This window comes from Populus trichocarpa, chromosome 1 (genome assembly GCF_000002775.5).
Source record: "Populus trichocarpa isolate Nisqually-1 chromosome 1, P.trichocarpa_v4.1, whole genome shotgun sequence".
Classification (NCBI taxonomy): Eukaryota; Viridiplantae; Streptophyta; class Magnoliopsida; order Malpighiales; family Salicaceae; genus Populus; species Populus trichocarpa.
This window is the reverse complement of record NC_037285.2, coordinates 39,601,873-39,671,153: the sequence shown is the minus strand read 5'-3', so window position 1 is coordinate 39,671,153 and position 69,281 is coordinate 39,601,873. Positions and strand designations below refer to the sequence as shown.

Genomic DNA, 69,281 nt, shown 5'->3' with positions numbered 1-69,281 from the left:
CCTTGATCACAAGAACCAATTCAGAAGGTGCCCACAATCCCCCCACCCCGGGTGAGAAGCGCAGACACACTAACAAAACCTAAATCTTGTGATGATTGTTGTCATTAACCACTGGATCGGAGGTAGGTTCAATTTTAATATCAAGACAAAAAAAGGGTAGAAATCTGGAACTTTATGTGACAGCAACACTCCATATTTCTTTAATGATTTTGTCACTAAAGAATATGTATCCTGTAATGGCTAATATGCAAACAGAAATGGTATTGAAGCTATGGCTGAAAAGAAGAAATAACCATTGTAAGTTAGCAAAGAGCAAACAGAAGAGGTTTAAAGCACATACAATTTCTGTGGCATCAACACGCGTTCCGATGATCTTCAATCGCACTTCACTATCCTTTTGAATCTTAACCTGGAAGAAGTTCAAGATATTGATTTGAGCTTTGTTATGTAGATAATAAAAGCTAAACTTCTTTAAATAATTAGCTGAAATTATAGCATACCGATCCATCTGAAGTTGTATAGTTTGGCATATCTCCAGTCTGGAACTCCATATCATCCGGTATCAACTGAAACACAAAATGAGAAGGCAAGTTCATAAGTAGGGAGATGGGGACTACAACCACAGTTCACAAATGTATATGCATTAGATATACAGGGATGCAAGAAAATACACAGGCTTGAAAGAAAACCAAACATAAATAAGCAAGATGGAAAAGCTTACAGCATAATAGAAGTTTGCTATCATGCAATTAGAATATGTATCAACAAAGCAAGATAAAAAAAATAAGTGACAACCAAAAAGCAGCTTTGTTTCAAAATGTCAACTTTTAGCAATACTTCAATTTTTCATGAAAACATCCGTTCTGCTTATCACATGAAGTGCAAAAGAAAAGAATTCTAGAATTTAGTCTACGGTGAGGGACAGATCAGAAAGCAGAATACCAAAGACAATATTCCATAACTAAATATTGTCTTCCATCCCAATTCTTCAACCAAACATGATCTTTGATTACTAAGCAAATGGAACGTAAGGATTTGGAAAAGACAAATCCCATGTTTCTCTCATTTTGGCTTCCAAAAGAACAATGAGCTATAGTCAACTGGGCCAGACAGTGACCATGGATAACAAGATGGTAGTTTCAATTTTCTTCCGTCCAAAGAACAAAAGCGCATGCATTCTACATCCAATTATTGATGTGGATATACAATTGGTACAGTGAAAATAACAGATGGAGAACATATAGAATATATTAAGCAAACAAAGCAATAACAGAAAGCAATGGTTAAAACCCTTGCAAACTTTAAAGAGGTATCAAAATCAAATAAAAATGTAAAACTTACATGGTTTGAAACAAAGATTTGAACTGGCCCCGCTTCAGCAAAAAATCCCATCTGTAAAAATCGGAGTATATTTAGATATTTTCTACAGCACAGTAATCCACAAGAGGTTGAAAATATGATCCCCGAAAAACTTGCTGGTAAGAGAGAAACATATACCTTATTTACCATGGTAACAACAGCTTCTAGAATTTCTCCCTTAAATGGCCTAAACACGACACATTGGTACTTGACTGGAAACGTCACGAATCCAGTCCCATCTCGGATCAATCCTTTCCCGATGTTTTCAATGCCTGTTATTGCCACCACAAATCCATGTCGACCACTGCAAGAGTGCAGAGAATTTTTTTTATAATGGTATTAAAGATGCAATTTTTTTTCACTGACCTTTTTTTTTTGGGTGCTCTTTGTTTCATGGGTCACCAAATATACAGGCAATTAAATTCATCATGAACTTAAATTCCCTTCTTTTTTTTGTCTTTTCAAAAACCCACTCTCAGTATCAAGTCTTACGAGGTTTTTATCATCAAAACGATCCTAACAATAATAAAGAAAAAACCCTAACTTTGGTTCAACTCCAATTGCAGTGGATAAATTGAAAGAAAATCAAGAAAAGAAAGCATAATGTTGAAAAGAAACATGCCTGCAAGTGCCCTCGACATCTTTCATGAGCTTGGAGACAATATTCTCGCGGAGGTTGCGCCCAAAGAAGCGAGGGTGCAATTGCATGTTCCTCTCCAACACTATGTGGAAAAACATCCTTCTCTTCTCTTCTTTACTACTTTTTACTTCCGCTTTTATCACTGGAGCTGAGCTGAGCTAACCGTAGGAAGGCTGGAGAAGACAAAGACTGGTCCTTCTCAGAGTAGGAGCGTCGATAGAGAGAAGAGAGATTTATAAACACGAGAGAAGGTGCCTCCTCCGGCGGCGTCGTTTGCAAGTTCTCTCTTCTGTTTTAACTTATGAGGGCCTGCAGCGCTCGGCCCAGTCACACGCGGGCCTGGCGCCACTTTTTTTTAAAAAAACAAATATTCTCTCTTTATTTCCTTAAACAAATTATTTACCTTTCATTAAATAATATTATGAAAATTATTCATGATATACATATTAATTTAAAAAACTTAAATGTTATATTAGATGTTAACAGACTAAAATCAAATCAAGTGTATAAATTAAACTAATTTTACGGTATTATTTTTTGTAACCTTTTTTAAATAAATTCCAAAAATGATTGAAATATCGTAATAAAATATAAATTTTTTACTTTAATAATAGAAAAAATATATATAATTAGTTTTTATTCTAAAGTATAATGCATATAATTAAGAAAATATTTTATTAAACAAATAGCTAAAAAACTATAAATTACTATACAAGTTCAAATAGTTAAAATATCTAATTATTTATTTATTTATTTATTTTCTGGGGGGACTATTTTGATATGCCTTCAAAAGCGTGTTTGAGAATGTAATTGCGGTTATTTTTCAAAGTGTTTTTCACTTAAAAATATATTAAAATAATATTTTTTTTATTTTTTAAAAATCATCTTTAACATCAACGCATTAAAATAATCTAAAAACACTAAAAAATATTAATTTAAAAAATATAAAAAAAAATTTAATTTTTTCAAAATTATTTTTAAAACACAAAAATAAATAAACAGCTAGCATAAGAGAATCTCCTACTGAAATTTTAATGCTGAATGTCTTCTCTTTCCTTTACTTTCAGTGCAATTGATGGTGTGCCTCCAAAAACTTCCACAATTTGAAAAGCTATACCCAGGTGGGAATTATAAGAGCATGAGAAAGAACAGTAAAAGAAACCACGGTAGCAAACTAGCAGTAGAGGAAGCTCCATGCATTGATTCATTCAGCAACAGCAAGATCATTCATATTCTCTCAAAGCAATAAAATGCTGCAGACTCTTGATAAACCATGGTCGAACATCAGAAAGCTTTCACTTTTCTATCAATCAATGATCTCAATTGAACTACTTGATTTTTATAGCTTTATCGTATATGCAATAGTATTTTATATTTTTAGTCAAAGTTTACTGATCCAAGGAAATCGGATGCTAAAGGTGAAAATTACTGACTCTAGAGTTTGTTCGAGTTAAAAACTGATTCTTCTATCAATTGATTTTTGGACCTAGGTAAAATTTTGGATCTCTGAAGAACTTAGTGACCGTCTCGGCGTTGTCAGCTGAAAGATCTGTGTTCTCTAGAATATATCCCTTGGATGCCTTGGCAATCGCTTCAATCGAACCAATAGCCTGATTGAGCTGAAAATAGAAGAAAGAGGTGTTAACTGAAAAGGGTTTGCCTCCCAGAACTTCAACCATGACAACAAAACTCAACTTAACAGTCAGCAGTTTCTCAATGTGTATCTTTTACAAGGACAATTTGCAAGGAAAAAAATAACCTTATCAGGGAGCTTTTATGAATGAAAATGCCATTAACCGGAAAACCAACTAAGATGGGAGCAAGTTTAATCCTACAAAACTGTAAAGCAGCTCAAAGGATTGCTTAGAGACTTGTCACATCGAAGAAGAAAAGAAAAGGCTATACAAACTTCGACCACAACACTAAATTACTTCACTGCAGTCCCCGACTACACCACACGGTGCAGTATACCTGGGATTTAGCTAAAGCACTGTCTAGGATTTTAGTTTTATGCTATCTAAGATTGACAAGAAACAATCATATCCTTAAGAACTTCAGCAGACTGGTCCTTATCATCATGGTTTCTCCTATTTGTTCCTTCCAAATATAATAGATATATGAGCACCAGGAAAGTCTAAGAACAGCAAAGAGGAAAAGACATTAAATATATACCAGGGAGATTTTAAATGTGAAGTACATTAGACTTTTCTGGATCTTTGATTTTGTTAATGATCATTCCAAGGGAATGGCATATTGATAATTCACAGATCAAAAACACAAATATGAAATGGTACTGCCTAAAGACACGTAGATGGGCTTCTGATTTCTTCCATGCTACAATAATTTGTTGTTCGAAGCAACATTAATACTCTCATGTAAATGAGAATTTTGTAAACAATGTACTTGGGAACACTTCAAATAACAAAATACTATGAGGAGCAGGCTAGAACTAAACTTATGCCTGGCAGAAACTGTGAGGACCTGATAAGGAAGAAAACACAGATGCAGTAATACTATTAAAAAGAATTATAAGGAATCTTAAAGTAATTGGCTGGAAAGTATGAATTTACAGCATTTGCGTCATGGTTATCAATGCCCGGTATGGATGTCACCACTCTAAGAAAATTGCCCATCCCTTGCACCGATTGCTTCCTCTTCAGATGCAAGTAAAAAAATGTTGCAGCACCAAATAAAGTGAGCAAATCGTCTTGAACAGTAGGATCTTTAGCTAGTACTTGCAATCAAGAAAATAACTTACACAAACTAACCTCAGCTTTCAATTTTGACAGGGCATCCTGCCGTTTGCATGCTGCAGCTTATAAATTAAAATTTAATGAAACAGTACTTGCAAGTAAGCTTGAAATTCATCTTTAGCAAAATGAGAACTTACTCCCACGAGAATGAGCTATCTTAACAATCTTTTCAAATCCCATCTCCAAGTCTTGAACTGGCACAAATGTTGGCTTGCCAAGCTCCATTCCATATCTTAACATTATCCAAGCAAGTATAAAGTTCTTTATAATCAAAATCAGAATTCAATGGCATCAACATAAATATTAGCTTCACACTCACTTGAAGTAAGAGTGAACAAAGGAGTCATTTTGCTCCTTGATAGGGAGGGAGACAACAACATAAAGATTTGCAAACTGCCCCTTCAGCTTCTTAACTCTGCATTCAGACAACAGATCATGATAATGTTAAAACATTGCAAGAAGCTATAAGAAACAAGTTTCTAGCATACCTGCTGAAGATTGGCTCACAGTTTTGACAATCCCAGTTGGTCACAAAGATAAAAGCTACAGACAAACCCCCACAGTTAAAAATGCAGTCCTACATATGATGAATAAAGCGATGAGTTTACATATTTATTATGTGTGCCGGTGCATGTAAATCTAGAAAAAAGGTTAAGAAAGGCAAGTATTACTGGCGCAATTGGAACAAAGTTAAGGCGGAAAGAATTTGCACTTAGGAAGGATGCGATGAAGTTGATGAAAGACGGGTGTTGTTCATCTCTCCATTTGGTGTTCATCATACAAACTCCAGCACTACTACCTGCATTTACTTCAATAAAAAAAAAACGATACAACAATACCATTTCAAAACTCATTAAGATATACCTTAAGAAAATGGTAATGCTACTCTATAATTGAATGAACGTGTGCAAATTAAGAGCTAATATATCCATGAAAATCAAGTGTGTGGAAGTAATTCTGAAAGATTTATGAAATTAATGAACAGTTCAATACGTGAATAACTCAACAATAATAATATGACTCAAGCAATCAAAAGTGATCGGTGTTGAGTTTTTCTAATGTTTTCTCAGCAACCAAGCAAGAGGTATGGCTCTCATTACTTGCCAGAGAAAGTCTATGAAAGGTACCAGGATTTATGAAACTTGATCTCAAGAAACCTAAACAAAAAAGTTAAGAAGAAAAATGAGAAGATTCAAAACATTCAGTTTCCTCCACTTTCTCAGCAACCAAACAAATTAAGGGTGAACACTTTGATTTATTTACAGAAATTAGATGTTAAGAAATGTAAAATAAAAATCAAACAACGGAGAAAGAGCAATATAACATGAAAAGATCAAAGATTTGAGGGAGCCATTAAACAGAAAATCGAAGGATGAGTAAGCAGGGAATCGAAAAAGGAAACCTGAGTTTGATGGGATTTGAGGAGTTGGATATCTGTAACTGGAATTCAAATTCGACATTTTCAAACCCTCGCGCGCTCGAGAGTGAGAGAATTGTGTGGGATTGGAGAGAAGCGGGAAGGACCACAGCTTTTGTACTTGCAATATTATTTAAAAAAGAATAACCAGTTATCGACATCGATGTCTTTTTTTCTTTCAAAATATATAAATAAATAACTTCCCATTTTCTAAAGTTAAGCAATGGAGCTTTAAGTTATTTTACCAATCATTTATTTTAAACTTTCAGTAGTTTTTTTTTAAGGCCCCGTTTGTTTGCAGGAAAGTGAATTCCTTTGGGAAAGTGAATTCCGGGAAAAGTGAATTCCGGGAAAGTATTTTCCAATGTTTGGTAGTGTTATGGAAAATAAACTGGAAAACACTTTCCAGTGTTTGGTTATGTTATGGAAAATGAACTGGAAAATAATTTAATAATGAATTAATTTTTTTTTCAAGTTTATCTAATATATATAAAATATTTAATCACTTACAATAAAAAAAAATGAAATCTAAAAAGTATAATGATAATTTTTTTTATTATATCCTATATTCATACATAAGCTTATGAAATATTTCTACAAAAAGCCTATTAATATATTTTTTTCAATTATAAAAGCTTAAAATAAGTTTTTTTTTTCATATGAAGAAAGCCAAATTAGTTTTCTACAAAAAATTATGCTGAAAGAAGCGGACAATAATTCTCTATTTTTCCTGTTATATTCATTCCTCATTTTCCCTGTTATAACCGGTTTGTATAATTTTCCAATTGGACTGTTCCATTCCCCTCTCATTCCCCGTGTTATTCATTACACATTTTTCCTTCAACAATTCACTGTTCCCATTCCTCTCCCAATCCCCTCCCCTCTCGGTCCCAGTTCCCCCAATTCCCCTGCTCCCATCCCCCCCCAACAATTTCACTGTTCTCATTCCCCTCCCAATGGAAGGCAACCATTTTCTTCTTCCCCACAGCAGTGGGCAGAGACCCACGGTCTCCTGTCCCTCTTCCTTCCCCTGGAAGACAAGCCACCACCTTCCCCCACTTTTGGCCTTGGGGACCAAAACCAGAGAAACCCCTGGCTGAAGGGGGTCCTGATTTTCAGTTTCTTCTCCCTTCAGCCGGGCAAGTCTTCCTCTCCCTCACTCAAAAAGCCAACACTCCCCCCACCGTCTCTGCTCACTCTTTGGCCAAAACACAGAAGGAACCCAAACAGCTCCCCCCACAAGGACTTCCCCTCTGCCTCTCTCCCTCTCGGCCGCTCCTTTTTCTCCAGCCAGAACCGCCGCTGGAACCTTTCCCCCCTCTGGCCTGATTTTTGTTTCTTCTTCCTCCCCTCGGATGTATTGATTTCCAGCCCCATCTCCGACCACTACACTTCTCTTCCATGTTAACAGAAATTGCCCCCCCTCCCCCCCCACTGTTTTGCCTCTCTCTGTCACAGCAATATCATCAACGACAACACTCTTGAGCTCAAAAAATCTGAGCCTGAAGCTCCATCTAAATCATTCCCCTTTATCTCGCTTGCCCTCTTCCCTTTTCCGCTCAAAATCAAACACCCACTTCCCTTCTCTCCTACCACGTAACAACAGCACTCACAACCAGAAATCCCAAATCCACACTCCAATAATGGCTTCTTTCATGCCCGAGCAAGCCAGAGCCCCTCCCGCTCTTCCCTTACCCGTTCCTCCTGTCACCAAGGCACGATTTTTTGATTCATTTTTTGATTTTCATACTCCTGTAATTGATTTTTCTTTTCTTTTCTTTTTTTGCTTGCTGTGTGATCTAATGCGATGTGCAGTTTAAGATTGGGCTGTGTCAGTTATCGGTGACGGCTGATAAAGAGAGGAATATTGCAGAAAGCAGAAAATGAACGGAAGGAAAGTGTTTTCCTTTCTTTAACAAAAGGAAAACACTTTCCTTTCGTAAAGTTACTTTTTTTAATTTGACTGGAATTCAGTTTCCTTTGACCATTTTCTTATATTGCTGCCAAACATGGGAAAAGCAGGAAAGTGAATTCCAGGAATTCACTTTCCTGCAATCAAACACGGCCTAAAGCAAAGAAGTGAAAGCTAGAAAAGTAGCCCCGTGACAAGTTTACACGAAGTCATTTAAAAGTATGCTAATAATTATGTTTTAAAATATATATTTTTTGTTTGAAAATATATTAAAATAATATTATTTTATTTTAAAAAAATATATTTTTTATATCAACACATCAAAACGGTTTAAAAATATTAAAAAAATTAATTTTAAATAAAAATAATTTTAAAATTTATTCAACCCCTATTTAGAAGTTAAAATCTAATGCCAAACAAGGTGCTCAGTGATTTAATAATTTTATTATAATCACGTTTCAAAATATAATGAAATTTAAAAAAATATAATATAATTTATATCCTTAATGTATACTGAATTTAAATTCTTAAATACTATCGAATTTTTATATAAATATTATTGAAGAGAATGAAAGGCCTCAATGGGAATTAGTATTTATTTATTTAGGAATTTCAGTATTATACGATTATTCTAAATTCTATTATTTAATAGTTTAATTAGGATTTTATTTTTATTATTTAATCAAGACTTGTTAGGTTTTTCTGTTATATCTGGTTTGATGCATCAAAATAACAAAGCAGACATCCACAAAGCTTTGTTCAATACGGAGTTGTTCTCCCTTGTACTGCTCTCTTTTGTTGTTTTTTTGAAAAATAAAAAAGGTAAATATTATTAATAAAGTTAACAAGAAAACAACTTTTTATTATTATTATTATTATTATTATTATTAACGTGGGTGTCTTGACCAGTTTATGTATACCTCGACTAATTTCACAGATCTTGAAGTTCACGATCATGTAAGCCTCCAGTGACCATCATATTAACAACCACAGGGCTCGAACCTGAGATTACAGAGGGAGTAAACCTCTTAGTCCTAAATTCTTACCACTAGATCACCTACTAGATAGTTAGAAAACAACTTTTAACATTACACGTGTGAAATATTTACAATTTGGTTTTTTATATGTTTTTTTATATATTTTTTTGTATCATTATAAATAACTTGGGTTGGGTTAATTTGACCGATAAAAACCCATTGAATATAAACAATGGATTTTGAGCTTATTTTAGGTGTAACCATATTAGATGGATTAAAGTCTAATTTATCATCAATTATATTTATTTTTGGGTTTATCTTTTATATTTTAAAAGTAAAAATTAAACCAGCACAAATCATAAATAATTATCTTAGATATGAGTAGTAATTTATCTTTAATAATAAATACATATAAACTAGTTTATGTACTTTTATCATTAAAAATAACATGCATGATATGCATTTTTTTCATTAAAAACAAATAAGAATAATTTATCTTAGATATGATGTTCTAGAGTGATGATTGTTATACCATTTTTTTTATCTATAACCTCTGAAAAAATAATTAAGGTTTTTAATTACTATAAAATTAAATGATAATTTTTTTAAAAAAAATTACCTTCCTAAACCTGATTCAAATAATATCTGCATGATATAATTCCAACTCCATTAGGACCATTGTTTAGGGTTAAATTTTATTTGATTGATTTTTTGATAATATGTATTTTTGCGTTGTGAATCCTATTTGTTTTTGCATTTCAAAAGCTTTTTTGAAAAAATTTGAAAATTTTTAATTTTTTTCTTTGCTTTAAATTAATATATTTTTTTAGTTTTTTTAGATTATTTTGATGCGCTCATATCAAAAATAATTTTTAAAAAATAATAATAAAAATATTATTTTAATATATTTTCAAGTGAAAAACAATTTAAAAAGTAACCGCAACCACATTTACAGACCTGCTTGTTTATCTAAATTAATTAATGTGCGTTTTTGTTTTACTTTTACAGTTTTTGCATGATTATTTTTGTGTGCTTGCATTTTATGTATGGCATTTATTATCTTTTTGCATTGGATATGAACTCATGAAACTTAGACTCTCGTAATTAATGATCAATGAAATTTCCTTGGACTATACTTTTTGTGCCTTATAGGCAGCCTTATAATATTTGTTTGCCCGAATGGGGCTAACCAACCCATATACGATGACTAAAACCTTCCTATCTCTTTATATTATCGTAAAGGGTCACTTCCACTTATTTCCAAGAATATTTATGTTTATACAAGGGGTTATTTATTGAGTTCTTGCAAAAACATGAGAAGGGGAAAATGCAAATAATATTTTGAAAGCTTAATGGTGATGATGTTTTCCTATAAACATGTTAGAAACAATATTTAGTTCTTTAAATTCAATTGATATTTTTTTTTTTGAGTGCTTTTAAGATGTAATGAGGTTAAAAATGAGAGTTTTTAAAGCATTTTTTTAAATGAAAACGAGTCAGAAAATAGATATTCGTGTCCAAATATTTGGATCCTAGTTTTTTTTATCACATAAAATGACCAAAAATTAGTTAATTATATGATATCTGTCTTGGTAGGTGACATGTCTTATATTATAATGCCTTGTTTGTTTCAAGGAAAATGAATTCCTGGAATTCATTTTCCTTACTTTCCCATATTTGGCAACATTACGGAAAAGTAGTCAATGAAAACTTAATTCTAGTTAACAAAAAAACACCGTTTTATCAAAGGAAAGTATTTTCCTCATGATAAAGAAAGGAAAACACTTTCCTTTTTTTTCAATACACCTATTTTCACAAATCCGATCTCTCTCTCGTCAAGCATTTCCATAACACAGCTAAAATTCATCAAGCAAAGCCACAAAAACACAATTTTTCCATGACAGTTTTCTTCAAAAATCACTCACATTCAGAAGTTTTATTCTAACCCAACAAACCAATTCAAGGCACGCCAAAAATCCCCAAACTGTGTTAATCAATCTTCCCCAGCAAAAAGCAGCCCCTCCCTGTTACTCCATCCCCGGATCCAGCCACCATATCCCGGGTGGAAGCGTTGAAAATCAACCCTTGCTCTCTTTGTTTTTGAATAGTAGCCGGGGGGAGAGGGAGGAGAACTGGGAAGGAGGAGCCATGTTGCCCCTTGAATCTTTGTCCTGCTTCTTTGTCTTCAATATTTGCTTCTTTGTGCATAAATGACGAGAGAAACAGAGAGGGAACACGGGGAAACCGACAGGGAACAGGGGCATGAGAGAAACCGAGAGGGAGAGGGAACAGGGGAAGGGGAATGAGAGAAACCGAGAGGGAACAGGGGAATGGGGGAATGAGAGAAACCGAGAGGGGAATCGACCGAGAGGGAGAGGGAACAGGGGGAATCGACCGAGAGGGAGAGGGAACAAGGAACAGGGAACATGGGAATGGGAGAGGGGAATCGACCGAGAGGGAGAGGGAACAGGGGGAATCGACCGAGAGGGAGAGGGAACAAGGAACAGGGAACAGGGGAATGGGAGAGGGGAATCGACCGAGAAGGAGAGGGAACAGGGAATGGGAGAGGGCAATCGACCGAGAGGGAGAGGGAACAGGGAACAGGGGAATGGGAGAGGGGAATCGACCGAGAGGGAGGGGGAATGGGAGAGGGGAATGGAATTATAACAGAAGGAAGCTTTGATACTTGTGAAGTAAGGGGAAGGAAGCTTTGAAGGATTACGGGTCTTTTCATGGCTGATTGCTGGACTTTGTAGGATGTTTAAATACATGTTACATTAATAAGGGGAATTATAACAGAACAATAAATATAAATTTATGTTTTAGTTTGCTTTGATTAATATATGATTAGTGTTTGATTATATTTTTTATATATGGATAAATTTGTGGGACTATACTAGTAATTATATGGATTTCATTGCGCAATGTTTATTGATCGTTGTGAATTTATGAATTGTATAATTTTGAAAACGGTTTTATCATCGAGAAATTTACTTTTATGGTCTTAAATAATATATTTTAAGACCTTGTTTGTTTAGGGAATCAGATATCATTGCCATAACTATATCATCGATATATATTAAAGGGATATTAAAGGGATATAAAATAAGCTATGTATGAATATATATATTATAATAAAAAAATTCATCATTATACTTTTTAGATTTCATTCTTTTATTGTAAGTGATTAAATATTTATATTAAATATTTTATATATATTAGATAAACTTGAAAAAAAAATTAATTCATTAATAAATTATTTTCCAGTTCATTTTCCATAACATAACCAAACACTGGAAAGTGTTTTCCAATTCATTTTTCATAACACTACCAAACATCGGAAAATACTTTCCCAAAATTCACTTTCCAAAAGGAAACAACTTTCCTGCAAACAAACGAAGCCTAAAAAAAATTGAAGTATTCTTTATATATATATATATATATATATATATATATATATAAAGCTAGATGCGTGGGCTGGGCCCCATGCGTCTGACCTTATTTATAATGGATCAAGCATGTTAGGCACCTATGCTTGCATTTTTAACATGTTTTGGGGTTTTTTAAAAAAAAAATTTCATGAATCCTTATCTAATATATTTTATTTTTAATAATAAAACTATAGCATTCTTTTAAAAACATTAGCAAGCATTGTTTTTTTGCAAACACCCATAGTTTTTTTTTTATATAAAAAAATTATTAGGTTTCTTTCATGCAAGCATTTATTTTGTTTTCATATAATAAAATAAAAATAATTAAAAATAAAGTTATTAAGCTTAGTAGGGTGAATGATCCAGACCATGTGTATAGTGAGTTAATTAGGTCGATTTAAGGTATCGTCGCCTCAACATTTTAAAAAAAGAATTCCATCTTAATTTTTTTTAAAACCAAGTCAGGTTTTTACTAGTCGTTCGGATTGTATTTAAATTTCTCAAGTTAATTGTGTCATATAAGATTGAATATTTTAATTTATATCTATTTTTTAATTTCATAACTTAATATTTAGTTATCATTATTAAATTTTTATATCTATTAATGCATATCATCTCAAACTATTTTATTAAATGTGTTTTTTATTTTTCTAAAAACACATTAGTAATGCAGAGCTAAAAAAAATGTGTGCTCCATCAGGCATAGAATGAGTGAGATTTCATTTGTTTTTACATTTCAAAATCGTTTTTTTAAAAAAATAATTTTTTTATTTTTATTTTTACTTCAAATTAATTTATTTTTTTGTGTTCCTTCAGAACCTCCACTATGTTTTCTACTTGAACAGAGATTAATCCGTTTTCTCGGTTCTAGGCTTTCCAGATCATTTTGATGTGTTGATATCAAAAATAATTTTTTAAAAATAAAAAAAATATTATTTTAATATATTTCAGAATAAAAAATACTTTAAAAAATAATCACTAATATAATTTTATATACACCAAAATCAATAAGTATATACTCCAAGGGTTCAAAAATGAATGTCAAAGTGATAACTCCTTGCAGTCCTCTTATATGTCTCTCTGTTCTTGTGTTAGCAGACAAGAAAAGGAAGTTAAAGCCACTGGACCAACCTTGGCTCGGCTCTCCCTTTTCAACTATATTCCTCACAACTCTATCAATGCCAAGCTTTCTTACACAGATCAACTCAGGTAACTCGCTGCAGCCTCAAATACTTGATTTCTAGAACTAAAACCATGACCACAAATTAAACTGATGTCCTGCCCTTACCACCTAAAGAATCAAAACAGAATTTTAACCCTAATTGATAATGCTGCGTACAGATTCCTCGACTAAACAGCAATCATGACTCCCCAAGACCATGTGAATGCAGATGGATCGCTAGTGGAAGAAGCGATATGCTTGTTGAGAGTGGTTCCCCTATGGGCAGCTGCTATCATATACTATTTTGCTATAGTTCAACAGCACACCTATGTAGTCTTCCGAGCAGTTCAAAGCCACAGACGCATTGGAAACAGCAACTTCAAGATACCAGCCGCAACATATATATATTGTGCTCTTGATGCTAAGTTTAAGCATTTTCATATCTATCTATGACCGGATTTTTGTCCCTTTTCTGCGAAGGATTACAGTTAAAGAAGGTGGCATCACGATCCTTCAAAGAATCGGCACTGGCATCTTTCTCACCATTGCAGCAATGTTAGTCTCTGGCTTAATTAGTCGAAGAGAAGCAAGGGACTATAGCTCTTACCAAGCCGACTCTAGGAAATGCACAAAGAAGAGGTGCCATCTGATCAATGTCGGCTTTATGGTTAACTCTTCCGCTATCTCTAGCAGGAACAGCAGAGGCATTTGGTTCCATTGGACAGACTGAATTCTACTACCAGCAGTTTCCTGAGAAGCATTGGAGGGTCTCTCTTTCATTGTGGCATAGCAGGCCTCAAGTTGTCTGAGTAGTTTTTTTTTATTGCTATATATGCCACTGAAGTGAAAATTTTTGATCATTTCTTTCAGAAGAAGACGACTCTTTTTAACATTTAATTCATGCTAATTTTATAATCAACAAAATATTTTATTATGACAGCCATCTTTATCAGAATCTCGAAAATCTCTCAGTTCAGTTCAATCTGAAAGATTCTTCTAACAAAATTCTTCAATGTGCAAATGTTTTCAATGCCTTGTGCTGTAAAAAACCCTGGCTTTGTAATGATTATCATGCAGCAAAGCGACTAGTAAGTAATCCCTTCTTGCACAAAATCTCCAAGTAGAACTTATTCATAGTTTATATATTGTTACAGTTCAATAATAAAAGGTTCTTTGCAATGACGGCTGACTAATTTTGAAGCGAAACAGCTTCGGTTAAAGAATCAGTTTGAAGTTGAAGAGGCTTGCATCACACGTGGTCAATTCAGTTAAAGCACATGTTAAGCTATGCTAGAAATACTTAAAAGTTAGAACAGCAGTTGGAATGGTTAGTTGAAGTTGGCGAGAAAGAGGCTTGTTTGCATGTAAATAACAGACTGTGTATTACGTGAAGGAGAGCAAATGAATGAAGTAATTTTGCAGAAACTGCAGAACTCTCTCCCTCTCTATTCAATCTTTCTCTTCTCTGTTCTTCTCTCTCAAAGTCTTATCTTCTTCTTCTTCTCTCTCAAAATCCATCTTCTTCCCATCTTGTTAAGGCGAGACCTTAACATCTATCTCTCCTTCAAGGCGCAAGATAAGATTCCAAGAAAAAAAATGAATATATAACAAAGCGAAGCAAACAAGAAATTGTCAAAATGAGATGGGTTAAAAATATTACATCGCAAATTATGTGAAAACACTCACGATATGGTCCCTATGCAGCTTGACGAACAGTTTGACTCAACTTCAATATTTCAGTCAACAATCGGTTGACAGAAGCCTTAATCTCATTTGGCACTGACAATTCTGGGTGCACTGCCTCCAACGCATATAAAGTGATGACCCTCATCACAACAGCTAAATTCAGAGTCTTGATATCACCTCTCCATACACTTTGATTCACGAAATTGCATGAATGTTTTAAGACGCATTTGTTACATACCTGAGGAGCAAATACATGGACAAAAGATGTCACAATATTTTAGTTTGAACAACAGAATGAAGATAAAATTAGAAGACAATGGGATGGCTTACAGTGGCCTCTTGAATCTCAAAAAAATTACGCAATCTTTTGGCAGAAAAAACACTCTTTCTCATAAGGGTAGGGCAACCAAAGAGAGCCACCTTTTTCAAATCACTGCCTGACAGCCACCTGTAAATCCAAGGTTCAAAGCTCGCAACAATCAGCAAAAATGGTCATGGAATTAATACGCTAGGTTAAAAAACAATATGCAAAGAGGTGGCCATATTTCTTGTCATGTCTGCCTTCCAACCAACCATACAGAAATTACCAGAAAGTCAGATGCACAAACTTTTACTATGATGCCTGAAGGCTTGAGTTGCAAGACATTTGTTAAAGCCATTTAAGATATGGACAATTTGATTGTGGTGATGCATTCACCATTTGTAAATTCAACAAACTTGACAAGAGACTCCATCTAATACTTTGATCAAACACGCAGCTGAAAAACTTGGGGTATACATCAAAAGGAATGAGCTATATAATTGGCCTTCTAGAGCCCTCTAATGTCCTGCTCTGTAACTGGGTTTTTGAAGTTACACCTTCCCTTCCTACGGCATTCACAACACTTCTGATAGTGCATTTGATGATGCATCTCAAAAAATTTCACAGTTTTTCATAAGCACAGTTGATAGCTCAACACAGGAGTAACTAATAAACGGATGGAAACATGATTCTCTTGGAGCAACAGGTAGGATATTAAAAAACCTTGCTCAACTGAAGCTCAAGCCTACCTTTCAACTTTAGGTTGCATTCCATGTACAAAAATATCCCTCACTTGCACTACTTAGGGAACTGAAGTGCCTAGGAAGCTTGTAAAGCTGGTCATAAAGATGGTTCAATTACTGTAAACCTTGCTTTGAGGACGATTAAATGAACAATCTTGATTTTTTTTGTATAATTAGACTACCCAGGTAGCACCATGATTCATGAACCTGGGTTTCAAATTTAAAGGGAAGGGGGGGGGGGGATGATGTGAGAATGGAGAAGTTCAAAAGTCTTTGAGGATGTAGATAAAGAACTTCTCATAAAAACTTCCTCGAGAGAATCAGAGGAAAGAAAGAGCATGTGCAGTCTCCTTTGTGTATGCACAACAAAAACTCCCATGTTTAACAGCCCAAATTAATCTATGGATGATCTTCGTAGCAGTCAGCAGATCCTAGAAAGCAATATCTAGCACTAGACGATGCTTATGCAAGGCATACATTTTCAAGAACAGAAATTAACTTCCTTGTCATGCTATAATAGGATTGAAATTCAAAAACGTCCAGAGCCAAATAGCAATTGAAGAAAAGAACAAGAACATAAAATCTACATCTTTTGATGTCATTACATCGAATTCCTCTTTGTTTCTGATGAGTTAATAGAAAAACACAATAATCTATCATGATCAACTTCCATTAAGTTTCCACCACCTCACTTCCCTTAAACTGTAATTCTATGCATCACAGAAATTCAAAAGCTACAAGCAGATCCCTCATCTGTTAGCACATTAAAATAACTTTAATATATTTTATGATTTATGATCTTGAACTCCACAATATATTGGAAACTTCACCATCTTCAATTTCTCCACCCTTCCCTCAAAATTCAAGCATAAATAACATAACAAAAATGCATTAAATATAAAAATAAAAATAAAATCCAGAAATCAACTTACTTTGCAATTTCTTGGTGATCTTTACCAAACTTCTCTGCAGCATACTTGATAAAATCCCTGCCATAACTATCATGAAAGAAGCTAAAATCCAAGCTAACATCTTTCAGGAAGCTGGCATTATTAAAGTATCCTTCTTTATACAAATGAGTAATAAACATTTCCATATCAGGAGACAACACCTTAAACACCTTGGGCCTATCCTCCCTCCCCACTTTCATCTTCCTTTCCGCCTTAAATACCACAGGGCTCTCTTCCTTTCCCTTCATTTCCACTTTGTTTTCACTCTTTCCCAAAAACACAGAGTACAAATTCTTACCGGGTGTCTCTTCTTTCGCTCTACTCATCACATTTTTTACCTTCTCTTCTTCACCCCTCTTCGAATCTGCTTCTTTTAAATCCCTCACTTCTCTCTCTAACTCCAACAACTTTATCTTAAACTCATTGGTTTTTTTATGGGTACCAAGGCTTGTTGTTCCGGTTTTTTCACATAATCCTACAGCTTCTTGGAAAAGGAGGTGAAGGGGTTTTTTGTTTTGGTCATTAATTTGGGATTCGGAATCGAGTTTGGTAGAGCAAGAGATTAAGGTTCTGTGGATGATTACTGAAGGACCCAGTACAGAGAGGAGGTTTCGTTGTTGGGGTTTAAGGAGGTGAGTTCTAATTCTAAAGACGAAATGCATTGTGTTTTTGAGGAATTTTGTTTTATTTTTTGGGGGTTAAATGTTTCTTTTTAAGAATCCGGGGTTTAAGGTCGGCTTTGTTTGTCCTGAATTTTTATGTTATTGTATTTTTTAACTACATAATGAGAAATAGAATAAAGATTTAAGAAATAATTGTAAATATTGTTGCGGGTTAATTTCAATTTACTCTCCTGCGTTTGGAGTGAACTCAGATTCTGGAATGAAGTTTCAAAAAATCGAATCAATTCTCTAAACTTTTGAAGATTCATTAAATATGCATTTGATTTAATAAAAAATGAATAATTTTTAATTTATCCTAAACCTAGTACTTAAGCTTTGAAAACCTAAATTAATTGGTTTTAAGCTTAATTGATTATAATATTAAGTGATGTGGTAAAGTTTAAACTATTGTTTTTTTTTCTTGTAATGCATTTTTTGTTAACTACACATAAAAAAAATCCAATTTTATCAATTAAAGTTATTGTTCATAATTACTCTAAGTGATAAAATTAGCGGTTTTACATGTATATAACTGCTAGATAGATCTCTAATTAGGTTTAGTACTGTTTGTAATTGCAAGATATAAGATGTCATTTATTGTTGATCATCATGGTAGCCTATCACATGTCAAGAAAGATTGTTGTTATGACTATATGGCCTAGATGGATATATTGTTCATATGTAAACAAGCTTTTGATGTAGACATGTATGGTTTTGAAATAATAGACAGCAAAGGGAATCATATATTTGATTGAAGTTAATGAATATGCACCAAGGGGAAGAAGTAATACATATTTATATTCATGTTAATGATGTTGTTACTCTTGTAACAATGAGAATGCCAAGATGTTTCACTAGCAAGGTTGAAGGCAATATGAGAATTGGAGTAAAATATTTCAATGATGATGATGTTGTGAGCAATAAAGCTATACAATAATTTGATATGGATGAATTGGATTTTCTTGATGATGGTGGTGGTGCTGGTGGTGATAGGGATTTTCAAACTAGGAAGTGAAAGAACTGCAAAGGGTAATGTAGGCACTGGTAGTGTGCATGATAAGATTGATGATAAATATGCAAATGATGATGATAAAAAGGAGGCAAATGATGATTATATTCCTTTTAGTGAGTGTCATGATGTGCACGGCATCGAATGGTGGAGCCACCTCCTGAAATTAAAGAGTGTTTTGGGTTTAATAATAAAGTTATGATTTTAAGGGAGTCGTCACCTAATATCATGATTACTAGAAAACCTATAGTTTGTGAGAGTTTGGGTAAGGAGACTAGTTATGTAAGGGAAAGACAATTCACCCCAGCACACCCTACATATGATAAGCTGCATTGTTTATTGATCATTATATCTAGATCATGTTTCTATTTGTTGGCCTCATCTATCAAAATTTGAGAGAAAAATAAGGTATTTTAATACCGAGTCCATATCTTATAGTGTAAGTCTACAACCCAATATTAAATGAAATTATGAAGAAAAAAACCTATTTTAGTGTTTTCTAGAATAAGATTTTTTTTGAATTTTTAGGATTCTTTTTTAAGGAAAATCGGATAATTTTAATATCAAATCCATATTTTACAGTGTAAGTCTACGACTCAATATTTAACAAAATTATTAGGGAAAAAAATGTGAGGGACCCACAAATATTTTTAAAATAATCCCTGAAGTTTTCTAGATTTGTTTTGAAAATTTTAAAGGTCTGTTTGGCCAAATACACAATTAAATACAAAATAAAACTAAAAAAAAAAAACTTGACAAACATGCCCTAAACTTAATGTCAGACCCTGAATAACAAAATAAGGTTTTATATCTTAAAAAAAAAATGGTTTGCCAATCACATTTTTAAAGGTAGGTTCGGGCTTGTCACAACTACATGGGCTAGGAATGAATCAATGTAATAATATAAGGACAAAATGCATCTAATCTGAAGTGCAATAAGTCAAAGAAATACTACTAAATAAATTGGAGGATTCTATGGTACTACAAGTTGAAATGATGTTGCAATGGATATTAGTGGTGGTGGGTTCAAGAGGAGTTGTTGGATTTTTAGTGGTTGTAAATAGTGCATTGGGTATTTTTTATAAAAAAAATGTCCAATTGTTTTTTCTTATTTTTAGCCATCAAATGCACTTTAGTAATTAAAATTATTATAATGAAAACAGTAAATAATAGTTTATTTTTATTTTGACGCTGAAAAGTGAGATATAAAATGTAATGATGTTATTAAACTAGTTTAGGAGTTAAATAATAATTTTTTAAATTAAAAATAAAAAAAACTAAAATATAGGAGGTTTTTTTTACAATTATCCCACCATACTTTCATTATTTAAAAATTTAAACACGAAACTCATAAAAAAAATAGTAAAATATATATCAAACTAGTTTTTTTTTAAAGATATTGAAAATGTAACTCGACTTGTTGTATTTAATTTTTTTAAAAGTTTTATGAATTGTTCCATTCAGTAATTCAATCATCAAAAGTTCATCATGTTTTTTTTCCAGTTTTTTTTTCTTAATATTTTTAGGAAAATTTATTTTATATTTTTTCAGAAAAATTATAATAAAGAGAAAAATATAAATATTTATTTTTTATTTTAAAAAAATATTTATGTCAATCAATAAGTACAATCATCAGCTTAGTCCATAATAAAAACATTTGTGTGACATGCAAAGAAATGGACTTAAACTGCATCAAAATAGAATGGCCGCAGGGTATTTAGAAGTGTAATGATAGTAATAATTTCAAGTATTTGTTTTGTTTAAAAATATATTAAAATAATATTTTTTAAAAAATAATTTTTGATATAATAGATTAAATTAATCTAAAAATATAAAAAATTAATTAATTTATTTTTAAAAAAATACACAATTTCATTATCAAACACTACAGTAATTCACGCTGCAGCATGGTTGTTAAAAATGCGTTTTAACTCGTAAAATCGTACAATTTTACGAGTTAAAACCCATAAAACGTGTAGGAACGGAGGCAAAACTCAAAAAGCTTTAAAATCGTATAAAACAGTGCTAAAATCGCATAAAACCGTAACAACTCGCAAAAATGTTAAAAAACGCTACGTTTTCCCGACTTCACCAAAATGTCACCGAATGCAAAATTAGAAATGCAAAAATTTTGACTTCGTCCCTGACTGAGCTGACTCACTGTCTCACAAAGACTCACAAATTCACAATCTCTTTTCTTTCCCAATTCCCACCCAACCAGGCGACCACCCTCACGGCCTCACCCCACCGGTTATTTCGTCCCTGTCTCACACTCTCCCTGACTCCAGACTTCGTCCAATCGTCCCTTCCCTGTCTCACACTCTCCCAGTCTCCCTTCCCCTTTCCCTTTTTCCTTTCCCCTTTCCCCAGCAAATTAAGAAAACACTTTCACCCCGATCCGGAGCATTCTTGGCGAGACAAAGGTAAGAATCCCAAGCTTTGTTTTTTTATGTCTAATGGTATGCTGTGAATCTATGTTTATGTTCTGGGTATTCTACAATTTGCTTCTGGGTATTTTTTTCGGAGGGAGAGACGGGGAGTGGTGCTGCTAGTAATTTCTTCTGTGAGTCGTGTGCAGCTTTGTTTCTCTTCTGTGAAGCTTTCTAACAATGGGTTACTGCTGTGTTGTTGCTTTGGTGTTGCAGATTCAGCGAAGCAAGGAAGCAACGAAGCAACGAAGCATTCCAATTTCCAAGATTGCAATTTGCAGGTATTCTGTAAAATAGAAGCATATGAGTTTCATCCATGCATATCTCACTTTTGTCTTTGATGTTGCAACCCAGTAATTTTATAGGGGGGGAAAAAACAGTTCAATGAGGCCTATCTGAATCATTTTAATTCTCCTGCAAAAATCACTTTCTAAAATTCATTTCTCTGTTTGGGGCGACTTTTATTGCTTAATATTTTGCAAGCTTCATGTCAAATTCCTTTGATTTCTGAACTTCCTTTGGCAGCTTTCTGGTATCAATAGACAATCTTGCACTACCGAATCAGTAATTAGTAGCCCTGACTGCATGCAGTCTATCCTTTGTAATTTGTATGGTTCTCTTTTGTTTCAAGCTTTAAAATGAGCTCCTGTTAGACTGTGAATGGTAGAAGAAAACTGGCAAACAAAATGAAAGCAATTTAATGCGGACTGTATTCTTGGTTTAGTGATATTTGGTCTGCAGACTCTGCACTGTATTCTTTCCAGCTTTGATTGAATTTATTAATTGGCGTCAAGACTTTGCTTGACTCTGCACTATATACAGTTTACCATATGCGGACTGTGTTGAACTGTTGGGTACTAGAATAGTTGCCTTTTTTATCTCACTAGAATAGTTTCCATAAAAAATGTTTTGAACTGTAGGATACAACATGCATATTTGTAATTCTTAAACAAATGATTGAACTGCAAGAAACAAATGATTCTTGAACTGTAGGATACATGACATCTAAAAAAACTACAAGTGGCAATAGACTTGACGTGTGATGGCAATATGGTATAGATGTTGACAAGAATTCAAAAAGAGTGCAGTGCAAGTTTTGTCAGAAAATTATTAGTGGAGGCATTTACCGTTTCAAGCATCATTTGGCTTGCACTCGAAAGGATGTTGAGCCATGCCAGCGAGTACCAGAAGATGTTAAGAAGATAATTTTGAATGTTCTCGTGAAAAATCAAGAAGCATCTAAGAAGAAAAGAAAGGCTTTCCAATATATTGGAAAAGATGAAGATAATGATGAAGGGAATGAAATTACCTCAGTGGACAAAGGAAAGAGAGTAGCGAGCGGGAGTGGCAGTACACAAACCACCATCAATCAGCTGCTAAAAAAGGATCTTAGAGAAGAAGCACGTCGACAAATTGCAAGATTTTTCTACACCAGTGCAATTCCATTTAACTGTGTGAAAAACCCTGAATTTGTTAAAGCACTTGAATTGGTTGCAAAGCATGGACCAGGTTTTAAGCCCCCATCCTACCATGATATTAGAGAGAAGTATTTGAAGCAAGAAGTAGATCACACGATCAACTTGCTTGAAGAGTACAAGTTAGAATGGAAAAAAACAGGTTGCTCAATAATGTCTAATGGATGGACTGATAAGAAAAGGCGTTCTATTTGCAACTTTTTGGTTAATAGTCCTAAAGGGACAATTTTTTTATCATCCGTAGATACCTCTAATATATCCAAGACTGCTGATAAAGTATTTGAGATGTTGGATGCTATTGTGGAGAGGATTGGAGAGGAAAATGTGGTGCAAGTAGTCACTAACAATGCTGCAAATTATAAGGCAGCAGGGCAATTATTGATGGGAAAAAGAAAAAGATTGTTTTGGACACCATGTGCTGCCCATTGTATTGACTTGATATTGGAAGATTTTGAGAAGAAACTAGAGGTCCATAAAGTAACTATTGCTAATGGGAGGAGAATCACCTCATACATATATTCAAGAACTATTCTCATTTCCATGCTCAGACACTTTACAAAAGGAAAGGATTTGATTAGGCCTGCTGCCACTAGATTTGCTACTGCATACTTAACTCTTGGATGTTTGAGTGATTGTAAGATACAGTTGATGACAATGTTTACTTCCATCCAATGGAGGTCATGTAGGTTTTCAAAAACAGAAGAAGGGAAGCGAATTCAAAGTTGTGTTTTGGACAACAAGTTTTGGCATGATGTTACTACATGTATTAAGGCAGCATATCCTCTGATAAAATTTCTTTGATTAGTTGATTCAGATGAGAAACCAGCTATGAGTTTTATATATGAAGCAATGGATCAAGCAAAAGAGAAGATACAAGTGAATTTTGGTATGTGAAAAAAAGGTATTGATTATATATCTTGCTAATTATTTATTTACTACTATCAGTTGATTATAATGTTTACCAGCTAGGTCATGTAATGTTGATGATAATATTCTTATTTTTATTTTGTAGTTATATGCCTATATGGAATATCATTGATGCAAGATGGGAACTTCAACTTTACAGACCTTTACATGCAGCAGCATATTATTTGAATCCTCATTATCATTATAATTCTAATTTTAAAGTTAATGCCAACATTAAAATTGGATTATATCAATGCTTAGAAAGAATGGTGCCCGACGCAAGTGAAAGGTGTAAAATTGACTTGCAACTTGATTCATTCAAGGATGCAAGTGGGTTGTTCGGTATTGAGGCTGCCAAGATAACAAGGGATAAAAAGACTCCAGCTAAATGGTGGGATTCTTATGGGGATGAATGTCCATAGCTACAAAAATTTGCAATTCGAGTTCTAAGCTTGACTTGTAGTTCATCTAGATGCGAGCGAAACTGGAGTGCATTTGAGATGGTAAGTTTTTTCCTTTTTCCTTTTAATGTTTTTATATTTTATAAGAATCTTATATGGTATTAATTTGAATTGCTTACATAGGTTCATACAAAACGAAGAAATCGTTTGCACCAGAAAAAAATGAATGACTTGGTATTTGTAATGTGCAATCTGAAATTAAATGATAACCAAGTCAAAAAGCAAGCTAATGATTTTGGTGAAGTTTTTTATCATCTCTCATCTGATGATGATTGGATAACCGAGGGAGAAAAACATGATGGTTCATCCAACTTTGATTTGCTTGGTGTCATTGATAGTGCAACACGAAGGAAAAACGGTAAAGAAGATGAAAGTGATGATGAAGAAAATCTTAATGATGTTGGGATGGAGTGTCATGAAACTGAAGATGATTTAGAGATTCAGAATGATGTCAATCCAGATAATTCAAGGAGCTTGGAGTTAAATGTTGTTGACAATATTGGTGTTGGTCCTGGTACTAGTAGTAGCACTAATGTTCCTAATATCGGTGCTGGTACTAGTAGTAGCAGTAATAATCCTTTAGATGGTAATGATTTTGATGACTGTTTTAGGAATAATGAGGGAGACAAAGGCAATGAGGGTGTGTTTAGTTTACATGACACACCTACAGACTGTTTGTTTTAAGTGTGTTAACTTTTAGTTATTGAAATACTATGGACATGTATGAATTTTTATTTGAATTATGTATTTTAAGATGTTTGGATATTTGTATTGTTGATTTTACTTTTATTTGAATTATGTATTTTAAGATGTTTGGATATTTGTATTGTTTAAAATATTTTACTTGCGATTTTACGATTTTAGTTAAAATATTTTACTTGCGATTTTACGATTTTTAGTTAAAAAATTTTACTTCCGATTTTACGATTTTAGGATTCGAGTTTACAAGTCGAGTTTATATTGCATGTTCCGTGTCGTGTTAAAAAAACGTTTTTGACAACCTTGCGCTGCAGCCTGCAGCTGCCCATTCTGCTCTGTTTCCGAGCACAATAATTCACTTGATGCAATTAAGCGAGGACAACCCAAACCCCGCTTGTCGTCACAGTTTAACTATATATATTTTTATAAAAAATTAATTTAAATTATTTTTTAATATATTTTTTAATAAAAACTACTTTAAAATATATTTCTATCAAACTACGAGCCAATCTCTAAGTCGGTTTAGAAGTTTGGGTTATTTAGGACACCGAATGAATATTCATTAGAAAACGACGTCGTGGTTTGAACTCTTATAAAAGGCCAACTTTACAACAGCAAAACCACTAGAAAGTCTAAAACCCTCTGTTTTTTCAAAAAATACTGCTGCTGCTAGTGTTCTCGCAACCCGCGATCATCATCACCACAACCCCCGGCCGTCTTTCCTTGTTTCCGGTTAGAAGATACTTTTTTTTAAAAAAAATTATGGGCTTAATGTCTTGTTTCGAGGGTATAATTTTGGTTTAATTTATGAATGAGTGAGTGAGTGAGGTTTGTCTTTGACATCATGTCTTTAGTTGATGTCTTTTGATGATTGTTGTGATTGTGATGCTCTGTTTAGATGGTTGTTTTTGTGTCGAATTATGAATGCATGTGTTTTGGCTATGTTTTGCTTGGCTGCATCTCTTAATTGGGGTGGAGTATCTTTATTTGCTAGTGTTTTTCTCCCTGTTTTTCATTGTTTCAAGGATATGGGGTCCTGATTTTGATTGAGAAACCTAGTATTCTAACCTGAAAAGCTTTTTTGATTGATAAACCCAGCTCAAAGTTTCAATCTTTACTCTTAATCAGAATTTGTGTGTGTGTGTGTGTGTGTGTGTGTATTAGCTGCAATGCATCCTGTTGTTCAGTTCTGTTGTCTTCTTTGTTGGTTATATATCCACTGAGATTGGGGCAAAGCAAAAATCTCAACCATAATTATAATTTTTGTTTTGAAGAAGAAAAGAAAATGATTTAATTGGATTGTTGAGACAAAGCAAATTGATTGAAAATTCAATCTGAATAAAATTTCCGCTGTCTGTATTCTGCTCTCCTCCATGGCACTTTCGAAGTCACTGCATGTTTGGTCAATTTTGAAAATTCGCATGAGGATCAGTAGGTTTTATTTAAAGTTTGATGTTTATTGTAACTTGCATCATATGCATGTGAATTTGGTATAAAAAAATTAAAAAACAAATTACCTGATTGACATGTCGTGCTTCCTTTCTTTCAAGTGTTAGTCCTATTTCTTATAGTGGATATGTTTTTTTACCACCATGCCAATAAAGCAAGTTTTGCAAGTGAGCCAAAGAAGATAACTTAGGTAGGTCATTATTACATGACTCCATTCTGGTTAATCTTATTTTAGGGACTTGTCTTTAGGACAACTTTGGAGTGAATTTATGTACTTTCAAAACGACATGTCCCAACTGTCTCCATCTCTTCAGTCAATTCACTTAAAATACTGCAACCCATAATCTTATTGAAGAAAAACTTCTTACAAATTTGTCTTCAGTTTTTGAAATGTTTAACAAGTTGAGTTGGGTTTCTATGTGATCTTTAGCTTTCAGATAGTTTCTCTGATTTGTGATATTGATATTCTCACTTTAAGACATTCTATCTATCCAAGTCATGCAAGTGTTGACATATTCATCTCTGCAGGTTTAGGCTACTGTCCTGTCCTGAGCCAGGAATTAATATCTTGCAGTGTTTGAACACTGTCTTCTAGAATCGAATACATAATGGATTTAAGATCTAAAGGTATGGCCTGGGCTGGAAACATTTACCAGAAGTTTGAAACTATGTGCCATGAAGTGGATAATGTTGTGAATAAGGTATCATTTTTTTCTTTCTGTTTTCTTCTCTTTAGCATGAGTTAAGACAGGCTTTTTTTCACATTTTCTGTCATTTTCATTGATTGAAATCAATAGCCATATTTTATTTGGTTGTTGCAACTTCTCATTCATGCATCATCGATATTTTTAGCTGTTACATATTTACTTTAAACTGTCCCATGGGCCGGCATATCCCTGCATGCATCCACAGCACAAACATGATTTGGCCATTTCTTATACTTTTACTTCTTCTTTTATGTACAGGATGCATTTAAATTCGTTGAAAATCAGGTGCACTCTGTGGGTGAGAACATGAAAAAAATCTATTCTGACGCTGTCCATGATTTAATCCCTCCTTTGGTGGATCCTGCAAAATGTGAAGCTCCAGCAGCAGCTACCATTGGTGCCTATATTATTAAAACTGTGATTGGCATCGAGGATGATCATGAGTATGCTTCTCGGGCAAAGCATTCACCTGCGGAGCTTGGTGATCATGATCCTATGACAAAGCAACTAGGCAAGGACGTCTGGGAGCTTCAGGTTGCAAATCAATTGACTATCACTGGCAATTCTGAAGAAACAATTGAAGGGGCAGAATCTGAGTCAGCTCTTGGAGTTGACGATGTTACAACTGAGACTTCTGATGTGAGCACTGAAGAAAATTCAGTAAAGGAGAATTCCTGTGGACCTGAGGAGTTGGAATCTATTACTCATGGAGATAAAGAACCTTTTGAAGCATCCAGCGAATTTCCTGATTTTAGTAGTGAAAATGCATGTGGGTTTCTGGATAAGGTTTCACCTGTTACTTCAGTTCCTGGTGAGGCGTTCCAGTGCCCTCAAGATGTGGGAACTGTATGTGATAGCTCTGCAGGTGACTCCTACTCTGCTAATGTGATTGTTTCTTCTTCTCAGATGTCCTTTTCAGTTGTATCTTCTGAAAAAGAAGCAGTGGAGATGGAAATTGTATCCCCCAGCTGTTCCATATTCAAGGAATCTCATTGTTTGCCTGGGAACCCACTTGATAACATCACCACCAAATTAATCTCTTGCGGTAATCCTTTTGATGTGGCTGGCCATGATTCTGACAGCTCCAAAATGCTTCTGTCTTCTACATCATCTCATTCTGATAGTTCTGTTGTGCTCTCGTCTTCTACATCTGCTCCAACTGTTTCATGTAAGATCAATGGAGCAGAGATGGGGCTTGCCTCCTCCAACAGTGTGCTGTCTTTGGTATCAATAGGTTGGTAACTCAATTTTATTTAGGGATCATATTTTGGTAGAAAAAGACTATAGAATCATTTCAGCCAGGCTCGTATCTTCGAAGAATCATATTTTGGTTGAAAAAACACTCTAAAATCATTTTAGCCATGCCTTTATGATGTAGTGCGGGAAGAGGAAAACAGTAGAAAACAGAAATTACAGCAGCATAATGGTTAAAATTAAGCTAAATTGAAGTTGGAACAAGATAATTAAGGTTTAGGGTTGATAATAAATCTCTAAAATCTGAATAGATTGATAAAATAACAAAAAACTACTACAAAAGTAACCCTAGCAGCCTATTTATATTAGCTTAAGCCCTACATCCTTGTAGGAAAAGGATTCCTAGTCTTAGTCCCTAACTAAAACTACATAGCCTATAAAGAAGATACTTTTAAAAGTAACATTCTAATCACATGACCCTAGATTGATTAACCCTAATATCAGAAATATAATAAAACAAATTCTAGAGAAAGCTCCTGCTTTGCTTTGAATTAATTATGTGAAGCTGTCTTGTAATATCTTGATGGCTAATTATCTTCAGATATGGGTTTGATTTGAAATTCATACAATCTCTGTGTCTGGGTGTGTGTTCTGAAAAAAATAAAAGCTGATGAAACTTGTCTGGTTCGCTTTGAGATAATATCAGAAAATAAAGATCAACACATGTCTATATTCTAGTAGTGTTATTGGTAAAAAGTTATAGCTATCATCATTAGCCCTTGAGATGTAAAACATTCAATAAAATTGCTTTGTGGCCTATCTATAACGAATTAGTTTTAAATTGTTGTCTTCTTATGGTAAGTTAGAATATCAGCCTAATTGTCATCTCTGAACTATTATTGAATACGGGAATGAGGTACTGTTTGAATGCATCCTCCGACTAATAATTTGAATGGATGGTTTCAGCTAAAAGAAATATGCATATTAACATAATCAATGAAAACTATTCTACATTTAATTGGAACAGCCTGATTATCAGAAGAATGCAGTAATCTCTAAGCATTATTTAAGCTATTGCAAACTGCCTCCTTATGTTCAGTATGTTTAGAATGTATGGTATGTCCTGTGCATAGTAAGATTTCCATGTATATGACTACATGGCTTTGACATGTACATGCTATATCTTATTCATGGTTCCCCTTTCAATGACTAGTATTGAGGTGTTAAATAACCATACACCTTAGGCATGGCTTTCTGGAAGTTATTCATTCTTTCTAATAAGAGAACACATTTATAATATCACAGGTAAGGATATAATTATCCTTTCACGACTTGTGAGTTTGAACCTGCTTGTTTCTTGGTGACTGTTTTTTATCATTTCTTGTTAACAAAACATGAGCTTCCAAACAAGAACCATCCATAGCTGATCCTTTTTTTGCATGTGAATATCTGTTGCATAAGCTGAAACTTGCAAGTGTATCTTTTTACTGATTTCTAGAAGCACGTGCAGGATGCTCGGATGACTCTGCTATAGAAGATTTGACAGAATCTGAAATGGAAAACATTGATTTGTCTGAGAATGTGAAGCTTGATGAAAGTTGTGTCATTGTTGACAATAGCTTTCTCTATGAAGTCTCTCGTAGAAATCGTAGACTCAGATCATACAAGGTTTTACTCTCTCTCTCTCTGTGTATATGCACCATGCACGCATGTGGATTGGTGGCTGTGCATCCTTTTTTTTTTTTGGGGGGGGGGTATATTTGGAGCTGTGCATATATTTTCCAAGTAAAGGAAGAATTTATTTGCAGTTATGCAATTGATAATTTTTCAAACATGAGAGGAGAATAAAAGAAAAGGAGCCACTACATTCCTAAATGTAAAGTGCTTCAAAAAATAATGACACATAAATTTTCATTGGCTGGTCAAACGTGGGCTAGTTACTTCTACTGTATCTAGTTTGCAAATATGAGCTATATCTTTGTAACTTTTAACTTTCTAGTTTGGCAATCTTTCTGTTATGTTTTAATTAAATTCCACCATCTTGCGAGTGTGAATAAGAGGCTAGGAATTCACTAGAAACTGTAATTTCACACAGAGCACAGTTAATTTTTCTTGAGACAATTACTGTTCACAACTTGAATTTTGTTATTCTTGGTCAATGAAACTCCATTAGAATCTTGTGTGTCTAGGAATTCACTAGAAACTGTAATTCCATAGAGCCACAGAGCACAGTTTGAAATTTTTTCTTGAGCCAATTACTGTTCACAACTTGAATTTTGTTACTTGGTAAATGAACCTCCATTAGAATCTTGTGCGTTTATTTTAATTTCGTAATTTTGTAGATAATAAGACCTACTGACGCCCTTTTGGTTTTCTTCTTTTTTAAGAAAAAAATCCAAGATGCTTTCTCTTCCAAAAAGAGGTTAACCAAGGAGTATGAGCAGCTTGCAATTTGGTTCGGGGACCTTGATGGCCATGATACAATGCAGCACGAGTTGTCATCTAGTACCACCATCACCTTGGATCCACAAACTAATTGGAGACAAGACTCTGAATGGGAGCTTCTGTAAACAAATTGCTAAAGACGTGAACAACACATAAGTGGGCTAATTGGCCAGCCTGCCCCTTGTACAGGTTAATAAGTTGAAGACAATGCCACGGTTTGTGAATAATGGTTGGAGGGTATCAAGTTTGGTATAGAAAAATATAGAATAATACATTATCCAATCTCATCTGCCAAACTGCTGCTGCTGCTGCAGTTTCTATTCTGATCAAGTTGCTATGAAATTGCAATATCTTGGTAGTACTTGCGCTATTACTTTTCATTTTTCATCTAGATATAGTATCTTCACGTTTGAGCTTTGTTACCTATGCTTGCTTGTTAAGGGAAAGAATTTTCAACAACCGGAAAAAATAATTGAATTACTAAATTTTCAGCTCATGAATGTAACTCTATTACTAAATTTTCAGCTCATGAATGTAACTCTATGACTCGCAGAGGTCTTTGCCTTCTGTTTTTTTGTTCTTTTCTTTTTTCAGCAAAAAGTTTGCATCTCTCCTCTGTCGTAATCACATAAAATTTTGATGATTCTGTAACAAATATGCGTAGAGAATCTCATTCCAAGCATCAGGAACCCCTGGTAAACACCAGTGGATGCAGTCTGCAAATTTTTTTGGATCAGATCTTTGCTCCTTTGTCAAGAGCTTTCCCTTGCGTTCACCATAGATGGTTGTATGGCCATCTTTTCTATATTCCGACAACTGGGTGATATTCAAAAAAGTAACATTGATTTTCGATTCTCGTAGGATATCATCAACTATCTTCATGATCTGGAGATTTGAACCTGTGCCCCAGTATGGACCTTCAATTGGGTAGGATTCATTGAAGCAGCTTTCATCGCTTCCAGGCCTCCATTCCCAACTCCTACAAAAGAATGTTATGTTCTCTCATTAGGACCAGAACTTTATAGTTCACCCGAAAATGAATGAAGCTCCATCAACAGAATTGATTAAAAGTTTGGAATAACAACGCAAACAGAGATTAACTGATAACAGTTACCCACAATTAGAATGGGAGTGCTGGTTTCAGCATTTTCTGACCTTGTTATTCTCTTTGTTTTGAATGTGATATATCAAAGGAGAAGTCTAGAATTAGATCAAACTCCATTAAAAAAAGAGGAAGAGAAGAGGTGTCTGCTTTTAATCCTTTTTAACAGTGACTACAAAGATGGCTTTAAGCTTAATTAACCTGGGGAAACGGTGTAACTCACCACAAATGAGTTGGAGACATGCTCATGAAGAACACCTTCTGCTTGATGGAGTTGATGTTGGATTCTAGCCATTTTGCCCAAGTTTCCAATGCTAACTTATATGCAGTGGTTACATTATATTCTTGAATGTCATCTGTTGATCCATGTCTGAAACAAAACCACAACCTTTTGTTACATTCAAGTTAAATTTTGCTTAGTTCCATGCGTGAGTTCAGAAGTTATAGTAATGAAGAATGTGCTTGGACAGGTAGCAAAGACGTGAAGAACTGGATACTTACGTAGCGTTGATCAAAGGCTTGTACATCCACCAAACGTAGCTCTCGAATACTAACACGTCAACGCCTTCCCAGCTCTTTCCATGTTTAGCTATGGAATCGAGATTAACCAGCCGTTTTAGTACAGTATGATTTGTTGCATGATCTGAAATGGATTCCACAATGAAGGGAGCCCAATAATACTCTATCGATGCATTATACTCCTGAAACATTTTGTGGGAAAGAAATATGAATTTATTGGTTATAATCATATGTAATCACGGTTCAATTTAGCTGATAAAATCCCCATGGCTAGCTGTTTATATTTTGAAGAAAACATTGGAAAAAGTTTAAGCTAATTGAGTACCTCAGCTTTGAAGATCTTCATCGGAGGAATTCGGTGAAAAGATTTTTTTCCATCAGGAATTACAGATTGCACCATACAGACCATAGATTCAAATTGGCCTCTCTGTACAGAATCTCCTATAAACATCAGCCTTTTGCCCCTCAAAACGTCCAGTAGCTTTAATGGATCAAATCTGAGACGGCAGAGAACATAATTAAAAAAGCACTCAGGAGTTTCTGCGTTTCTACTGCCATAAAATAATGGCAAGTAGCAAGGCACGTTTCAAAGGCGGACATGAACACATCAAATGCCACAAAAAAAAATAAAGTCTTACCTCGGCAATTTGCATGCATGAGGCTGCCACCTCCAATCTTGGTAGAAAGAATCAGGCCTACCATTTCTTTGGCAGGTGGTCTGTTTAACCAGGTAAGGGCAGCTTTCTTCTGTATAAAGAGGGCGGGATACATTGTCCCACACCCATTGCCCTTCAAAAACATCGCACCCTTTCTCAAACCGATCTTCTGGCAAAACAAAGACTGGTTTTTTATACTCGCCACCTTCTTGCCTTCCATATACCCTGAAGATAGAGCTCTGGTTGCTCTTTAAACTATCTAGGACTAATCTCGCAGTTCCTAAAACAAGGAGACAAGCTAAAGCTACAGGGAAGAGGGTTTGAATTCGTCGATCAAGTGAAGGTTTGATCGTCATTTAGGGTGGGTGAATAGAACTGAAGTGGTTGCGTTTTACTTCCTTTTAGAGACAGCTTCCTTTGTATTTGACAGTGTATCTTGAGCTTGAAGTCTTTTCGACAAAGCTCCATGCAACCACCAGTTGGTAGATTACAGTTTAGGTAGTGTCTTAGGCTTAAAAGCATTAGGATCTGGGCCATCCTCATGAGAAGTTAAGAACCATAAATCACAAGTAACCCACTCTGAACTCGTTCCCATTCTCTGCTAACTCTTGATTTCTCTGCTTGGAGAGGTGGCACATCAGCCTCCTCCTAAAATAGGACACGACAAGCCTGGTGGTTGCTGAAGTTGGTGGCTCATGACTTGACCATTTTCTTCTGCTCCTTCATGTTATATATAATCCAGATTTCAGATGGTAATATGTAAGCGTTTTGACATCCGATCCGATTCAACTTCATCGCTAGTGATGGATAATTCCCACTGGACCTTTGCACGTTCATTTCTAAATGCTTGTGTTTATGTAAAGAAATCTTCTTCTTTCGTTCCAAAACTTGGATGCAGAGAGCCATGGACCAAATTATAGATTTTCTTTTTTCTTTTCAAATGGTGTTCTTTTTAGGCAAAGCTGAAAACAGTTTCAGATAAAATAAAATAAAAATTCAACTAATTGACCTGAATTAATCTCATCAACTTAATTTTTTATTTTATATAAAATAAAAAAATATTATTTTTTTAAAATAAAAATCAATGAATTTTAATTGGGTTTTTTAACACGTGGGTTAACTCAAGTTTCTGACTAGATTATATTAAATAATTTTTTTTATTTTTATTAAAATCTGATTGAATTTAAATTTTGAATTATCTAAATCATCAAATCAACTTATTGAAATGAATTGAGTTTTAAAAGAATGTTTTTGACTTTTTAAACTCAAATACTGTATAAAACTTAAAAAAATTATTAATATTTTTTAAATTATTGGTAAAGAAAATATTTTTAAGGTTGTTGGGAAAAAAATATTATAATTTTAAGTGATAAGGAAGATGTTTAAAAAATATATTTATTGTAAAACAAAAAAATAAAAAATAAAAACTAAACCTTGAGGCTTGATTTAAGGGTTAGTGGCTTAGTGCTAGATATATTTATTCACCAAAAAAATATATATATTTGTCCTTCACCGAGAGAGAGAGAGAGAAAAAAAGTCTAAAACCTTTTGTTTTTCCTGTTATTTAAAATTCGTAAAAAACAAAAGAAAAAAAGGAATGAAAAATCTAAAAGTAAAACCTCTTACCTTAAACCTCAGCCTATCTATCTAAGAACAAAAATATCCCCAACTGCAGAAGAGAAGAGAAGAGAAGAGAACCAGTTTCCAGTTTGGTTAGGTATAAGCATAGCTGTAACTATTTTTAATTATCAATCTACCGCTTCATAGACCAAACTATGATAATGACCGAAGTGTGTGGCCTCCGTACACGCTGCCTCCACTTCCTCCTCCGCTCTTCTTCCTCCTCTTTCTGTCGCCACGGCCGCCAATTCGCCACCACCACAACATGCTCCATTCCCGTACCAAACAAAAAAGAGAAGTTAATTGTGATTTCTGGTCCCACTGGATCCGGCAAGACCCGTCTCGCATTAGAGCTTGCCAAACGCCTTAACGGTGAAATCGTCAGCGCCGACTCCGTCCAGGTCTCTTCTTGGTCTTATGCTGCCCCCTCTTCTTATGGTTTCTATCTTTTATTTGGTTAATCACTGCCTTGTTTGCTTCTTTGGGAAAAGAAAACAAAGTAATCTGAAAACAAATGGAATGGAGGATTTAGCCTTTTGGTTGGTAAGAGAAATGTAGGATGAAAAGAAGAAGTTTTAATTGTCTCAGGACTTTGAAGAAGTTAGGCATGATCATTTATTTATCTGGGTTTATTTTAGACAGCCTTTTTTTTATGCTTGAAATTCCAGAGTATTGAAATTTCTATTCAGGTGAATTGAAATTGACTGTTTTATCTGCTTTGTACTGTAGGTATATCGTGGTCTTGATGTAGGATCAGCAAAGCCTACTGAGAGTGAACGAAAGGTCTTTATTCATGTTCCATACGTTATGCTTTTGTTTTTTGTTGTTTCTGTTGATCAGTGTCACTTTTCCTGGCACTAAAATAATCGTAGGTCATCATGTAATTCGCTTTGGCGCAAATGTTCCAAGTAATTCTCTTCATGAGCACAGAAAAATATTCACTTAGATTTTGGTGGATATGCATCTCATAACTTTGAAACTTTTTACATGGAAGAAAAACTGTGAAGCTTTTGGTCAACCTCAACCTGTTATTTGATGCGTGTTATATTCTTGGAATGGTGCACTTGAGCGCACCATCTTGGCAACTTAAAATGGCAATATTACTCTCACCAGGTAACAGAATTTCATGTATAAAATGATATGAATGTGTCGCTTTCCTGTGATTAAAATTATCAAACACTTGATTGTACAAGGGAGGAAAATAGAAAAAGAAAGAGAATCGACAAGAATTATTTTATTTGTGCTAGTGCACTCATTTCATGCTTGAAGCTTATATCCTTCCTTGAAATATTATTATCTAGCAATAATGGCATGGAAACTCACAAGACCATATTGTATCTGCTAAACTTGCCAATTTTCTCAGTATAGAGCTCATTTATTTTTGGGTGAAATACGCTGCTTTCCTCTTATATTGATATGCAAATTAAAACATACCTGGCATTTGACAGATACATATAGTTTAGCCGGTGTGAATAGTTTTTGTAATCTCAAACTATACGCTTTTTGGCAGGAAGTCCGGCACCATCTACTTGACATATTACACCCATCTGAAGGTATGTTTTTTGAAGGACCAGCTGATGTCTATGAAGCATTGTAGCACGTCTATGAAGCATTGTAGCACATCGTTTTTTATGGTAATTTGTATTTTGCTCTTTGATGGAATACAAACTCCTCCCTTAAGATTCTTCTCATACCATGTCCTTTCAGATTATTCAGTTGGGCAGTTTTACGAGGATGCAAGACAAGCAACTCAAGATATTCTAAAAAATGGTCGTGTTCCCATAGTCACTGGTGGGACTGGATTGTACCTGCGATGGTATCTATTTGCATAACTCAACTATAATTATGATCAATCTTTCTAAAGAAGTTCCTCCTTCTTTTTGGTTGAGAAAAAGAATACTTGTAGGAAAAGTCTCAACTACGTACTACATAAGCTTCCAAAATCACATCATTGCAGGATTTAAATTTATGATACAATGATGGTTCAATAATGAGTTTGCATCAACATAAATAAAAACACAGTTCTTTTCTGCAGTTAATTTTTTGAGGAAAAAAAGAAAGATAAGAACATAAATTCTTCTAGCCTATTTATCTTGCATAACTGTTCATAGGACACATGCAACATGTTTAGCTACAGAAATAAGGAAAAACTAGTTATATTGATTTGAAAATGGTGTGATTGTAAGCTTGTTTTGATGGTCATTTTCAACCAGTTAGGAGCATATTTTTCATACCTTTGACAGAAGTTTCTCAACCCTTTGCTATTTCTTTGAATATCATACATGACACTGTTACTGACAAGGCATGGTTGGTTGACCAGTTCCTTATAGTTACGACCTTGCATATATCATTTCTACTATTTCCTTATATTGTACGGCAATAAAGCTCTATGTTCTAGATTGTGCTGGAAAGACTCTAAAAGGGCTCCTTTCTTTATTTTTGCTCTCCTTCCTTTATCCCTCTCCTTTTTAGGTTGATGGAATGAAATTATATATATTGCTTGTAAAACACACAAGAGTATCTTACGATGCTAGTTTTCACTTTTATCTCTTTAATGTGATTCTTAGGTTCATATATGGAAAGCCAGATGTTCCTAAAGCCTCACCAGAGATTGCATCTGAAGTATATTCCGAGCTTGCAGAACTTGAGAGGAATAAGGACTGGGATGCAGCTGTGCAGTTGGTGGTCAAAGCAGGTGATTCACAGGCACAGTTTTTGGCTGCCAATGATTGGTATCGGTTGCGGCGTAGCCTTGAGATAATTAAGGTTAATTTGTGAAGTTTTCTAGCTATATTTGTGACATCAACTGAATTTAGATCAAGGTCATGGTTGTGCAACTTTTATTGTGGGTGTTGGACATGTGGATTGTTGAAAATTCTAACAACTGCACAATAATATGGAACTATTTACACAACACAAACAAAGTGATTTCATCTCTTTGAACAATAATAATAATAATAATAATATCCCAACATTTTTAAACCATTTATTACTTAAGAAGCCCTAACCAAAATGTAACTGGCTGTCATGAAATCATGACACTGAAATCCCCCACCCTATTATCTCTTATGCCCCTCCCTAGTCACATGAGTGCAGGCACTCCTCTTCCCAACAGGCACAGGGATAAGTTGCTTTTAACATCACAGAACAAACTATTTTCTTTGTTATCAGTTTACGTTAATTATATTAGGAAACAATTTCTTTTTTGTTTGTGTTTTATGGGGCTGCATATCTAGATTGAGTGCATGTATTTTCCATTGATTTTTGTTTCTCTTGGTGTGGCAGACTAGTGGATCTCCTCCATCTGCTTTTCAAGTTCCATACAAGTCTTTCAAGGACCAATTTGATACAAGATTAACAGACAGCTCCCTTGATGTGAATTCATCTGGTGATTTGGACTACGAGTTCATTTGTTTTTTCCTCTCAAGCCCCAGACTTGATCTCTATAAATCAATTGATTACCGATGTGAAGATATGGTTGCAGGTAGATTATATCACAGCTCATCACTATTATAGACACGTATTTGCTATAAAGGAATATACTAATAAAAAGAGAAGAATATAAAGTACAATAAGAGGAATGAGACATGATCCAATGAGATGACAGGAATAAAAAAGGGAAGACAAGCAGACATTACAATGCGACTGAATAGAAACTAAAGACACTCTTGAAGCTCATAAAACATTGTGCTGTAAAGATGCTGGGAATGCTTTCCTATTCCGTAGTCACAAAGTAGGGTACCATCAAAGATTTTGAAATTCTTCCATCTGGATGTTCAATCAAACTGTGAACTTATCACAGTTAATAATTAATAATAGAATCCTCCACTCTACCCGGCACCATGTAAGATTCACCACTAACTGCAAAAGGCCTTTGCTGCATTTCCCAAGATGCTGAGGTATGAAGAAAAATGTATTATATTAATTTTATAGATCTTAGAGTTTTCAGCATTTGTTTCCATTTGCCGTTACAAGGAAATGATCTAACATCTAACGTGGTTTCTTTTTTTTTGACATAAAATGTTATTTGCTCTTTTTTTTTGTGATTCAGATAATTATATTTTTGTAGAAGGGCTCTACTACTTGAGAAATTTTAGGTTTTACACTGCCATTTTATGAATCCAAAGATAATATTTATCCATTCTAGGCTTTATATATGTGGTAGTGTTTGAAGAAGTTTTAGGGAACGCTTAACTTTTTTTTCCCTTGCCTACCATCTAGAGATACCGGCATCATCTTGCCTGCTTTGACAAACGTACTTACATTTTCTTGAGCAATTTGGAAATTAAATAACAATAGTGGTATGCATTCAGATGGTTGGATTTAAGTATTGGTGAAAACTCTTGATTAGTTTGGAAAATGTCATTCCCTTAATATCATATTTGGTTAACCTTTTAATTTCCTGCTCTTTTATTAATGCAAGTTAGAATAGCATCAGAGATGATTATGCAACATCATGTGATATGTTTATGTTTGCTTTAAGATAAGATGGCCTGACTTATTTCTTTATGTACTCCTTAAAATAAATGGCCTCTTTAAAAAATAAATGGATATATATAGTCTATGTTCAATTTGTAGACAATCACAAAAACTATAATTTAAAACAAATGAAAATATTTATTACTTTCTTTTGTTAATACTTATTTTTGGATGAAGGGAGTATTTTTATTTTTAGTTTTTACTTTATATCTCGCATGCATATTAGTTTCCTTTGCACGGTCAACTCCTAAGTGACATTTATTTTGTGTTTATTTGATTTGGCTATAGGGAGCAATGGGATTTTGACTGAAGCCAAATGGCTTCTTGATGAGGGTCTTCTTCCAAACTCCAATTCCGCAACTCGAGCAATCGGTTACAGACAAGTATGCCATTGAAATACTTTTATTTATTTTTATTTCTGTTTTATATGGATTTATTTTATCATTGAAAGCCGTTGTGTTGTTTTGATGTTTCTTGTCGGTGATATTCATGTCAATTGCTTGGTTTTCTCATCTATTTTCCTCCCTCGCCTAATTCGCTTAATCAGTGATTTGCATTCAATTTTGTTTATGTATAGGTACCTTAGTATTCATCATATCAAATGCTAAAACTTGGATCAATTTGTTTGCTTCTTTTTCAGAGAGAACACTTCTGATTAATGTACAGCTCAATTCAAATTTTTCCTTGCTGTTTTAGTTTAATGTGTGAGATCATCATCATTCACAATCATTTTCACTTGATTGTGTTTTTTTGCTTAATCGTACTTTATATTTTGCTATATTGATTTTGAATGATAATACAGTTTTTTTTTATTTAACATTATCAGGCAATGGAGTATCTTTTAAGGTGTCGAGAAGATGGGGGTAGTAGTTCTGCTGGAGATTTTTATGCTTTTCTATCTGAATTTCAGAAAGCATCCCGGTAACATTTATCCACTTCAAAATTGATATTTATGTAACTCTTGATGTAGAATTCAATTTGATGTTCATGTCGACTGGTAGAAAGATTTAAAACAAAATGCTTTAGTCGACATCGGGGAGGTTGGGCCATGTGTGAGGTAGAGGGTAAACAAGAGCTCAGATGAATGTCATGGATGCTTTTGAGAAAAGGAAAAGGCAGTACGAGATATTAGAAAATAGGGGAAGAGTAATGAAATAATAATTCCGCATGCTTTCTTATGCTCATGGATGATATATATATCCAAGCTTTTCATGCACTTTGGAGGATGTTTAACTGTCTTGTTGTATTCGTTCTTCTTTGTCTTCTAATGAATTTCTTCTTTTATTAGGGTAAAACAGTAATAATAATGTCTGTAACACTTCAGCATCGAGGCTTATTTAATTAGTGAATGTATCATGAAGGTCCTTAGGCACTTGACATTTGACAAGTCCTAGATAGGGAACTTTGATAAAATATGTACTTGATTTAATAATATCAAGGCAGTAGCTTAAAAGTCATCTGTTAATTAATTTATCAGATATGAAGTTGGTTTGTGTTTAAAAATCTGTTTGTAAAAGAATTCAATTCCCTTCCAGAAGGGAGAAAAGGTTTACGTGTAGCCTAGTCAGTGTGTTATTCTATCAAATTTTGGATGTTCTTATCTAATATCCAATGGTTTGTTTTATTCAACTTTTGCCTTTTCTTTTCAGAAACTTTGCAAAAAGGCAAATGACATGGTTTCGTAATGAGCATATCTATCATTGGCTTGATGCTTCTAAACCTCTGGTATGATCAAGTTTGATGCCATGTTTTCTCTTTGCAATGGTAACTAAAAGTTGGTTGGCTTACAGTTGTTAAGTGTTTGGTACTGTACAAGTCTCTTTTACATGGCTTAGATATGCCTGCCTATATCATGAATGTGCATTTTTTTTTTATGAGCGTGCATGCTTCTGAGTTCATGATGAGAAACTTGGTTATGTAGCGAATCTTCGAGTGTGTGTGCCCACAGCAACACACATGCATGCACATTTCTCTGTGATAATTGAAGGTCACTGCAGACAGGTCATATGCATCTTTCTATCATCTTAGTGCACCTTTCATTGGAGCGATGTGAAAACACCATGAATTCTTTGATCTAATGAATGGGGGTTGAGTGAAAGATATTTTGCTTTAAAAGAAAAATAAGTTGAAAGCTTTTCTTGTTCCTCAACTTTTTATTTGCTTTTTTCCGCTGGTGCTGGTGCAAAATCATTTAGCAAAACTTTTATAACAAGGTCAAGGATGTTATGAAAGTTCCCCCATTCCATTGAAGACATGATATTAGTGTTAGCTAATTATTTAAGAAAAATCTTGAGGTCTTTCGGTAACAAATTTGCCAGAATATAGCCATGTTCGAACGCTAAAAATGCCTGAAGTGGCACCATATGCCTTCCCAGGTGCAAATACCTTATAAGAAGAACAAATACCGTATTCTGTTTTCCCTGTCAAGTTATCATTTTTGTTTCTCTATTACAACTGACCTCCAATCTTGTAAGAAGAATTTTTTCACAAAATTCTCTTAGACCAACTCAGAATGGAGGACTTTTCTAGAGAAAATTGAACCGGGAGAGAAATTATGTCAGTCCAGGCAAAACGTAGTGGAGACGAAGGAACATTGACATAAAATGGTACCATTTTCATTGTTTGGCATGGTTGATCATTACTTTACTATTCTTCTGAGGATCCAACTCCTAGTTTCCAGATTGTACAGAAGGATGGAATGCAATAAATTTTGTTTCTACATGTAAAGCAGCCGCACACTTTTAGTCCATTGGTGAAAGGATCTTTTCTCCGTGCTAACTTTCGGATAATTTTATTTTCAGGAAATGGTGCTTAACTTTGTTTATGATGCATACCATGACCAAACTGGAAGCTTTGTTGTGCCTGAATCAATTAGAATGAAGAAAGATATGACTAGCAGACGGGAGGTTCTTCAACTCAAGGCTTATCGCACCAAAAATAGGTATGGTTTAACAAACAAGGACAGATACATTTGTTTTCTCTTTTTATTTATCTATTGACAAAACTTTTTTATGTTTTTGGACAAAACACTAATGTGTTTGTTTACTGGTGAAGGCATTTTGTTAGTCGTAATGATTGTTCTGATATACTTGACTGGATAAGAACAACTCAAGGCGAAGCAGTGAGCGTAGTGTAATTTCATGGTGTCTAATCTCTATTTTGGCCCCTCCGAAACTAAACTTTCACATGGAAGTAGCCTCGAAGTTTCTTCAAAAGGTAAACCTTTAAGATCCTTGCTTTCTCATGATATGTTTGAATTCTACACCCAACTTTAACTGGCCTTCTTATATATTTTGCTGCAGTGAAACTGATGGACATGGACTCAGTGATAGGCATTGTTTGAGAATTCACACTAGAAATGTCATACCTCTATCTCGGTCTTTTTTCCTGAGTGGACCAAAGCATTGAGCAGAGAATTAATGTATTTATGCTCGCTCCTATATTTTTCTTTATTTTGTCAGTGAAGCAATAGGGTACGGTGGTAGCTGAACTGTATATGAACGCCAGCGTGTTTCAAAACATTATGCTGTCAATGAATTTACCATTTCACTTCTCCTTGAACTGAATAAATTTCATTTCTTTCATGGACATCCAAGTTCAGTTTAGTTTCAGTTCCTGCCTGCCTGCCTGCCAGAGCCTTGCATTGGAAACGTAGAGGGCTATAATTATGTATCAAAAAACCTAGTAATTTTTTTTTAACCTCAAAGGGTTTAGATATTACCGGAAGTTTTGTTTTTGTATTTTTAAAGTGATTTTGAAAAAAATTAATTTTTTTATTTTTTTTTATTTTAAATTAATATTTTTTTTTATGTTTTTAGATCATTTTGATGCGTTAATATAAAAAATAATTTTTAAAAAATAAAAAAAATATTATTTTGATATTTTTCTGAGTGAAAAACATTTTAAAAAACAACCGCAATTACACACCTAAACAGGTCATAATTAAATCCTGGTAGTTGATTTGGTTAAAAGGTTGAATCGGTTCTGAGTCATGTGGGTTGATTCATATTAATCTAGAAAAATTAAAAAATACATTTGATATTTTAATATTTTATATAAAAAAATTATAAAGCAATTCATATAAATGAGGTCAAATATTTATAAATTAATTTTATATCTTTTAAATTTATGAATAAAATAAAAAAATCTTACCAAATTTAATCGGGTCGGATTTCATAACGACTGTCCTTGCACCTTGTTCTAGCATTTTCCTTTCTTTCTTTTATTGTTCACTGGACATCTAATTTCTCGAAAAGAAACCTCGAGGGACTAAAAATGTTAGGTAAGTGAAAAAGACAGAACACTGTGTTCTCGTTCTCGAGGCGGAAAGTCAGATGCATGCATGCTCACCTTTCTGTTCCCAGCGGCTGTTAAAGAAAAAAAAAATCCATGTTTTTTATTTATTTATTTATTTAATATGGATGTTTGGGCCAACTTGCGCACACCTCGACTAATCCTACAGGCCCTAAAGTTAACGACTATATAAGCCTTCAACAACTATCATATGAGCAATCATAAGACTTGAACCTGAGACTAAAAGGAAGCAAACCTCTTACTAGTGGGTCACCACTTAGATAATTAAAAAAAAATAAAAAATTCGGCGTTCTTTCTCCGCCCTTCAATGGTGCTGTATATATAAAAGAAACTATAAATAAACGATTGTCTTGTGATCAAGTACTTTTAGTTAAAATAATAGACTGTAACCCGCGCCTTTCCTTGAAACGATTCTATTTTGAAAGAAACAAAAAAAAATCTATTATCGTGTTATTAATTTAATTATTAACTTAATTAAAAGGCTATTGGTATTGTAATAAGAGTCAAGGATGTAAAAAGAATATAAAAAAATAATAAACTTAATCTTTAATAAAATAAAAATCAAAAGATAAAATCTAAAAAAACATTAGCTTAAAAGAACTATAAAAATATAAAAATAACTCATAGCAAATATTCTTAAGCTGGGTTAATTTTTCAAATTAAAAGACAAGACCAATAGTACAATAACAAAAACATCCTTAGATCTAAGGTATTAACTATAACTAAAACTGATTAATGTTTCACTGTAGCGTGAAAATATTGTTCACTGTGAGTGAATTTACTGTGAATTGCATCGTGTTGCACTGTGGATGCACTGTGAGTGCTTTCACTGTGAACTATACTGTTTGGCAGGGGTGTGGTTGGGCTGGAGGGCAGGTGCGCCAGCCTGGAGGCAAGCCCCCTAGCCCTCGGTCTGCCCGACCTTAGGCGCTGGGGCAGACCAAGAGTGCACATGGCGCTTTGGCTGCCACGCCCACAAGCAGGCCGCCCAAACGCCGCGTGACACTTGATTTCCTTTCTCTTGGATGTAGTCCAAGCACCATATGGCGTTTGGGCTGCCTATACTTTTAGTATAATTGTATTAAAAATATTCTTTTTTTAGTATAATTAATGTTTAGAGTATTAATAGTAAAAATATTGTTGTTGTTTTATTAATATTATTTTTTTAGTATAATTAATATTAAAATTATATTTTTTCTTAATATATTTTTTTGGTATAATTGATAGTATTGGTGTTAAAAATATTATTATTTTTTTAGTCTTGATCTCAAAACTATTATTATTTGTTCTCTTAATATTATTTTTTTTGGTATAATTAATAGTATTAGTCTATAAAATATTATTATATTTGGTGTTATAAATAATATTATTTTTATAATAATTCATATTATTCCTACTAAAATATTATTATTTGTATTATAAATATTATTATTTTCATTAAAATTTATAAGAGTATAAATATTATTATCATCATTAATAAATTTTAAAAAGCTGATATTACTATGAAAAAAACCATGTTTGGACACGTGACGCTTGCGTTCCCTCCTGAGGGCGGACATCCCAAGCGCCATATGGCACTTCACATGCTTCCTTTGCGCTGCAGTCCAAGCGCCAGGTGGTGCTTTGGTTGGGGCACTGTCAGGCTTGGCCCAAGGCTAGCCTTGGGCCTAGCAGGGCAGGACCCAAAATAGTATTGGGTGCTGGCCGCGGGCAAACCAAGCGTCACGTGACGCTTGGGCAGCACCACCCCAGGCCAGCAGTACAACGCCACTTGGCTCTTGGTCTGCTTCCTCTTGGGTGCAGCCCAAGTGCCATGTAGTGCTTGGGTTGCTTACACTTTTAGTACAATTACAAGTATTAATATTAAAGATATTATTATTAGTTTTCTTAATATTCTTTTTTTAGTATAATTAATTTTTAGAGTATTAATAGTAAAAATATTATTGTTTGTTTTGTTGATATTATTTTTTAGTATAATTAATATTAAAATAATTATTATATTTTTTCTTAATATATTTTTTTGGTATAATTGATAGCATTGGTGTTAAAAATATTATTATTTTTTTAGTCTAATTAATAGTGTTGATACCAAAACTATTATTATTTGTTTTCTTAATATTATTTTTTTTGGTATAATTAATATTAAAATTATTATTATACTTTTTCTTAATATATTTTTTAGTATAATTAATAGTATTAATCTAAAAAATATTATTATTTTTGGAGTTATAAATAATATTATTTTTATAATAATTAATACTAAAAATATTATGATTTGTATTATAAATATTATTATTTTCAGTAAAATTTATAAGAGTATATTTTATTGTAATTAATAAAATAATTGATGAATTTGAAAGAAAATGTTATATTATTTACTAATTTTACTAAATGTATTGTAATAATAATTTTATCAAATTACATTTAATTTTACATTTATTTTCATTTATAAATTACATACAAATTATTAGTTGCAGGACCCAAAAATAAACTTGGATCCTGCCATGTACACGACCCAAATAACCTTGGATCCTGCACTGCTGGCCTAATGCTAACTCAAGGCTAGACTTGGATCAGGTTGGGTAAGGTCCAAAATAGCCTTGGGTCCTGGCCGCAGCAAGACTCATATATGCTTGGGACCTAGCTTGGCAGGACCTAAATAGGCTTGAGTTCTGTTCCCAAATTTTTTTAAAGTTAAAGGTAAGCCTGTAGCGTAGCGTGAACCACCTAGCTAGTAACAAACTTAAACCCAAATGCAATGAGATATTTTTATTGTGCAAATACAAAGGATAAGACACAAACACCCATCCAAGCCGGCCAATTTTTTTTTTATATATATATTTATAAGTCTATATTGATAACTTTATTATGCACTCTATAAGTAAAAATAAAAATCTACCCCTAAATAACACCAAACAATACATTAATTTTAAGGATATTCATGATAATTCATAATGTAATTTTAAAGACAAGTACTACTCTTGCCCTAGGTCAGTTTAAGAATATCAAAATACCCTCATTGAAAACACAATTATGACCTCATCCTCTAGACAAAAGAGTTTTTTTCAAGGGTAAAAAAGAATAGGGAATAAATTGTTAGTGTTTACAGTGTTTCAGAGAATAATAAATTCCTCATATCTTTTAGTTTTATTTATAATTATCAAGTATTTTTATTTTGCTAAACTTGATATTTTATTTTCTCATTTTAATATTGTACCTTTTTTATTAATTTAATCGATCAAAAACTATTAAAAATTAATTATAATTGAGAAATAAGCTTGGATTTATAGGTGTAGTTACGTGTAGTTTACCCTTTTATTAATTATTGTCATTTGGTTATTGCAATATGATTGAGAATAAAAGATATGAAATTCATTGTAGTTAAGACATAAAAAGAAGGAAGATATTACACACTAACCACTCTTTCTTCATAAACCTAGTATACTTATTTGTTTCGCATTTTCACAAGACCATTTAAAAAATAAAATTTTATTATTTATCTCTTAATATATTTTTTTAAAGTAAATGCATAATGCATTTGCTTTTCTAAACAATGAACATTGAGAAGAAATCTAAAAATTAGAAAAGATAAAAGCCCCTTTGACATTAAGGTTCAACCGTGTTTTTAAATTTTTTTGAATTTTTTTTACTTTTAATTAATTCTTTTTAATGTTTTTTTATTGTTTTAACGTGATGATATAAAAAAATAAAAATAATTTTCATATATTTTCATATAAAAAATATTTTGTAAAAAACTTCCAGCTCAAGAGATAAATGATGCAACATCTCCTTCAAAATTGTCTTGTATAATTTATTTGATGTATTTATTACACCTTTTTTTCATATGGTAATTTAAATTAAAAAAAGTACATGTTGTTCTCATTGTCTCAAATGTATAATGCATGTAGCTTGTCTTGATTTTTGAATTCAAAAGATGAATTTTGATCATATTTCTTTTAGATAAAAAAAAAAATAAATAGCCATAACTTGATACTTTAAATTTTTATCCAAACATAAAAAATAATAGATTAATATTAAATATTAAAAAAGCAAAGAGAACAAGTTTAGCTCGTTCAAGGTTCATGTGGCAGTCAGGCCTCTATTTTTACATGAGTTGTGATTCCTGTGAAAATATCTAAGGGGAAAAATGATGAAAGCGGATGACATGTTATCTAATAGGATAACAAGAGATGTGCGCTTGTGACGACTAATTACCCAAAAACCTGTGTTTTACATCCATTTTTCTTCATGTAAAACAACTCGAGACAATCTTTAAGTCCTAAGAAACCCATTTTTTTTTCTAAGTTTAAGAGTTTGTTTGTTTTTGTAATTTTTTTTATGTTTTCAGATTGTTTTGATGTGTTGATGTTAAAAATAATTTTTTAAAAATAAAAAAAAGTTATTTTGATGTATTTCCGAGCAAAAATCACTTAAAAAAACAACCGTTACCACACTAAAAAACACCCTCTAAAATGCATTTCAATGAACTTTAAAGCATATGAAAAACCAAATCAATATTTAAATCTTGTTCATAGATTTAGCCTCCCATATAGTATTTTGGGACATATTGAAATTCTATATCAAACTCCAATAAACTTCATGTGGAGAGACAATGTGACTTTTGTGTAATTAGACGGAATATCACAAGGGACCAATTCTGCAACGGAAAACTTTTAAAAAAGAAGAAAGTTTTATTATTTGTGGTGTAGAATAGAAGAATATTCTTTTGGCACACTTTTTTTTTTTTTTTTTTTATTATTAGAAAAATACCCACATAAATTACTCACCACACGTAAGGGTTAAAGAGATATTTTATGATTTTTAATTAAATCAAACTAAACTAAACTAAAGAAATAAATGTATTAAATAAATGGGTTGGTGGAATAAATAAAGAGTTTTAAAAGGTGTTTGTTACTGTTGTATAATTTATTTTTTAAAGTTTTTTTTTTAAATTTAATTCAAAAAATAAATTCAAAACACTGCCTTAAGATCCCTCTCACCCTCGACTTAGAGGTTACCATCAAAACTAACTCGCATTTCCTCCTCCAAACCCCAAAACCCTCGATCGTTCCTCCATCTCCATTTCCTCTCTCTCGAAAACTTAAAAAAAATGAGGAATTCAATGTTGAGGTCCATCAAATCCCTAACCACCTCCCCATCTTCCCACGTCCTCCGCCGTGGCTACGCCTCTGAGGCCGTCCCCGAACGCAAGGTCGCCGTCCTCGGTGCTGCCGGAGGAATCGGTCAGTCACTCTCTCTTCTCATGAAACTCAATCCTCTCGTCTCCAACCTCGCTCTCTACGATATCGCTAACACTCCCGGTGTCGCTGCCGATGTCAGCCACATCAACACCAGATCTGAGGTTTATATCCCCTACCTATATAAAAGATACATGCTTTCACTTTTATTTTCCTCTTTTTGTGCAGATGCTTGCTTTTTTAGTATATTTTATTATATCAATATGTAAATTAAACAGATCCATATTTGATTCGTCCTGTTAATTCCTTTTTGTTTTTGGTCTCTCTGGAACTGAATCCATCCGTTTTATAATGCTGTTGTTGATTTAATTGCACTAAATGTTTCTGCTTTGATTACTACCACCCCACTACCACTACTACTACTACTACTACTCGGTTTAAAGATTAACTTGTCATTAACTTTAGGTGTTTGTTCGCTTGCTTGTTTATTTGTGTTTAGGTTGTTGGGTATGCAAGTGATGCTGAATTGGGGAAAGCCTTGGAGGGAGCAGATGTTGTAATCATTCCAGCTGGTGTGCCAAGGAAACCTGGAATGACCCGTGATGATCTCTTCAACATCAATGCTGGGATTGTAAAGGGTCTCTGTGAAGCAATTGCTAAGCACTGCCCTAATGTGAGTAACAAGCTTCTTTTCTGTAAACAGTTCTATTAATTCATGTTTGTATGTCTGAGTTAACTTTAATGGTTAGTTCTTAACTCTGCTATAATTTGGTTTATATAGCTCCTGCAGCAGTTGTATTTGGAGCCCAATAGAGTCATTTGTATTTTCAAAGTCAATCAAACATGCATTCAGGGTTATTTTTCTTTATGGTTTTGTTTTGATTTCATGTTAGCTTACAAATCTTGTGTTTGAATTTGTTGTATTAGGCACTTGTTAATATGATCAGCAACCCAGTGAACTCAACAGTTCCTATTGCCGCTGAGGTTTTTAAGAAAGCAGGAACCTATGACCCGAAAAGGTTGTTTGGTGTGACTACCCTTGATGTTGTTAGGGCCAAAACTTTCTATGCTGGAAAGGCCATGGTGCCAGTTGCAGGTTTGTCCAGTTACTCATTTACAAGAAACTTGTCCTTATTTTTTCTCCACCTATGTTTCCCTACAGAAAGCCAAGTTGAAAGCAAAGTTTATAGTGATTTAACCTACTAAACCTTTTGTTTTGGTGAAAAAGAAGAGCTTAGCTTCAGTAGATGGAATTCTTATATTAGCAAGTTTCTCTGGTCTTTTACTGTGCAGTTTTGTGTTTTAGAACTTTTTGACTCAATAATATCTTATGAGCATAGGGGAGTTATTTGAACATTTTGAATACCTCACGTGTGGATTTCTCATACTGCCTTTGGTGTTTTGCTTTGGTTCACAGAGGTTAATGTACCAGTTGTTGGTGGTCATGCAGGCATAACCATTCTCCCACTATTTTCACAAGTATTTATTCACTCCCTTCCCCCTGTTCTCTCCTAAATACTCTGTATCTGGCGAATGCTAATATTGTTTGTATGCAAATTCTTGTCTGATTGTTCGAGATCAACCTTTCTAATTCTGTTTTACTTATTTGATTTATTTTATAGGCCACACCAAAAGCCAATTTATCAGATGAAGTGATTACTGCTCTTACAAAGAGAACTCAAGATGGTGGGACAGAAGTTGTGGAAGCAAAGGCTGGAAAGGGCTCTGCAACTTTGTCAATGGCGTAAGTTTATGTCCTGAACATATTTATAATCATGAATATAATTTGGATCCTTGTCTATGGGCACACTATATTTGCTTTTCATTATGAAAGTCTGGTGCCTACAAAAGTTTTCATGCTATGTTGACTAGGAAATAAATTTCTTGTGTTATTGATTTTTATGGAGGATTATTTTTACCTGTCAGCTTTAATTTTTTTTCCCTTCCCGTATAAATCATGGTTAGAAAAACAATGTGTAACTCATTCTTTACCCTTTTACAAGTCTCTTCATGTCATTGAGCCAGCTTAGTTATAAAAGAAAAACTGTTTCTTTTAACTAATTTGATTGGCCATTTGCAGCTATGCAGGAGCCATTTTTGCTGATGCTTGCTTGAAGGGGCTCAATGGTGTTCCAGATGTGATTGAATGTTCATTTGTGCAATCAACTGTCACTGAACTACCTTTCTTCGCATCCAGGGTAATTTTATCAACTTTCCTTGATTGAACATAAAAGCTCTTTGTTTTATTATGTCGATCGAAAATATCTCTTTGATTGGGATTCATTCTAATAATTTACTTAATTGCATATTGTTTACAAGTTTAGAGTACCATCCCTAGCTGATTCATGCTATTTTCACAATATATTAGTTCAAATTACAGATTTGTATGTTTAGGAGTCTCCTCTGAGCTGTCCTGTTTACTTGGTTGGAAAAGAAAAAGGATCTTAATTGAATTTTATTCTTTTAAGCCCCAAGAATGAAATACCTGAGTTGTGGTTAGCTACTCGGTTCTGTCTTATCCTGTCAATGTTATGTTGGGTTGAGCTTCTAAATGATGTTGTCATGCTAAAAGATACTGGTTTAATTCATGTCATTTTGGTTTGTCTTCCCCTTCACCTCCAGTACTTCAATCTGATCACTATTCCTCACTAGTGCATCCATGTATGTCTTCTCGCTTCATGTTGAACATGATTGAACCATTTTTATGACCTTTCCATAATTTCATCACCTCTCTGCAGATGCACTTATTAATTTGGTCATAGTCTCGATGTGCTGATCATAGCATCCTCATCTCAGTTACACTAATTTTATGACAAAGCTATCACTCTCTGCCAAATGAAAAAGAAAAGTGAACTTGTTAGATCTATTGTTTTTAGCAGGTCCTTTGTATATCTGATGACAAAGGGTGCGTTACATTGTAAAGGATACAAGATGCTCTGCACCTTTTGCAGATGCAGCACTCTGGCATTTGGTGTTCTTCTAGTGCATTTGTTGTACTCTTGCATTTTTGTGATGGAAGTTTTGTATTTTGAATTTTGTATGCTTGCCAGGGTTGTTGTGAGATAGTAAGCCTGTGAATCCTTTTGTATTTGCAGGTGAGGCTTGGAAAGAATGGCGTGGAGGAAGTTCTAGGGTTAGGTCCTCTCTCTGACTTTGAGAAGGAAGGTTTAGAAAAGTTGAAGCCTGAGCTCAAATCATCTATTGAGAAGGGAATCAAGTTTGCCACCCAGTAATTTTAGTACTGATTTTTGGCCGGCGGTTATTTGCTTGAGTCAAACACATGCGAACTTTGCATTTTTTCAGTGTTGTCTTTGCAGCTGCCGGCAGCACCGGCTTTAGCTTTTTCGGGTAGAAGAGGCTCATAAATTTAATTTTTATCAATAATACCCTGTGACTTTTATAGGAGGTGTTTGGTACCCGGGAGAGAATAAGATTTTTTTAGTTTGTGTTAAATGCGTATGGCCATTGTTAACGTCCCATGGAAGATGATATTCTTATAAATCAGGGTATATGCCCAAATTGACGGCGGTTTGGATAGATCTCCACCACCCTTTCTCCACGCTGGGTATTTTTGATTTGTTCCAAATTTATTAATGTTCGAGAGTAATCGTGGCCATTGTCAAGAAAATAACATTTGGCAATCACTACAAGACTAAGAAACTAGTGCTTCCGACCCTTTTTTTACTTCAATTTCACCAGACCATTCCATTACAAGTAAAAATCATGCTGTCATAGAGGATATGTTTTTCGCCCTGAATGATCACACGCCTACAAAAGTACGGTAAGACCCCCAGCATTGAGCGTTTTACTGCGAAGATAAAGACATTTCACTTCATATAGAATCAACCGAAGGTGAAACTTGGATTCTCCCAGGCAAAATCAGCATCCCAAGAATTGTCAGGTATGTTCCAAAGGAGCATACAGACCAACTTAAATCTGCGGATCAGCTGCAGCAAAAATAAGTACTATATCAATCCAAGGATGTTCCATAGGTGTCAAAAGTTATAGTTGTACAATAATGTTCCTGCGCAATCTTGGCCCTCCGGCCACCATGCATTTAGTGCAGTTCGAGCAAAAATGCCGTTCCTAGGAATTCATACAGGGAAACACAAAACAACCTTGCAAAACAAAAAGGGAAGGAAAAGAAGGAAGAAAAAAAAGACGCCATTCTAAATTATCCAGTAAACAGTTCTAGGAGGCCACTCCACCACAACAACCAGAGCACAGGATTGCTAAAAGTAGCTACCCTAATCCTTTCTGAAATCATGTATTTTCTCAGTAGCTTGCTATAGTATTTCAATCTAGGTTGCCAGCTCCATCTAAAAACGTTCAAACTCACTAGTTTCTATACTCCAACAGAAGTACACTCGTGAACACACACACACACTCAGCAGAATGCAACAGAGTACTTCCATCCAAAGCAGCTCAACCAAAAGGCAGTGCTATAAATCGATAAGCCAGAGTACACTTCCAAACATTTTATGTTTATTTTTATTTTCAGAACTTTTTCTCTGATGATTGGTAAGTTGCAGAGTTGATTTAGAAAATAATTTCCACAAGAAAAAAAATCAGAGTTCAGTTATAAAACTGTAGGTAGCAATTTTAGGAGGCAAAATTTGCATACCTAACAAGAATTAAACCATGTCACAATCACACAGGAATTTGCAACAAAATTCACTGTACGCATTCAGTGTTAGCAAGAAGTGAACTTGTACTACAATATAGTATGTGAAAGCACACCTAAACCCTTTAATAAATAAATAACATGCAATTGTTAGTTTCAAAAAATCATTATTCCAACAATAGACGCCCCTAGAAGGATAAAATAAATGATCAAAGACATCATTAGTATCCAAAAGCCACAAATCTATCTCATAATGAATAACAATCAGGAGCAATGTCGGAAATATCACCAAAAAATGGTGAATGATCTGAGATGAAATCCTACAGAAACACTTAAAAAGGGAACTCTGGAAAACATAAAAGAAAGCATTTGATTATGTATGGCCACTGAAAAGTGGAAAATGTGGTTACTCCAGAAGATTCATAGGCTACACGGAACAGTTTACAAGACATGATTGGAAAAAATACCACTCATACAAAAAAAAAAAAAAAGGAAAAAAAAGGCTTCATCATTAATCTGATGCCTTGAGCAATGCAAGTCAGCCAGCTTCTAAAATTATCTTTTGGCACTTCAAAGACATTGAATAATGATTATAGGCAACGTTTTCAACACTTTGAACCTTAGTAACCTCTGGTTACCAAAAGCATAGCCATTGCAGCCCTACACTATATGAGTAAGTACTTTTCCAGAACAAATGGCATGTCATAAATCGCCCAACCACCAGCATCTAAACCAAACTTAGCTTCCATTGAGCTATTATGCACTCACAGTATCATTCAACTACTGAAATCACAGATATCACAAAATTCCATAGCATACTGCCATAACCTTAAAACCATATATATGGTTCAAGAAAAAAGAAAGAGAGAATTAAAGAGTGGTTAAAGCTTCAATAATGATCACTTTGACAGGTAAATGTCCAATATTGTAAACGTTGAATGGCAATTTTTGTATTACCATGGATGATAGAGAAACAAGAGATGGTTAGATTCTAACCAAGGATGACGCCCCTACCTTGAATCTACTAACTCCTATGTCATTGAGCTGCATCTGACCCAGATCCTGAATCACTATCAGAGCCTGCACATAAGGTATTGGAATGAATTAATAAATCCATTTAATGTCTTAATTGGCACCATCATTGCCAGAAAATTGTACATGCTCAAGGTACATTAGTTGAGTTTCAATTACCACTTGAAGAGGATCTGGAATCACTGCCAGAACTGCTTGAACTACTTGATCTGCTCATACTATGGCCCTGCCTATGATCTTTAACAGGAGAAGATGCAGAAACAGTCATTTGTACTGCTTCAAACCAACAGGATTAGAAATCAGTGCATAACAATTAGAATGCCATAAAGATCCAGCAAAAGAGCCTGAATGTGGGCAACACAAATCCTAAGGAATTCAAGATGATTATTACCCGATCCAAGTTCTTTTGGTGCCTCTGCAGTAGCAGATGTCATATTCTACACAGACAGAGAGAAGGATAATGTATTGGTCAGCCTGACTTTCATGAAGGAAATTCAGCTAGAGATTGGAGCTAATAAGAATTATGGTCTTACAGTCCCAAGCATTTTATGGCCAGCTTCTTCTCTCCCTTGAAGAGCAACTTCAGCTTCTCTCTCATTCTTGCCCATACTCTTCTGGTAATTGGTTACATAACCATGAAGTTCCCAAAGTGTTTCATTATCAAAACTATCAATATCCACTTCAATCTCATCTTCTTGTTGGAAAAGCCCAGGATTCCTCTTCCTAATAATCTGGACAACTGATTCTAGTTTCTCTGAAGGCAAACTCTGCAGGTGTATACTCAATTTCTGCTTCTCCTCGTATGTCATCACGCCTCTGACAGTTTCATTCTTCTTAGGCTTATTCAACACTGATGTCCTGCCTTGATTGGCAACAGTTTTTGCAGCTTTCATCTTCGAATGTACAAGCTCCGTCAAAGAATCTGTCCTATCCAAAGTTTTTGTCTCTAAAGGCATTGTCTGTGGAAAAGAAGCAGGACTGGGAGCACGGGCAGAAGCAGAAGCAGGACCAGAGGTGGGGGATGAAGCACGAGGACCTGGAACTCTCTTTGAAGCAGGACCGTGAGCAGGAGACGAAGCACGAGGACCTGGAGCTCTCTTCAAAGCAGGTGTTGGCAAGCTAGCATCAAATCCCATCTCCCCCCTCTTATCAAAATTAGTTTTGGCCTTAAAATTAGCCCAATTCTCCTCAAAAATCTTCAACAACTTATCCGCCATAGCATGCACATCCTGCCCTTTCTCATTATACTTCATAGCATTATTAAACGTCAACCTAACATCCTCAGCAAACTCCTTTGGAGACTTGTACCAATTCTTACTCAACCTACTCTTCACAGTCCCTAAGTCCATGGGATGCTTAATAATCTTATAATAATCATGCAGCTTCAACTTCTTTGCATCCACTGGCTCATTAAACACCCACCCATATTGATGTTTCATCAACTTCCCTAACAGCTCCCCACACCCTATAACCAAATCCTTGCTAAACTCCACCACCACCCCCTTTCCCGCACCACCGTCCTTCCCTCCACCGCCAGACTGTTTCAACTTCTTGTTCGAATTCATCTGGGTTTTCTTCTTCTCATCACCATCCAACAGCCGCGAATTGGTGGGTCCCACATAACTAACTTCAGAATTAACCCTAGCAAGAGTTCCAATTCTGTTACCACCGCCTCCACCACCGCTATTACCTATTCTATTATTATGATTATCATTATAAGAAGTTGTAAACTTTTCTTTAGATTCAAGTTTCTTTTTCAAGCTTCTAACTTGATGAAGTTCACTTGCTAATTTCCTCTTTAGCTGTTTAATTTCAGATTTTGACCTTGAATTCAAGTTGATTTTTACTTTACTACCATCATCAAATCTCACGTACCCGGGTAGTGCTGACTTGTTCTCATTCTGTGGGACCGGCTGTACGTGATTAAGACTGGAAGAATCGTTCGACGCCACGGTGCCGTCGCGGTGGTTCTGCTTCCAAGAAGAGGCCGAGGTGGAGGTGGTGGTGTATTTTAGGGTTTGAAAAGGTTGAATTTCTGCTTCTTGCAGGTGCTTTTGCGGGTGAGGGATGTTGTCGAGATTCTTGGGTTTGTTGTGGTGTTTTTGGGTATACCGTTTTTTGTTGATGTTGGGTTTCCTTTCTTCTCTCAACAATCCTCCTCTTCAAAGTCTAACCATTCATGAAAAGTTAGAAACCCTAATTTCTTGCATCAAAACCCTAACTTTGGCTCCTCCTCTTCTTTTTAATGTAACGACGATGCGTGGACTTTCCCCATATGGAAGTTCGATAGCTCGTTGTTTTTTTAATCATATTAAAAATCTAAAAAAACTATTTTAATATAATTTTAAATACAAAATATTAAAAACAAAAACCCTTTTAATTACAATCTCAAAATGTATGAATAATAAAATTTTAATCTAGTTTTTCGTGTAAAGGATATAAGAATAAAAACCACAATTAAGGTATTTTATTTGATTCCTTCTATCCCATGAATAAAACTTTTGACATATATTAAAATAGAAAATTACTCGATGAACATTCAAGCGTGATTATATTTTGCTTTTTTTTTTTTTTTATAAATAATATTTTATATTATATTATTTATATAATTAATAATATTTTACTCATGATAACAAGTTATTCAGTTAAAATTAAAATTAAAAACCTTAAAGGGAAAAGAGTTTCAGTAAACTTCTCTTCACATAACATTATTCACTAAAATAGTGTTTTGTTTTTTTTTCTACAAACTATATTTTTTATTATTTTCAAATTCAATTACATTCTATAAAATTAGATTTATATGTAATGAACTTCATAAATTTTTTAATTTATTTTTTTATGAGATTATTACAGTCTTATGACCTAAACTGCAAGTTTCACGAGTTAACTCAGTTGATTTTAGTTTTTTTTTCTAATTGATTTTTTCCCTTAATTTCATCATTAAGAATTAGATTGATTGAGAATTAAGTTTTGTAATTTATTTCGGTTTTTTATGAGGTTATCCCCAATTCATGAATTGGATCAAGAGTTTGACGAGTTAACTTCAGTTTTTTTCTGTCTTTTTTAATTGATTTTTCAATTTCAATCTATCCTTCAATATTAGATTTGGTATTGAACTTCATAATTTTTTAACTTATTTTTTATGAGGTTATCATAGTCTTATGACTCAGACTACAAGTTTCACGGGTTAACTCAGTTGACTTTAGTTTTTTTTTTTTCTAATTGATTTTTTCCCTTAATTTCATCCTTCAGAATTGGGTTGATTGAGAATTAAGTTTTCTAATTTATTTTGGTTTTTTATGAGGTTATACCCAATTCATGAATTAGGTCACGAGTTTGGTGAGTTAACTTCAGTTGTTTTTTTGTGTCATTTTTAATTGATTTTTTAGTTTTATTTCTATCATTCAACATTAGATTTATTAGGGTTTGAGCTTCATAAAATTTTTAATATAATTTTTATGAGGTTATCCCAAACTCATGTCACGGGTTTGACGGATTAACCCGAGTTAACTCGAGTTGGTTTTTTTTTTATTTTTTAATCGATTTTGTTTTTCAATTTTATCTTTCAATACTAGGTTGATTGAGAATTATGATTCATAATTTATTTGATTTTTTTTTCTATTGGGTTATCTCAATCTCATGACCTGAGTTGCGAGTTTGTCAAATTAACATGGGTTGACTCATGTCATTTTTTTTGTTATTTTTTAAAACCTTATCCTTAAACTTAGCATTTATTGAATATTAGACTGCATAATTTATTTTGATTTGATTTCTATGAGATTTTTATAGTCTCATGACCTGACACATGGATTGACATGTTAACTTAGGTTGATCCTCATCAATCAATTATAACCTAGTTTGATCATAATCGATCCAATATGTTGTTGTCTCAATATTTATATATAAAAAATATCATTTTGAATATTTATTCTGAGTCAAACTATGTTTTTACCTGTCGTCCAAGGTGCTTCTGTACCTGCAAAGTTGATCGGGTCATATCGAGACAAATCTCACACAATTAAAATTTTTCTTCTACTATAAAATATATTAACAACACACTTGAAACTTTTTCCTGGAAAGTTGCGCTCTCATTGGATTGGACCTTTTGTTGTTTCTAATGTTTTTTCTTATGGTGCAGTTGAGATTACAAGTTTAGAAAGAAAAAAAGTGCTCAAAGTCAATGAACATCAATTGAAAACTTTCTATGAAGGTTGGATGATAGAACTCACTGCTTTGGTGGAGTTAGTTGAACCAATCTATGAGACCTGAGCATGCGATGTGTCAAGTCAATGACATAAAATAAAAGTGCTTATTAGGAGGCAACCCAAAAAAAAATAATAATTCAGATTTGCTTTCCTTTTCCCTTATCTTTTATTTTTTACATTTAACTTTATGTTTGTCATTCTCTTATATTCCTTTTCTTTTATTTTAACATTGAGGACAATGTTGTGTTTAAAGTGTGGGGGTATTTGGAGAGTTTTTGTTTTCTTTTTTCTTTGTTGTTTCTATGTCAAAAAAAATATTTATGTTTTTTTCACCTTAAGTATTACATTTTATCTCTTGAACCCCCATTGATTTATGAGAATATGAGTATTATGTTGGAGAATTAATTAAAATAGATAAAAATATAAATTGAATGAATGAGCGTGTATGTAAGTTTTAAAGTTTAATTAGTTTAAAGATTGACTCTGAAAATATGCCATGTTGACTTAATAGTGTTGCACTAACGTAAGTTTTTGAGCCTTCAACATTGCATTCTTTGATTGTGCATTCTTTGAAAGATATATATCTTTAGAACTTGCTTCATATCTTGTTGAGATTATATTCACATTATATATGTACATGAAGATGATAAAGGTACTAGGGATTTTAACCACTTGAGCTAAAAAGCTAACCCAAAACATATTATCTTTAATGAGCTCTTTTGAGCTTGTACATCTTTTCTTTGCTTTACCCATGTTGTAAGCCTCAATTTTTTATATGTTTTCCTTTTCCCCTGGCCAAGGATTAGTATAGTATATACTTGTTGATATCTCATGAGATTATGGTTGTAAATTATATGAAAAAAAAGTGATACTTGATGAAAAGAATGGGCAAAGTCACCAAAGATAAACCATTCGAAAAGAAAAAGAAAAAGAAAAGTTGTTCCATGGTGTTCTGAAAGCTTTATGTTGATGGACCTTGAAATGAAAAGAAGTTAAGTATTAGTGCTTAAAGATGGTGAATTTGTGTGCTTTGATGATATATCATGTTTTAAAATTCAATTTTTATAGAATGCTCTACTTCCTTTGATTTTAGTCTTTTCTTTTCATTTCTTTTACTTCACCTTAACCTTAGCCCCAGTACAACTGAAAAGTAAGACTTTTTAATTCATGTATAGCTTGTAATATTTTAGTAATGGAGATGAGATTGAAGAACAAGCTTATGGTAGAACATTTTCATTGATTGAATTAGAGAGATTTAAACATGTAAGCCCTAAACACGTGAGTGTTGGAGTGTATATAAATGAGAGGACCTATCACTTTGACATGACATGGATTTCATTTAAATCCCAACAATTAATTGAGTTTTGAAGTTTGCATGTAAATAAAATCCTGAAAATTTATGTTTTTATCCTTTTTTATTGTATTCTTGTTTATAATGCTTGTACTCTTGGACATTGACGGAAGATTAAGAGATTAGTCATAGTTATTTTATTTATTTATTTATTTACGCTTTGAAATTCCTTAAGTTTGATTTTATCTCTTCTTTCCTGAGGACGAGCAAGAGCTATGTGTGAGGGTATTTGATGTAACCATATTATTCGATAGTTTTACCCATATTTACCTAGTATTTTGTTTATGTTTTATATATAAAAATTCCTTGATAATCTTTGTTTTATATTTTGAAGGCAGTTTTGGATGTGAGATTCAAAAAGGAGTAAATTGAAGATAAAATTCAAACCATGTTCCAACTCGTGTTGAATATTGACAAATTTGACCTCTGATCGATGTTTTATCTAGAACTTGAGTTGTAGAGGTCAAAATCAAGTGATTCTAACATCCATACCTTTCTATACATATATGGAAAGAAAAATAAAAAAAGAAAGGGGATGGAAATCGCAGCCTTCAAAGACAAGTCTTGCATTTTGCCAATTTTGACCTTCGACCATTTCGACTTGAATATCTTGAGTTAGAGAAGTCTATTTGATGCAAACTCAATTTTTTTTGGATTTTAAACTCAAAGACCTATCATACTACCAAATGGAAGCAGAAAAAGAGCTCATATGAAATATATATGATTTTTCTAAAACAATCTATAAATTATGTCAGCAAACAAGTTTTGTGAAGAAACACGTCAAACTTACTTAAATATAGATTGTTCACTTTGAAAAGGACTATTTTTTTTTTAGGAGGATACAAACGGATTAGATGGATGCGGGGATTAGGGTTTTCTATCAAAAAAAAAAAAGGAGAAATAAAAGGGGGAGGCAGTCAGAAAGAAAAAGAAAAACTCCACCTTTTTCTTATATACCTGAAATTATGCTCTCATATGTTCTATTAATTAGTTTTTCAATAGACATGCAAGGCTAAGTTATTTTTCTTGGTAAAAGGATACAAAAACCTTCAGATTTCAAAAACTGTGAGATCTATTCTGTCTTTTCTTTTCTGTCTTTTCTTTTCGGTTTATATGATGAATATGAATGTTTTTCTATGCTTATTTCCTATGATTGTTTAGTTTGATTGCAAGAGCGAACTCTAAATTATTACTCTAAACCAATCTTCTTCTAAGTTTGCTATCAAAATTGGAGTTGTGATATTTGAACTTGTGAAGCGACTAGGTTTAATAATTATGGTGGATCTATGTTATTAATCTTAGGGAAAATGCTCAATTAAATCAAACATATACTGCAGATAATTATGTTGTCTAGATTTATCAACCTATCTAGTTTTTAAGGCTGCCACTGAATTAAATTACTAGTGTGGACAATGTGGTTATTTAATGGTTAGGGTTAGTTATACTGCGAATCGATTAACTGACTAATGTTAAGGAAATATAGATATTCAGAATATAAATTGTCATATCATTTCAGTGATAAGTTTTGATTTTAACAGATGGACGTTTACTCGAGACCAATGTTTTTCTCTTGATAAGTTTCAGATTTATTTAATTTAGTTTGTTGTTTTATTATATTTATCATATCATAGCTTAGATAACCTCAAACCCCTAAATTTTAAATCATCTAGCATAAAGACCTAAACTAGATCCTCCTCATGGGATTGACCCCGTGCTTGCTCTACACTATATTGTTTGTTTAAGCTAGAGTAATTAATTTGTGTGACCGCGACATCACAATATTTATCCAAGACGTAATGATTTGGTCTTGATGTAGAATTTAATATGTGTTGATGTTGTTTTTGAAATGTGAGATTTGTGTGTTGATGTTGTTTTGAATTTTTAAGTTGTGTGTGGATGTTGTTGTTGACTTGTTGTTGCGTGTAAGACTTTATTAAAAAAAATTACATTTGCGAGTTTTTGTCAAATTAGTGATATTTTGATTAAATTTGATTTTAATAGTTAGGTTGATGTGTCTCCTAATTTTATAGACCAACATAGACTTAGCATGAAGCTTTTAACTATAAAACGAGCTATTCCATAACAAATTGACAAGTTTTCATCAAGTCAAAAGTTTCTTTTTTTTTTCCCTCACTCTCCCTTGCCTTTTTTTCACATGCGATACCACCACCATAAAAGCCCTTCTTCATTCTTTCTTCTCCTTTCTCATCCTCTTCACCTTTCAGCATCACTCGACCTAACTTTTCTCCCCTCCTTCACGCTTGTGTGATCCATAACAACACATCTCCATCATGATCGGCGATGTCCATAACACCTCTCCACCAACCATAACATCAGCCAATAACAACGAAAATTATAAGAGCTTTGATGAAGGAGAGAAAGGAGGAACTCGAGAATAACGCAATCTTGGTCTCCCTCGTCAATTAGGGGTGAACAACATTGCCTTTATCAATGGGTGTAAGAGATCGAGTGGCTCTTGATTTAACAATCCATATGTAACATTGACTATCAGTATGTCTTTTCACGCACCACGATAAGACATAGATTATACTAGTTAGGTGGCTCGCGCTACGCCGCAGGCTCACCTTTTGTTATCATAAAAAATATCATAAGAATCTAAGACTCAAGAGAATTGGGTCCTGACGCAGGACCCATTAGGCTTAGGTCCTGATACCGAACCCAAAAGAATTGGGTCCTAGCGCAGCACCCAAGAGAATTGGGTCCAGACGACGGACCTAAGAGAATTAGGTCCTGGGCTGACCCAAAAGAATTGGGTCTTGATGGGGGACCCAATTCGCTTAGGTCCAGCTACAAGTCCCAAGGCTAATGGATTTGGTGTTAGGACCCGATCCTTTTGGGTCCGACGTCGGGACTCATTAGACGGCTGACCCAAGCGCATTGGGTCCGGACGCTGCACCCAAGCGCATTGGTTCCGGACGCAGGACCCATTAGCCTTGGGTCATGGCGTCAGGACCCATAGTATTGGGTCATGTGGGGCTGTAAGACCCAATGCATTTAGGTCCTGAGAACTGACCCAAGGGATTTAGGTCCTGACACAGGATCCATGAGAATTGGGTCCTTACGCAGGACACATAGTCTTGGGTCAAGCAGGGCTGCAAAACCCGAGGGATTTGGGTCTGTGTTCATACCACATCCAAGCAACTTGTGTGAGACACCCCTTTCTAGCCCCAAGTTTCTTGGGTCTGGAAAGGGATCCCTGACCCAGGTTAATAATAATAATAATAATTGATTGTGCCCTTCAAATCAATTCTATGTTTTTTTATACAGTAGTAATATTTATTTTAAATTTAATAATATTAATAAATATAATAATATTTATAATATTAAAAATAATATTAAACTCGTCTGACTCAAGTTCTTATAGTTTGTAATTTATTCAAATCAAATTTAAGGTTTTTCTTCAATAACAATAATATTTTTCCAAATTTATTAATGATAATAATAATAATAATAATTTTTAATTTTACCCTTCAAATGAAATCTATTTTTATTTTCAATATTAATAATATATTTTTTTAAAATTTAATAAGTATTATATTAATGATTTTAACTATAATAAAAATAATTATATTTATAATACAAATAATAGTATTATTAATATTAATTATAACAAAAATAATAATATTTATAAGACAAATAATAATATTTTTGATATCAATACTTTTAATTATAATAAAAATAATAATATTTATAATACAAATAAGTATATTTAGAAACCTAAAACCCAAAAACCTTGGGTCCTGACACTGGACCCAAGAGAATTGGATCCTAACACAGAACCCAACGTGCGGTTCTGCAGACCCTAAGCCCTCGGGTCTGCACACCCTAGGCGGTGGGACCCGCTTGCCTGGGTCTGCAGCCAAGCGCGTGGGTCTGACCCTATCGCCCAGGGCTTGGCAACCACAGCTCCAAGGGCTTGGCAGCCCCAACGCCAGGTGTTTACAACCTGGTGCTGCGGCCAGGCACCCGAGTCTGACCCTAGCGTGTAGGGCTTGGCAGCTAGCGCCAGGTGTCTGCAGCCCCACCCAAACTCGAACTGACCATTTTCCCCTCAACCAAAAAGACAACCCCGCTCCTCTTGCAATCTTTGCAACTCTCTGTGGCAAGGGCAACTCTGCCATTACATCGCTTCAATCCACAATGCTTTTAGCAAAGAGCAAACCTAAACAGTGCAATCCATAGTGAAAGCACTCACAATCCACAATAATTAAAATTTACTAATGATTATAACAACAACAATAATAGTAATATTAGTTCTTAATTTTACCCTACAAATCAAATCTATTTTTGCTTTTCAATATTTATAATATTTTTTAGAAATTTATTAATTATTATATGAATAATATTAATTATAATCAAAATTATAATATTTATAATAAAAATAACGGTATTTTTAATATTAATTATAATAAAAATCATAATATTTATATCACAATAATAATATTCTTAATATTAATACTTTTAATTATAATAAAGATCATAATATTTAGAATACAAATAATAATATTTATCATATTAATAATAATATTAAACTTGTTTGGCCAAAGTTTTTATAGTAATTTTTTTGAAAAAATTATTAACTATTAACGATAATAATAATAATAATAATAATAATAATAGTAATGATAATTGTTATTATTTTTTTCATTTTTCTTTTCTGCAGGGTCTACAGACCCAGTCGAACGGGTCTCCAATCCCTAGGGGGTCTGCAGAACCTAGGGGCAGGTCAGAAGAGACCCGGGCGGGGGGGGGGGGGGGTCTGCAGACCCGCTCGTCTGGGGTCTGCAACTTTACCATGCCCCACCAAACAAATTTGTTATTTTTCATTATGGGGTTTGCAGACCCAGGGGAGCGAGTCTGCAGCCAGGTGCCTAGGGTCTGCAACCTCACCATGCCCCACTAAATATTGCAATCCACAGTGAAATCACTCATAGTCTACAGTAATTTACTCTACAATATCAAATAGTACAATTTATAGTGAAAGCATTTATAGTTCACAGTAATTCACTCACAATAAAATACTGAACTCTTTTAGTTATAGATTATATTAGTGAATTCAACCAAACCACTCAAGTTTTTTTTGCTGGGCATAAAAGTACATAATAACGTAAATAAGAAAACAAAATTGATAATCTCCCTACATAAATAACATTCCCACACAAGCAATGTAAAATATGGAAAATGAAGGTAAGAATGCACTAACTCATAGATATTATGTTGTCTTAATTATAGTTTTTTATTTGAAAAAAAACGCAGTAACTAACCAACGTATTATGTCAACACGTAGGATGCACAAATGAAATAGACGAAGAAACAAATAAATGTAAGGAAATCTCTTATAATATTTTACTAAATCTTAAATTAGAACAAATGATGATAAATAATTTAAAAGAAGCATAAAACTTTGATAGACTGACATACAATTCTGAATATTTTTAGTTATTGTTTTGGCTCACGCTACGTTATAGGTTGAATAAATTTTTTTAATATAAAAAAATATTTAGATATTAATTATTAATGTTTTTTCCGGTGGAAAAAAATTTAAACCGTTTGAGAATCGGTCCAATATGAGTCTGTCATTTTGACAGATCAAAAGGTACCCCGAATGACAGGTCAAAACATAGTTTGACTTATAATAAATATTTAATATGAGATTTTTTAATAAACATTGAGATGACAACATATTGGATCGATTCGAGTTAACCCGTCAATTCACATATCAAGTCATGAGATCATGATAACCCAAGAGAAAGTAAATCAAAATAAATTACGAAGCTAAATTTCAAATATGCCCATTATTGAAGCATGAAACTGAAAAAAATAAATTAAAAAAAGACCTAAAAAATAACCCGAGTCAACACGGGTTAACCTATCATCAGACCTGCAACTTGAGTTATGAGATTGAAATAACCCAATAGAAAGCTAGTTGAAATAAATTATGAAGCTCAATCCTCAATCAACCTAGTGCTGAAAGATGATTTTAAAAAAAATCAATTAAAAAAAGAACACAAGATATGACTCGAGTCAACCAGGATTAACCTGCCAAACTTGTGACTTGAGTCATGAGATGAGGATAATCTTATAGAGAGCAAACCGAAACAAATCATGAAGTCTAATTTCCAATCAACCCAATATTGAAAGATGAAATTGAAAAAAAAATTAATTAGAAAAAGAAAAAAAATTGAGCCAATCTATCAAACCCGCGATTCAGGTCATGAGTGTAAGATAACCTCAAAAAAAATAAATTAAAACAAATTATAAAATTTAATCCCTAATAAATATAATATTAAAGAATGAAATTAAAATAAAAAAAATAAGTCAGAGAAAACAATATTATTCTAATGAATAATAAATATAATGTGGGAGGTGCACAATAAATCCCTCCTCCTTTAGTATTCTGTTAATGGTATGAAGAGGCAATACAAAAGTCTACAAAAATAAAAAAAAGACACTCGGGTTGGGTATTATGGAATGAAAGTGATACTACCAATGATGAGAGGATCAACAACTCAGAGTTATTTGATGTAGTGTTTTTGTTTCAAGCAGTGCTTGGCACTGTGGTTGGAAAGAGTTTTTGAAAAGTTTTGAATATTTATTTTTAATATTAACAAATCAAATTTAAAAATAAAAAATTAGATTTTTTAAAAACACGCAGCCATCTGCATTTCCAAATAAGTTCAAAGAATATAAAATAATACCTAAACACATGATAACAAAGGCTATGGAATACAAGATTCTAGTTCCAAATAGCTGTTAGAAGTTTGGAAAGAAATGCGAGGATGGAGATTGAAGGGAAGTTGTTCGAAGAAATGAATTGATAATAGCATTGATGTTGCAAACTTGTTAGAAAATTAATGTAATTATCATTTTATTTTGGTTCTACTGTTCTTATAATAATAAATAATGAGAAGATGGTTTGAGAATTCTGGGGTTTCAAAGTATAGATACTTTAGATAGTATATATACTTCTTGATTGAAAACAAATATTCCTTTATTTCCATACTTTCATTTGAAGAACACACAGGATAGGGTTAAGGAAAACCATTAAGTAGATGCACTATTTTAGGGTAGAAATCAGATCTTCCTAAATTACAAAATATATATCACAACACCTCTATAATCACTCAAATTTAGTCTTTATAATTGCTATACAAAGAAGTATTTGAATCACTGCGTTCATATGATCTTCACTAGGATAATACAAGAATTGGCTCACTAGACTAACAACATACACAATATCCAGACGAGTATGAGATAACTAGCTTAATTTTCCCACTGATTTCTTATACCTCTCTTTGTTGGTTTACACTTAGTCTGAATATTCTTTGTTTGTGGTTAATTTCTGATAATTAGGGTATCTTCTAGCTTACAATCAATCATATCTACTTCATACAACAAATCTAACACATATTTCCTCTAAGAAAGAAATATACCTTGCTTTGATCTATATACTAAAACTCTTTTGAAAGTATATCAGCCCTCCGGGATTTTCATTTTGAATTTCGTTGCTAACTGTTCTTGAAGCCTGAGATTTCCTCATAGCCATGATAAATTGTTCTAACCATGCTTGAGGTGATTGTTGTAGCCTATACAATACTCGTTACAACTTGCACACAATTTCAATGCTTGAGGGAATAATATAACCCAGTGATATCTCCATATAAACTTTTTTTTTGATATTGCCATGAAGAAACATGTTCTTCATATCAAACTCATGTAGTGGCCAATCTAGATTTGCTGCTGGAGATAGCAAAACTCTCATAGTATTCAGCTTTGTCACTAGGGAGAAGGTCGTTATCTGACAGTCTATGCCATGCATTTATGTATATCCCTTCACCAAAAGTCTTGCCTTATATCTCTCAATAGACCCAGCTTCCTAATGGAAATAACCCACTGTGCAGTGCTTTCATTTCTTCTTGAATTGCTCGAGTCCATTTTGGATCTTTTTAATCCTCTTGCTCTGCATTTGGAACATGACATGAGGAAAACTTGTATACATATGCTTTAAGACGATCGGATAGTCTCTAAGTGGTTACAATGGACGTCGGAAATGTGATACTTTGATCCTTTTTCCCTCATAATCTGGTGAGTATCGAACTAAAAGTCTGCCTCTACTATACTCAGAAGATCGTGATAATCAACTTGAGTATTTGCAGCACTAATAGAGGTTAGAAGCAACAAAACTTACCTCAAGAATATTCTTATAGGAGGGGAAGGGTCATCATGTACTAGGAAGAGGGGTTTGTTGAAGATTCAGTTCCATCAATAACATTAGCATTATCTTTACTTAACATGCCTCTAAAAGTCATTTTTTTGATAAAAAGAAATGAACTATTTAGCTGACAAGTTTTAGCCTCAAGAAAAGAAATATTTTCAAAATAAAAACTTCACTTTTTTTTTTCATGACATGTCATTATTTATATCATTAAATCCCAAGTTTTTATAATAAAAAAAAAATGAAAAACGAAGGCAAGAGTATCTTTCTAAGCCAAAAACCGTATTTTGAGCTTAGTTCACTCATTGAATAACCTTTATTCTCGTAAAATCTATTCTTGTTCTCCGTTCTAAAAAAAAAAAAAAAAAAAAAAACCCAACATCTTAGTCTTTTTTAAAAGAAACCAAGGGGACATCCATTTCCAAACCCTTTTTATGACTTAAACTTGATTGCAACTTGCATTTCAGTGAATGTTTTGGCTTGTGACCTGGTAATTAAATACTTTAATTAGAATATTTTTAAATTTACATCTCAATCTCAATATCGAGAAGAAAATCATTAAAGACGTTTTCCTCGAATGCTTCTTAATTTTGCCCAAATTTGCAAAGTACATGCTATAAGTGAAAAAAAAAAAAAAACTAGAAAGATTAACTCAATCATATCCAAGTATGCAGGACAAGATAAGAGCTCAACATGTATGATTTTGTCAACATATGCTAAACAAGGGGACATGTCAATGACACAAGGGGTAGTCTTCGATGGTGAATTGACTAAAATATAAGACCAAGGGGAAGGTGTTTTCTCCAAGAAAGCTAGACACAACCTGAAAACAAGCAACAACTTGAAGAAATCTTAACTTATGTTGGAGAGTAAGACTAAGTTGAGCTTTGAAAAAGGACTAACCTATTGTTTTTACTAAGGTATTACCCTTAGTGGGAAGGACTATGGTTGGGTTATGGTGGTTCAAGCCCATTTGTCAATATATATATATATATATATAAGAAAGGGAGACCTTAAAACAACACAGACAATGTGACTATATAAATTCATCTTTCCCACACGTGCACATAGTCTAGGAAAAACTAGCTATTTTGTTTAATATAACAGTAGCCAATTCGAATGTAATATCATTATATTCATAAATATATATTTATTATTAATAAAATTTAATTTATTTT

The 69,281-nt window shown here is 33.7% G+C and overlaps 8 protein-coding genes and 1 non-coding gene across 15 annotated transcripts in view; 4 read left to right on the top strand and 5 right to left on the bottom strand.

Moving 5' to 3' along the window:
• The window catches only part of LOC7491348 (DNA-directed RNA polymerase II subunit RPB7), a 4,030-nt gene extending 1,751 nt beyond the window's left edge, over nt 1-2,279 (bottom strand). Inside the window, exons 1-5 of the mRNA XM_002298876.4 lie at nt 1,982-2,279; nt 1,498-1,663; nt 1,342-1,392; nt 501-566; nt 341-409 (exon numbers count right to left, since the gene is read on the bottom strand). Coding sequence (XP_002298912.1) covers nt 341-409; nt 501-566; nt 1,342-1,392; nt 1,498-1,663; nt 1,982-2,097 — 468 coding nt within the window. The 5' untranslated portion in view covers nt 2,098-2,279. The remainder of the gene's footprint in view (nt 1-340; nt 410-500; nt 567-1,341; nt 1,393-1,497; nt 1,664-1,981) is intronic.
• Nucleotides 2,280-3,180: 901 nt separating this feature from the next.
• On the bottom strand, nt 3,181-6,287 carry LOC7459110 (protein PARTING DANCERS). 2 transcript variants are annotated; one of them, XM_002298875.3, is made up of 8 exons: nt 6,155-6,287; nt 5,424-5,560; nt 5,241-5,329; nt 5,072-5,167; nt 4,890-4,984; nt 4,768-4,808; nt 4,570-4,653; nt 3,181-3,618 (listed from the first exon to the last, which is right to left on the bottom strand). In XM_002298875.3, exons 1-8 carry the CDS (start codon nt 6,210-6,212, stop codon nt 3,469-3,471), a joined length of 750 nt encoding a protein of 249 aa, XP_002298911.2. In that variant the 5' UTR covers nt 6,213-6,287; the 3' UTR covers nt 3,181-3,468. The 2 variants fall into 2 exon arrangements, with proteins under 2 accessions (XP_002298911.2, XP_024438739.1); XM_024582971.2 differs by having other exon boundaries at nt 5,424-5,551.
• An 8,550-nt stretch (nt 6,288-14,837) lies between these two features.
• On the bottom strand, nt 14,838-18,020 carry LOC7459109 (uncharacterized). 3 transcript variants are annotated; one of them, XM_024606715.2, is made up of 4 exons: nt 17,314-18,020; nt 15,668-15,785; nt 15,312-15,575; nt 14,838-15,213 (listed from the first exon to the last, which is right to left on the bottom strand). In XM_024606715.2, exons 1-3 carry the CDS (start codon nt 17,991-17,993, stop codon nt 15,348-15,350), a joined length of 1,026 nt encoding a protein of 341 aa, XP_024462483.1. In that variant the 5' UTR covers nt 17,994-18,020; the 3' UTR covers nt 14,838-15,213; nt 15,312-15,347. The 3 variants fall into 3 exon arrangements, with proteins under 3 accessions (XP_024462483.1, XP_024462487.1, XP_002298910.2); XM_024606719.2 differs by having other exon boundaries at nt 15,338-15,575; XM_002298874.4 differs by lacking the exon at nt 14,838-15,213 and having other exon boundaries at nt 15,231-15,575.
• A 941-nt stretch (nt 18,021-18,961) lies between these two features.
• LOC112325043 (uncharacterized) lies at nt 18,962-25,049 on the top strand. The gene is made up of 6 exons (XR_008057254.1): nt 18,962-19,118; nt 21,224-21,425; nt 21,648-21,712; nt 22,746-23,806; nt 23,917-24,315; nt 24,397-25,049. It is a non-coding gene; the product is annotated as an uncharacterized LOC112325043 (transcript).
• Nucleotides 25,050-25,555: 506 nt separating this feature from the next.
• On the top strand, nt 25,556-31,272 carry LOC7491346 (uncharacterized). The gene is made up of 5 exons (XM_002300386.4): nt 25,556-25,704; nt 26,950-27,122; nt 27,387-28,362; nt 29,833-29,990; nt 30,710-31,272. Exons 2-5 carry the CDS (start codon nt 27,030-27,032, stop codon nt 30,890-30,892), a joined length of 1,410 nt encoding a protein of 469 aa, XP_002300422.2. The 5' UTR covers nt 25,556-25,704; nt 26,950-27,029; the 3' UTR covers nt 30,893-31,272.
• On the bottom strand, nt 30,984-33,516 carry LOC7459108 (protein trichome birefringence-like 31). Its single transcript, XM_002298873.4, has 5 exons — nt 33,027-33,516; nt 32,714-32,885; nt 32,371-32,570; nt 32,093-32,239; nt 30,984-31,746 (listed from the first exon to the last, which is right to left on the bottom strand). Exons 1-5 carry the CDS (start codon nt 33,398-33,400, stop codon nt 31,392-31,394), a joined length of 1,248 nt encoding a protein of 415 aa, XP_002298909.1. The 5' UTR covers nt 33,401-33,516; the 3' UTR covers nt 30,984-31,391.
• Nucleotides 33,517-34,633: 1,117 nt separating this feature from the next.
• LOC7459107 (tRNA dimethylallyltransferase 9) lies at nt 34,634-42,731 on the top strand. The gene is made up of 12 exons (XM_002300385.4): nt 34,634-35,065; nt 35,394-35,447; nt 36,175-36,217; nt 36,372-36,480; nt 37,232-37,430; nt 37,950-38,148; nt 39,432-39,526; nt 39,970-40,064; nt 40,793-40,868; nt 41,945-42,084; nt 42,198-42,359; nt 42,446-42,731. The coding sequence occupies exons 1-11, from the start codon at nt 34,820-34,822 to the stop codon at nt 42,277-42,279; spliced, it is 1,338 nt and encodes a 445-aa protein (XP_002300421.4). The 5' UTR covers nt 34,634-34,819; the 3' UTR covers nt 42,280-42,359; nt 42,446-42,731.
• Nucleotides 42,732-48,461: 5,730 nt separating this feature from the next.
• LOC7456259 (malate dehydrogenase, mitochondrial) lies at nt 48,462-52,108 on the top strand. The gene is made up of 7 exons (XM_002300384.4): nt 48,462-48,819; nt 49,155-49,328; nt 49,583-49,751; nt 50,073-50,134; nt 50,278-50,399; nt 50,736-50,853; nt 51,751-52,108. The coding sequence occupies exons 1-7, from the start codon at nt 48,568-48,570 to the stop codon at nt 51,886-51,888; spliced, it is 1,035 nt and encodes a 344-aa protein (XP_002300420.2). The 5' UTR covers nt 48,462-48,567; the 3' UTR covers nt 51,889-52,108.
• A 200-nt stretch (nt 52,109-52,308) lies between these two features.
• LOC7487584 (transcription factor GTE4) lies at nt 52,309-56,602 on the bottom strand. 4 transcript variants are annotated; one of them, XR_002982351.2, is made up of 5 exons: nt 54,845-56,602; nt 54,703-54,748; nt 54,471-54,584; nt 54,237-54,359; nt 52,309-52,602 (listed from the first exon to the last, which is right to left on the bottom strand). XR_002982351.2 is itself a non-coding variant. In XM_024602984.2 (5 exons), exons 1-4 carry the CDS (start codon nt 55,874-55,876, stop codon nt 54,316-54,318), a joined length of 1,236 nt encoding a protein of 411 aa, XP_024458752.1. In that variant the 5' UTR covers nt 55,877-56,602; the 3' UTR covers nt 52,309-52,602; nt 54,276-54,315. The 4 variants fall into 4 exon arrangements, 3 of the variants coding, with proteins under 3 accessions (XP_024458752.1, XP_024458757.1, XP_024458750.1); XM_024602984.2 differs by having other exon boundaries at nt 54,276-54,359; XM_024602989.2 differs by having other exon boundaries at nt 54,294-54,359; nt 54,471-54,548.
• Between the last annotated feature and the right edge of the window lie 12,679 nt (nt 56,603-69,281).

Bases quoted from the DNA above. Each gene is read 5' to 3' on its own strand.
- LOC7459109 (XM_024606715.2), bottom strand. From the start codon at position 17,993: ATGCATTTCGTCTTTAGAATTAGAACTCACCTCCTTAAACCCCAACAA. The intron at 15,786-17,313 runs GTAAGTTGATTT...TTGGATTTACAG, and splicing joins GATCACCAAGAAATTGCAAA to GTGGCTGTCAGGCAGTGATT. The intron at 15,576-15,667 runs GTAAGCCATCCC...TTTGCTCCTCAG, and splicing joins TTGAGATTCAAGAGGCCACT to GTATGTAACAAATGCGTCTT.
- LOC7456259 (XM_002300384.4), top strand. From the start codon at position 48,568: ATGAGGAATTCAATGTTGAGGTCCATCAAATCCCTAACCACCTCCCCA. The intron at 49,329-49,582 runs GTGAGTAACAAG...TTGTTGTATTAG, and splicing joins TTGCTAAGCACTGCCCTAAT to GCACTTGTTAATATGATCAG. The intron at 49,752-50,072 runs GTTTGTCCAGTT...TTTGGTTCACAG, and splicing joins GGCCATGGTGCCAGTTGCAG to AGGTTAATGTACCAGTTGTT.
- LOC7491346 (XM_002300386.4), top strand. From the start codon at position 27,030: ATGGATTTAAGATCTAAAGGTATGGCCTGGGCTGGAAACATTTACCAG. The intron at 28,363-29,832 runs GTTGGTAACTCA...AAGCACGTGCAG, and splicing joins GCTGTCTTTGGTATCAATAG to GATGCTCGGATGACTCTGCT. The intron at 29,991-30,709 runs GTTTTACTCTCT...TTCTTTTTTAAG, and splicing joins GTAGACTCAGATCATACAAG to AAAAAAATCCAAGATGCTTT.
- LOC7459108 (XM_002298873.4), bottom strand. From the start codon at position 33,400: ATGACGATCAAACCTTCACTTGATCGACGAATTCAAACCCTCTTCCCT. The intron at 32,886-33,026 runs GTAAGACTTTAT...CTGCCGTCTCAG, and splicing joins CATGCATGCAAATTGCCGAG to ATTTGATCCATTAAAGCTAC. The intron at 32,240-32,370 runs GTAAGTATCCAG...GTTTTGTTTCAG, and splicing joins AAGCCTTTGATCAACGCTAC to ACATGGATCAACAGATGACA.
- LOC7459107 (XM_002300385.4), top strand. From the start codon at position 34,820: ATGATAATGACCGAAGTGTGTGGCCTCCGTACACGCTGCCTCCACTTC. The intron at 36,481-37,231 runs GTATCTATTTGC...TGTGATTCTTAG, and splicing joins ACTGGATTGTACCTGCGATG to GTTCATATATGGAAAGCCAG. The intron at 37,431-37,949 runs GTTAATTTGTGA...TTGGTGTGGCAG, and splicing joins GTAGCCTTGAGATAATTAAG to ACTAGTGGATCTCCTCCATC.
- LOC7459110 (XM_002298875.3), bottom strand. From the start codon at position 6,212: ATGTCGAATTTGAATTCCAGTTACAGATATCCAACTCCTCAAATCCCA. The intron at 5,168-5,240 runs GTATGCTAGAAA...GTCTGAATGCAG, and splicing joins TGTGAGCCAATCTTCAGCAG to AGTTAAGAAGCTGAAGGGGC. The intron at 3,619-4,569 runs GTAAATTCATAC...TTCTATTTTCAG, and splicing joins ATAACCATGACGCAAATGCT to CTCAATCAGGCTATTGGTTC.
- LOC7487584 (XM_024602984.2), bottom strand. From the start codon at position 55,876: ATGAATTCGAACAAGAAGTTGAAACAGTCTGGCGGTGGAGGGAAGGAC. The intron at 54,585-54,702 runs GTAATAATCATC...GGTTTGAAGCAG, and splicing joins ACCAAAAGAACTTGGATCGG to TACAAATGACTGTTTCTGCA. The intron at 54,360-54,470 runs GTAATTGAAACT...CCTTATGTGCAG, and splicing joins TTCCAGATCCTCTTCAAGTG to GCTCTGATAGTGATTCAGGA.